The sequence below is a fragment of the Vipera berus genome (assembly GCF_964194415.1).
Source record: "Vipera berus genome assembly, chromosome: Z".
NCBI lineage: Eukaryota > Metazoa > Chordata > Lepidosauria > Squamata > Viperidae > Vipera > Vipera berus.
The window spans coordinates 5,622,245-5,694,333 of NC_138205.1; positions in this window are offsets into that span (position 1 = coordinate 5,622,245).

Sequence of the window (72,089 nt, forward strand, 5' to 3'; positions counted from 1 at the left end):
TCGCCTGAGCAATGGTTGATGGACCACCCCCCGTTGCCAAACAACCAGAACCCACTCCCACCCCCCTCCCTAACCCCACAAAAAAATTTACTAAAAAATTAACCAGGGGCCTCTTATTAGATTTATACTGGAGGCCCCTGCCCCTGCCCAGCCATCTCTCAGGGTCCCAATAATCGGGCCCTTCATCGAGGTTGGAGATGGTAAAAGAGGCAGGTCGCACCCAGGAGAGGGGGGCACCCCTGAGGGCGAACAAGTCCATGCTGGTGTAACGAAAGTGCATGAGTGTCCGAAAGTGCATGTTGTGTACAGTATTTGTATTTGTATCTTTTAATGACCCTGCAATCTTTTGCTTTGGGGTTAGGGTTGAGGCAACTGATTGGAGCTCGGTGTTTACCAGTGGGAAGCCATTCACAATGCATTCATGGCAATTGGAGCAGAGAATTGCTCACTGTGCCCAGAGAAAAACCTGCTGCTATCTGTGATCACAGGTTCCTGATTGTGAGGTGAAAGCTCCACCTCTGGAACACCATGCTGCTATTTGAAGCCTATATAATGAATGTTTAATTTATGAAATAACAATCTATTGGAATAAAATATATAGTGAAATAGTTATAATATATAGATAACCTCCCCTTCATGGATTACTGCCTTGTCGTGGCGAAGGGGCTTGCGTAATTCAATGAAGCTATGAGCTATGCCGTGCAGGGCCACCCAAGACGGACAGGTCATAGCTGAGAGTTCTGACAAAACGTGATCCACTGGAGAAGGAAATGGCAACCCACTCCAGTATCTTTGCCATGAAAACCCTATGGACAGTACCAAAAGGCAAAACGATATGACGCTGGAAGATGAGCCCCTCAGGTCGGAAGGCGTCCAATATGCTACTGGGGAAGAGCAGAGGGCTAGTACTAGTAGCGCCAGAAAGAATGAAGCGACTGGGCCAAAGCCGAAAGGACGCTCAGCTGTGGATATGTCTGGTGGTGAAAGGAAAGTCCGATGCTGTAAAGATTTTTTCTCCATAGGAACCTGGAATGTAAGATCCATGAATCAAGGAAAGCTGGACGTGGTCAAACAAGAGATGACAAGACTGAACATCGACATCTTAGGTATCAGCGAACTAAAATGGACAGGAATGGGTGAATTTAATTCAGATGACCATCAGGTATACTACTGCGGGCAAGAATCCCTCAGAAGAAATGGAGTAGCCTTCATAGTCAATAAAAGAGTAGGAAAATCAATACTGGGATACAATCCTCAAAATGACAGAATGATCTCAGTTCGAATCCAAGGCAAACCATTCAATATCACAGTAGTCCAAGTCTATGCCCCAACCACCAGTGCTGAAGAGGATGAAATTGACCGGTTCTATGAAGCCCTACAGCACCTTATAGAAGTAACACCAAAAAATGATGTCCTTATCATCATGGGGGATTGGAATGCTAAAGTAGGAAGCCAAAAGATAACTGGAATAACAGGCAAGTTTGGCCTTGGAGTACAAAATGAAGCAGGGCACAGGCTGATAGAATTTTGTCAAGAGAATACGATGGTCATAGCAAACACTCTTTTCCAACAACCCAAGAGACGGCTCTACACATGGACATCACCAGACGGTCAACACAGAAATCAGATTGACTATATGCTCTGCAGCCAAAGATGGAGAAGCTCTATACAGTCGGTAAAAACAAGACCAGGAGCTGACTGTGGCTCAGACCATGAGCTTCTCCTTGCAAAGTTTAGGCTTAAACTGAAGAAAGTAGGGAAAAGCACTAGGCCACTCAGGTATGAATTAAATCATATCCCTGTTGAATATACAGTAGAGGTGACAAATAGATTTAAGGAATTAGATCTGATAGACAGAGTGCCTGAAGAACTATGGACAGAGGTTCGCGACATTGTACAACAGGTAGCAACCAAAACCATCCCAAAGAAAAAGAAATGCAAGAAAGCAAAATGGCTGTCTGAGGAAGCTTTGCAAATAGCTGAGGAAAGGAGGGAAGCGAAAGGCAAGGGAGAAAAACATAGATATGCCCAATTGAATGCAGAATTCCAGAGAATAGCTAGAAGAGATAAGAATGCCTTCTTAAATGAACAGTGCAAAGAAATAGAAGAAAACAATAGAATAGGGAGGACCAGAGATCTTTTCAAGAAAATTGGAGAGATGAAGGGAACGTTTAATGCAAAAATGGGCATGATAAAGGACCAAAATGGCAGGGACCTAACAGAGGCAGAAGAGATTAAGAAGAGGTGGCAAAATTACACAGAAGAACTATACAAGAATGAGCTTAACGTCCCAGATAATCACAATGAGGTGGTCACTGACCTCGAGCCAGACATCCTAGAATGTGAGGTGAAGTGGGCCTTAGAAAAGCTGAGCAACAACAAAGCTAGTGGAGGTGACAGTATTCCAGCTGAGCTATTCAAAATCTTAAAAGACAGTGCAGTAAAAGTGCTACACTCAATTTGCCAACAAATTTGGAAAACTCAACAGTGGCCACAGGATTGGAAAAGATCAGTTTACATTCCAATTCCAAAGAAAGGCAGTGCCAAAGAATGTTCAAACTATCGCACCATTGCACTCATTTCTCATGCTAGTAAAGTCATGCTTAAAATCCTACAAGCTAGACTTCAGCAGTATGTGGATCGAGAACTACCAGAAGTACAGGCAGGATTTCGAAGAGGCAGAGGAACTAGAGATCAAATTGCCAACATACGCTGGATCATGGAGAAAGCTAGGGAGTTCCAGAAAAACATCTACTTCTGCTTCATTGACTATGCTAAAGCCTTTGACTGTGTGGATCATAACAAACTGTGGCAAGTTCTTAAAGAGATGGGAGTACCAGACCATCTTATTTGTCTCTTGAGAAACCTATATGCGGGTCAAGAAGCAACAGTGAGAACTGGACACAGAACCACTGATTGGTTCAAAATTGGGAAAGGAGTCCGGCAAGGCTGTATACTGTCGCCCTGCCTATTTAACTTATATGCAGAGCACATCATGAGAAAGGCAGGGCTAGATGAATCAAAAGTTGGAATTAAGATTGCCGGAAGAAACATCAACAACCTAAGATATGCAGATGATACCACTCTAATGGCAGAAAGTGAAGAAGAACTAAAGAGCCTCTTGTTGCGGGTGAAGAAGGAGAGTGCAAAACTTGGGTTGAAACTTAACATTAAGAAAACCAAGATCATGGCATCTGGCCCTCTCAATTCCTGGCAAATAGATGGGGAAGAAATGGAGGTAGTGACAGATTTTGTTTTCCTGGGCTCCAAGATCACTGCAGATGGGGACTGTAGCCAAGAAATTAAAAGACGCTTGCTCCTGGGGAGGAAAGCCATGGCAAATCTAGACAGCACACTAAAAAGCAGAGACATCACCCTGTCAACAAAAGTGCGTATAGTCAAGGCTATGGTCTTCCCAGTTGCAATGTATGGCAGTGAAAGTTGGACCATAAGAAAGGCTGAGCGCCAAAGAATTGAGGCCTTTGAACTATGGTGATGGAGAAGACTCCTGCGAGTCCCTTGGACCGCAAGGCGATCAAACCGGTCAGTCCTAGAGGAGATCAATCCTGACTGCTCTTTAGAAGGCCAGATCCTGAAGCTAAAACTCAAATACTTTGGCCACCTAATGAGAAGGAAGGACTCACTGGAGAAAAGCCTAATGCTGGGAAAGATCGAGGGCAATAGAAGAAGGGGACGACAGAGAATGAGGTGGCTGGATGGAGTCACTGAAGCAGTAGGCGTGAGCTTAAATGGACTCCAGAAGATGGTAGAAGACAGGAAGGCCTGGAGGAATGTTGTCCATAGGGTCGCGATGGGTCGGACACGACTTCGCAGCTAACAACAACAATAGATAACCTACCAGTTCCATTAGAAATCTTTCCTTCTAGGCATGGAACACAGTCATAGCAACAGAACTGCCTGCTTTTAGCCTGTCTCTTCCAGGATCCAGGGGAACAGTGATCATTACACAATGAGACAGGAAGAACCTACAGACATAAACATAGCCATTGATATGAAAGGATCCCAATTAAACAATGGAAATGATTTACATTGGATTACATAATGACCCTTAACATTGTTAACATTTTACAGAGGGTTAGGGTTAGAGTTAGGTTTATTTCTTGCTTTGTATCTGAACATGATTGAGCCGTAGTGGCACAGTGGTTAGAATGCCAAGAGTTCAGTCCTCACTGGTTCAAAGTTGACTCAGACTTCCATCCTTCTGAGGTCAGTAAACTGAGGGCACAGATTATTGGGGACAATATACTGACTCTGTAAACTCTTTAGAGAGGGCTGTAAAGCACCATGAAGTGGTATATACTGTAAGTCTAAGCACTACTGCTATTACTATTCAATAATATAATAAACCAACAGCCCAATTGCTATTCATACCTGGTTAAAACCAGGATGCCAAAGGATTGTGTTCTCAATGATAACTTCTTTTCCTTTTGGAGCATTGGGGTGTAACTTTCCAACTTTAACTCTCTGAAAGGATCTGTTTGGGAAAGTGATAGTGTTCATAATATCAAAGCCACCTGGACTTTCTCTTCTGTTTTTAAAAAAGACTCTTTCTCCAGCTGAGTTGTTAAAAGAAATCTCTTGAAGAAACTTGTGGAGCTACTTGAAGGAAAAGAAGAAAGAGGGAGTTAAAAAGGAAACAATGCATCAGGAATTTCTCTTCCTTTTACTCTTCCTTCCAAGGAAACCAAACAACATTCCGTGTCTTCAAACACAGAAGAAGAAAATGTCAACACACCAAGAACAACCAATAACTGAAATATGGAACTTACTTTATTAATTAATTGCCTTGAGTACTTTAAAGCCAGCAAACTCAGCAATTCTTCTGGTAATTTTCCATAAATCTAAAGACCAACATCATTTAATGGAAATAACATGCCTCTGCTACAATTGAAGAACTGTCATAAACTTTATGTTCCTAGGATAACAATCCTGCCTTGATTAAATTTCAAAAAGCTAATAAAAAAAATGAAATATCTTTAGATGCCTCTCCATTGTATTTTTGGAACCAGGAAAGATGAATTTACTCTTTCTTCAGGAAAGAAGAAATGATAATTTAACGGAATGATGATAGATACATAAATCCCATTGACTAGACCAAAATTTGCAAAGCCAGTATTACTTTTAAATCTCTTTTATTGCATAAGTAAGAACAATCTCTTACACTAAAACTCTAGTTGCTTTAGGAGAGACATGTCAAACACAAGGCCCGGGGGCCACATCCGGCCCACGAAGTGGTTTCATGTGGCCCGCGAAGCCATCCTGGAAACAGTGAGGGAACGGCCCCCACTGCCTTGGCCCTGGCCCAGAGACCCTCCTTCTGCCAGAGACCCCCAGATCTGTCCCACTCCTGCCCGGGCCCCCATAGGCACCCTTGATGCGAACGATGTAGAGCTGGCCACGCCCACCCAGTAGGCCATACGCACTCTAGCCACGCCCACCCAGTAGGCCACGCCCACCCAGGCCACACCCACCCGGCCCCCTGAGGGCAACCGCAATGCTGATGCGGCCCTCAATGAAATTGAGTTTGACACCCCTGCTTTAGGATCTCTAATGATATGTGGCCATAGGCCAGGGCAAACAAGTCATATCACATTGCGAATTACCATTTGCTAAAACAAAAGTTAGGAATAGCATGGGGAGATTACCTGCCAAGGCTGCAGATCTGGAAATTCAACCCTTTGAATTTTTGTCCATTTGGGTCTTGATCTCACTGCCTCATGCAAAGAATGAGCCACTGCATAAACAGCATTGTAGATACTGTAGCTTTGGCTAGTCATCTGCAACTCAAACAGAGGTGCAGGCAGATTCTCCAAATTCTCTTCCCCACTACAAGTTCCACTGATAGATGAAGGTAAGTTTGCCTTTGAAAATATACAGTCAAACAATTGTTGCCAAACCTCTTGAAGAAATCCATCTTTGTGGGTGGAAGGTTTGATGACTTGAAGAAATTCTTTGAAGCCTTGAATGTCTCTTGAATGAACTGTAAAAGAAAGAGCTCCATGGTACATCTGGAGATCCCAACTGCTTTGAATTCCCGTCAGTATGAAATCAATTGGGTTCATCAGAATCCAAACTTTTCTAAATAATGCTCTGTATTTGTTTTCAGGATCAAGTACAAACATGACAGTTCTGAGCCACATTATTGTGAATGAATCTCCATAGACAAGAAAAACATTTGCTTTCTGATCCATCAATTTATTAGAAATACTTGAGAATGAATCTGACAATTCTGGCAAATCTTCTAAGGCGACATGTTGTGGAATTTTGTGTGTGAAAGCTAAACAGATCCCATTCTGTGAGATCAATGGCTGCAGTTTCTGCAAAAAACGTTCTCCCTTAGATTCAAAAGTAAAGACTCCAATCCACCTCCATCCAAAATGGAGGAAAAGTTGTATAACTCCCATGTACTGACAGTCCTCATATGGCACCATGCAATAAAGTGAAGATAATTTGTTACTCTGAAACTCTTCCTGGGCAAAAGAGCCATAGGTCAACTACAGGAAAAGAATAAAAGGAAGGAAGGAAGGAAGGAAGGAAGGAAGGAAGGAAGGAAGGAAGGAAGGAAGGAAGGAAGGAAGGAAGGAAGGAAGACAGAAAGAGGAAAGGAAAGGAAAGGAAAGGAAAGGAAAGGAAAGGAAAGGAAAGGAAAGGAAAGGAAAGGAAAGGAAAGGAAAGGAAAGGAAAGGAAAGGAAAGGAAAGGAAATTTAAAGTATTATTTATGAGAACCAGTGTAAAAAGATCGAAAAATGACTCCTGGGTGGAAATTGAATAATTTAAATATTCTCAAATTCTAGGTATATTATGCTTTTGTTGAACATTACAGCAATAAAACCCCCAAGATGAAATATTTGCTCACTGAACGAATATAACTAGACTACAAGCTAAATTTAGTTTTCCACTATAGAGTTCCAGATAGTTCATGTCTATGAACAGCCTGAAACCTGCTAACTATCTGAGCATGTAACATCTTTCTAGCTTACAAAAAAGCTTTTTAAGAGTGAGGGTTATTGCATTACCCTCTGACCTTCTCTGCCCTAGGTGGAGAATGCATGAAAGACTATCCACAAGATTCTGGAGGAACAGAAAGAGTCAAGCTTGTCTTTGTTTACTGCAATTATTACAGAGATCTCCAAAAGTAACATAAAGCTCCAATCCTTCAACAATTTCCAGGGAAATCAGTTGAATTTTACATTCAGTTATTATTAATAGACACCAACCTACACATAGCAAATAGAGCTGTCACTATTATTATTCAGGGACTTGGTGTAATCTAGCAGTGAGTTGAGGGAAGCAGTGAAAATGCTGGATAGCCTTGAGTTGGGGATGCGCAGGAAGTGGCTGAAAGGAGATCCTCCCTAAAACCATGAGACATGATAGCAGTTTTCCAATATTTATGGGTTCCTACAAAGATGAGTGGGTAAACTAGTTTCCAAAGCACCCAAAGCAAAATGAGAAACAATGGATGGAAACTAACCAAGGAGAGAAGCAACCTAGAACTAAGGAGAAATTTCCTAATGGTGAGAAGAATCAACCAATGGAAAAGATTGCCTCCCGAAGTTGTGGGTGTTGCACCAGTGTAGACTTTCAAAAAGAGACTGGAAAATCATTTATCTGAAATTGTATATGGTCTCCTGCTCAGAGAGTTTATGTACTAATTGTGTAGCATGTGCTAGCCAGCCTTTTCATTCCTCTCAACACAGCTCCAGCATTCAACCACAGGTAGTGGTCAAACTAGAAGATCAGATGACCATCTCAAATAAGATTAATTTGTGGTTTAAATTTTACTTTTCTAATCTTTCATATAAAAGAAAATGAAAGGTATGGCCAAAAACTAATCTTTGATATTTATTAAAAAAACAAAGAAAACTTTCTCTTTCCTCCTTCTGCAAAAATTACCTGTGGTATATTGAAGATACTTATAATTTGTGCCATGCAAGATGAAGTAGGAGCATCTAATCCTCCAATGATGGCCATGAGATTCTTCTGGGTATAACATTTGTAGTTAGGGACAAAATCCTGGGATTTGAAAAGGAGGTCCAGAGTGGTACGATAGGTCATCCTTGAATTATAGTAACTGTCATAGATGTGGAACCCCAGGGTGATGTTAGGTAAGATCTGGGAGTCCTCATTGATCTCCTTCACAGCAAAGGCCAAGGCAAGGACGTGCTGGTAGAATTTGGTTATTGCACTGCAAAAAAATTAAATATCTCATTGAAAAAAGAATTTCACAATTCTTGTAAGGGGTCATCCTCTCTATACGAATAATAAACCATCTCTCTTGGAAGTAGGAATAGAATATCCCTTCTAAAGTATGCAATAGATTTCCACAGACTTCAATTTTACATTTTACGTGGTGTTTTCATGATTTGCAACCATTATAGACAACAGCAAATAAAAGTAGTGACTTTTTTTCAGTTAACAAATATAATTCTAACAATTTGAGCACAAAGTATAATAGGAACAGCTTCAGCAAGTATCACTCACTTACTCTAGTATGTTTTGTGTAGAAACATAATGTTGAACATTTTTTAAATTACCTCAAGCTCCTTAATTTATACAATAAAATAATCATCATATTAAAGTCCTTCTCATGAAATGCATGAAATTTTGTTGTAAAAAGTTCTTCAATAGACTTCTTGCATCTAACTTACACGAGAAGGACTTTAATATAATGTAAAGAAAATGCTTTCTTCTCCCGTAAGACAATACATTTGAAAGATAAAGGCTTATGTGTCTCTCTGTGTGTGTATGCATGTATGCATGTATATGTATGTACATGTATATGTTAAGTTTTTTCTGGACAGACCGGTCTAGTACACCTTGGTTTTAACTGCTGTATTGCCGTTCTAGTATTATAATCAATTTTTGCTTTGGAGCCCCAGCCTAGGATCATTAAGCAGGCTCAAGTCGCAACTGCGATCTACTACAAATTCAAATTTCTTCTTGCTGACAAAGATTTTAAATGGGAGACTAGAATAGCTCTTTCAAGGTTATTAGCTCTCATCAGCTAGCCATACCCTTTATGGGATTCAAACCTAGGCAGCCTGCATGCTAGGTATATGTATATGTATATGTATATGTATATGTATATGTATATGTATATGTATATGTATATGTATATGTATATGTATATGTATATGTATATGTATATGTATATGATGTATATGTATATGATGTATATGTATATGATGTATATGTATATGTATATGTATATGTATATGTATATGTATATGTATATGTATATGTATATGTATATGTATATGTATATGTATATGTATATGTATATGTAATTTCTTTGGATTGCTATCAAAGCAATCCAAAAACTTTACACAAATAATGAACTGTCGCAGTTTAGGCTGAAACAGGCAATAAGGTTTGGCCCATATTTGGGCCGGCAAGGTATTCAAAAAGACTAAACAAATACTTAACATATATATGTATATGTATATGTATGTATATAAACCCTGCATTTCTTTTCAAAAGCTTTTACTGATATCACAAATTTTGGGGTAGCTGGCTAAGCTAAGAAAATACTTGGGAAAAATAAAAATTCTTACACAGGTAAATCATAAGGTGTTAGAGAAGGATCTTTCTTAAATTCAATTTCATAAAAGTTGTAAAAAATGTGAGACACCATCCCACCAATGACAAGATCACCAGGCTGGTACCACTCATGTGGAACAGGGAAAGCTTCACTTGAAGGGCATTTCAGAGGAACTACATTGTGCATCAGGAACATCAAAAGGAATAACATTTTCATGCTTCAATTTTTGTTTGAAGAGCGTGTGCTAATTTGTATCTTGAATATCACCAGGATCGGAATATACATTCTGGCAAGGGAGAAAGGGAGGAGGGAACATGAGGCAATGAATCAGACAGGATCATTATTATCCCTTGGGCCAATCTCCCTGTGGTTCAAAATTTAATTAACAACCCAACAGATTCCTCGATTGTTGCTGAATTGAAATGTCTTCATGCAAAGCCTTTAATATTTGAGCCTAGCTAAAAAAATAGATTATTGTTTTATTTTTCATGGAGCAGCATGATAGCCTACAGGTGGAGTTTTTGCCTCATAGTCAGAAGACTGTGGATTTGATCCTAGGTAGTGGCAGATGTTTCTTTCTTTGGATAAGATAATAGAATGATTCCTGTAAGAAATAATTATTTTGCTATTGGTGAAATAATAAATGTCTGATGGTTTAATATTGAGAAAATGCCAATTAAAATAATATATAGTAAGAGACAATGACAATGAAAATAGGCCTAATTGTTCAAATTCATGTTCATTTCTCACAATGGAGCAGGACTCCCGTTTTCCACATAAAATGAACAGACTAGTTGAACAGAGAAGAGGAAACATTTTTACCTATTAAGGAATGCCAATTAAACCAGATAGCCATTTGGATGAGTTCGCTCATATTTCCAGGAATAGAATGCTAATGTGAATCAACACCAATATTGGTATCATGGAATTAAATTAAAGGACCTAAAGCAAATTTATTTATTTATACACAGTTTTTATTCTTTATACAAATAACTCAAAGCACCAAACATATCCAACAGACATTTCTCTTCCTATTTTCCCTCAAACAACAATGACCCTGTGAAGTGGGTTGGGCTGAGAGAGAGGGACTGTACCTAAATTTACCCAGGTGGCTTTCATGGTTAAAGCAGAACTCATGGTCTTCTGCTTTTTAGCCTGACGTGGTATTTTATTAGACATATATTACATAATGGATGGGGAGAAACAGGCTTCGTCTCAATCCTGCCAAGACTGAGTGGCTGTGCATATCGGCATCTCGGGTTAAACAGACCATTCCACCTTTAACGATGGGGGGTGAGGTGTTACCCCCCGTTGATAGGGCTCGCAACTTTGGCGTCCTCCTTGACTCCCGGCTCAATTTTGAAGACCATATAGGAGCCGTGACCAGGGGGGCTTTTATTTATTTATTTAGATTTATATACCGCCCTTTCCCGAAGGACTCAGGTTTGCCTGGTGCGCCAGTTGCGACCCTACCTGGACCGAGATGCCCTATGCACAGTCACTCATGCGCTCGTGACCTCCCGTTTAGACTACTGCAACGCTCTCTACATGGGGCTGCCTTTGAGGACCACTCGGAGGCTTCAGCTGGTGCAGAATGTAGCCGCACGAGTTGTGATGGGGGTTTCCCGATACTCCCATGTAACACCTCTACTCCGTGAGCTGCATTGGCTTCCGGTTGCCCTCCGGGTGAGATTCAAGGTGCTGGTAATGACCTATAAAGCCCTAAATGGCTTGGGTCCGGGATATCTGAGGGAACACCTGCTGCCAGCAACAAATTCCCTTCGTCGAGTGTGCTCCCACAGGGAGGTTCTTCTCAGGGTGCCGCCGGTAAAAGATTGCTGGCGGGTAACGCCCAGGGGGAGGGCCTTCTCAGTGGGTGCGCCTGCCCTCTGGAACCAGCTGCCCATGGAGTTGAGGACTGCCCCCGACCTCCGTTCTTTCCGCCAGGACCTGAAGACCTGGCTCTTCGAGCTCTCTGGCCCAGGCTGAGAATTTTAATTTTAATTTTAATTTTAATTGGGGTTTTTATTCTCTCAGGGACTATTATAATCTTTTAATTGTTTTTAATTTTTGTATTTACTGTATTAATTCCCTGTAAACCGCCCTGAGTCCTTCAGGAAAGGGCGGTATACAAATCCAATTAAATAAATAAATAAATAAATAAATAAATAAATAAATAAATAAATAAATAAATAATGAAAGGGGTCTCCTCCAAAGGACTAATGGAAGATGTTATGTACGGGGATGAATAAAACATAAGCAGCGGCTCACTGTTGCCATCAGGTGGCATTGTACTGTGACAGGATTGGCTGATAAGCGCCTGGCGGGAAAATCAGAGAAAGGGATTGGCCACCAGGGTACCTGACCAGGTATATAAGGGGGTACAGGTAACCCCCATCATCCAGTTCAGTACTTCCACCAATAAAGAGCTGCCATGCTGAACCCTTTGTCTGTTGTCTGGCCATGCAGTTGAGAACCCACTACACAACAGTGGTGACGGAGGTGGGATCCTGTTTCTCCTGAGGAGCTGAAGTCACTAAGGATTGGAGGAAATAGGCATCTTTCCCCGAACCATCTATGGCCGGCTAAGCAAGCGCTTGAGGTCAAAGTGGAGAAACAGGACTCACTATCGCACAGTACTGGCAGATTCCACCGTTCGATACCCGGCACCCCAAGAGATGGGCTTCACACCTGAGCCAGGTAGAAGCATTTCTGTGGGTTAACCGGGTCACTGACGACATACAGAAAGCAGCTCTCCTAACGTGAATGTGTTGCCCAGCGATCCATGATCTGGCTGTTAACCTGTGTGCACCGATGGCAATTGAGACCGTGTTGTACAAGGACATCGTGGAGAAGCTGAACAACTATTCTAAGCCACAAATGTCTGAACTGGCTTGGCAAGGCCAGTTCGATCAGTGGTGCCAATGGGCAGGTGAGTCGGCTTCCAAATTTATTGCAGCCCTGCAGGAAGCTGCTCACCTGCGTAACTTTAACAATCTAGAAGATAGGCATGGTATGTGGACTCCGCATGGTGTGTGGACTCCGGGAGAAGAGGCTGCAGCAGCAACTCTATGCCCAGCCCACTATCACACTACAAGATGCTCAGGATGAGATCTTGGCCAGCAAAGCCACCGGTGGAGCAGTCAACGTGACCCATCCAACCCGACCCAGTAGCCCATGTAGTTCCATCCATTTCAGAGAAGCTGCAAACGGTGGAAGCGCGGAAGCATGCGAGGAGGCTGAGATTGATGGGGTACAACAAAGGCATGGGAGACAGCAAATGCAGCGTGACAACAATGATAGCCAGCGGAAGCCCACAACGGTCAACAAATGCACCAAATGTACCCTCTGCAGCTGCAGAGAAACCGCCCCAAAATGTGCAAGCTGTGGAGGAAGTCACCTGAGAGTGACCTGCAGATTCCATTCCGCAAAGTGTCGGTCCTGTGGCAAGACGGGGACACATTGCAGCCATCTGTCGGAATCGCAAGCGGGACAGCCTGAACGAACTCCAATCAATGGATGCATGGCCTCAAGGTACTGAGTCCCCTAAGCTCACCTCCCCTAAGCTCAACAATTAGTTGGGATAGCAAGAGAACTGGGCAGACCGTTTCACACACAGAGATCCACCGGTTACTCACACCAAAAATCAAACTGGAGGTCCGTTTGCAAGGTGTGCCTTGCAAGATGGAACTCGACTCCGGCTCCGCAGTCTCAATAATTTCCTTTGAGACATTTAAAGCAGTTTGCGGCCAGAGTAAACGGTGGGCTCCCTTGAAGCCCACCAGCATCCAGTTATCAGATTTCCAGCATGCACCCATTAACGTTAAGGGGGTGGCCACCATGTTAGTGGGGTTCAAGAGCTTCCAGGGTCATTTGGACATCCTTGTAACTGAGGCCAGGAGGACCAGTTTAGTGGGGCTGAATTGGTTTGAGGCTCTGGGAATAGGGATCTCAGGGATCCATAATACCCAGCCCAAAAGCCTCAAATCCATCTCCAAAATGTTTGCAGACGTATTTGATGGCAAACTTGGCAAATACACAGGGCCACCCATTAAATTTAAATTGAACCCCAATGTCCTACCTGTGAGAATAAAGCCCCGGAGAGTCCCCTTCACTCTCAAGCACAAGATTGTGAGCAAATTGGACAAATTAGTGGAACAAAGGGTGTTAGAACCAGTGGAAGGGGGAGAGTGGGAGACCCCAACAGTCACCCCACTTAAGGCTAATGGGGAGGTTACAATCTGTGTAGATTATAAGGCCACAGTGAACTGGGCCCTGAATCCGCATGCTTACCCGGTCCCGACGGTCCAGCACGTCCTCTCCTCACTCCAAAGTGGTGCCATCTTTGCCAAGCTCAATCTCGCGCAAGTGTATCAGCAACTCTTGGTTACCAGGGAGATGGCAGACGTTCAGACAATTGTAACACACAGAGGAGCTTTCAGAGTCAACCGCTTGCAGTTCGGTGTCTCTGTAGCTCCTGGGATATTTCAGGAGGTGATGGAAAGGACTCTGAAGGGCATACCTGGAGTATGCCCTTATTTTGATGATATCCTTATCGCTGGTGATTCTGAAGAGGTCCTGGCTGACAGGCTGAAGGCTGTTTTAAGCAGATTCCGCTCTGCAGGACTTAAACTAAAAAAGGACTGAATTCCTTGGGTTCAGAATTGATGCCAAAGGAAGCCACCCTACTGATTCCAAGGTAAGAGCAATTAAAATGGCTCCAACCCCTAAAAACAAAGCTGAATTGCAAGCTTTCCTGGGGTTAATTAATTTCTATCATGCTTTCTTGCCCCACAAAGCAGCAATTGCTGAGCCATTACACAGGCTCTTAGACAAAAAAACTCCTTGGAATTGGACCAAGGTCCACGAGCATAGTTTCCAAAATCTAAAATACCTATTGTCCTGTAATTCAACTGTCACACATTTTATAGAAGGCAAGCCCATTTGCATCGCATGCGATGCATCCCCCCATGGAGTGGGCACTGTCTTAAGCCACATAGAGGAAAATGGGGAGCAGAGACCCATTGCTTATTACTCCCGAACACTGTCAAGGGCAGAAAGGAACTACGCCCAAATAGATAAGGAGGCCCTGGAAATAGTGTCGGGAGTCAAAAAAATTCACGATTACTTATACGGCAGAGAATTCACTATTTTCACAGATTACAAGCCTCTACAGGGGTTGTTCACCACGGACAGGCAAACCCCTCAAATCCTATCCCCCAGGATGCTGAGGTGGTCCATATTCCTATCTGCATACACTTGCAAACTGGTCCACAAGCCAGGTAAGGATATGGGCCATGCAGATGGCTTAAGCAGGCTACCAGTAGTCACTGAAGAACCGGATCCGGCACCTGCTAAATAGATAATGGCCATCCAGGACCTACCAGAATGCCTGCTCCATGCTAAGGACATTGCTGCTGGTACCACAGCTGATAAGGTTTTGAGCAGGGTACAGATGTGGGTAGCCACAGGGTGGCAGGAAAAGAGTCCAGGCCCGGAATTTCAGGCATTCTTCACGAGGAGGCTTGAGCTGTCTTCTCATAAGGGATGTCTATTGTGGGGCAGCAGGGTCATCATCCCTGAGAAACTTGGGGATAGGGTACTACAGTCACTACATGAGGGACACCCTGGAATGTCAGGATGAAAGCCTTAGCCAGGAGTTACTTGTGGTGGCCGGGCCTTGATAAGGCTACAGGTAGTGGGATGTTACACATGCCAAAGATCCAGGCCAGAACAGCCACATGCACTGGTTCACAAGTGGGAGGTGACACACAAACCTTGGTCCAGAGTGCACATCTATTATGCTGGCCCCTTTCAAGGTCAAACTTTCCTGGTGGTAGTTGACAGCTACTCCAAATGGCTAGAGGTAGTACCAGTGACTAGTATGACCACAGCCAAAACAATCCAGGTGCTCAGGGGACTCTTTGCGACACATGGCCTGCCTGATGTGATAGTTTTGGATAATGGCCCACAATTCACATCTGCTGATTTCCAGGATTTCACGAGGGCCAACTTGATTAGACACGTCACCTCCGCGCCCTTTCACCAATCATCCAATGGGCAAGCAGAACGGATGGTGAGGACAACCAAGGACGCATTGAAATGCATCATCAGTGGTGACTAGCATCAAAGGTTGGCCCAATTCCTTCTGGCACACCACACCACTCCATGCACAACCACTGGCAAGAGCCTTGCAGAACTGCATTGGGGCAGATGTCTTATCACAAAGTTGGACAGACTCCACCCAGACAGAGTGGCCGCAGTGACAGAACAACCTATACCCCCCAGGGAATTACCCTTGGGCAATCTAGTTTGGGTCAGGAACTATGGGCCTGGACATATGTGGATTCAGGGGGAGGTGATTGAAAGAATGGGGCCGTTATCTTACATTGTAGAGTTGGAGAGGAGTCATCATGTCAGAAGACACATAGGCCAAATTAGGAAGAGGGTTCCTGAAAAATCACAGAGCGACCTGCCCACACGACCAAAAACAATGGGCTCTGGGGAGGAGGAGGATCTCATGGACACTGTACTCACACCCGAGAGTTTTGGCAGGACTGAACAAGAACTGGAACAACAGGCCCTGACCCACCAGGACGATGCGGGTGCAAGGGCCCAGAGCCAGAGCCAGGTCTCAACTTATGACACGGCTGTCCAGGGTGGAGAGCAACCCTTGAGACGGTCAACCAGGACTCATAGGCCACCTGCCTATTTGGAGGACTATGTAAGGATGTAGGAGGTCTCATCGTGTCTAATCATCACCAGGAAACAGGTGTTAAGAAAATGGTTTATTGTCTGTTATTATGGGGGAAGGGGTGTTATGTATGGGGATGAATAAAACATAAGCAGCGGCTCACTGTTACCATCAGGTGGTGTTGGAGAGTGACAGGATTGGCTGATAAGTGCCTGGTGGGAAAACCAGAGAAAGGGATTCCTGACCAGGAATATAAAGGGGTACAGGTAAACCCGATCATCCAGTTCAGTACTTCCACCAATAAAGTACTGGTGAGCCATGGTGAACCCTTTGTCTGTCATCTGGCCATGGGGTCGAGAACCCACTACACAATAGAAGACGTACCTAAATCAAACCAAATCAAATCAAACTTTATATGGACATCACCCAGCATACACTTCTAATAAGGGATGAGGCAGAAGGAAAATTACATTTTATATAATGTCCTTAAATTGCAATAGGGTACAGTAAAAATACCTTGGTGAATGGAGAGTGAATGTCTATGAGTGTTCATGATTTTTTTAAAAAAACCTCCACAATGAAATGTATATTAAATGTTCAAAAACATTTTAACTTTTACCTTTTAAAGATGACCACTCAATCCAAAACCAGATCCCCTATGATACTGAGTGAGATACATGTCTATAAAATACCCATTTGTTTTTCCCCATATTTATACAGTGTTTTATGAAGTGAAGATATAAAAACCATGAACTGCCAGCTGGTCTTTATCCTTAAAGGCAATATGTCAAATCTCTTAAGAATATAAACAGATAGATTGTCAAAATCATGTTACTTGATATATTCAAAGGGAAAAAATGTTTAGATAAAACAATCTGTTGTACTATGTTCTTTTTATTAGTTGTTCCCTGTGGTTTAGCTCAGGCCGCAAAACAATGATGTAGCACTTTGGCAAGAATATGCATCCCAGTAATGCAGCGCTGGAAGACAATATGGAGAAGACCTCCACAGCTGCCATGGCTTTGCCTTTTGTGCTCAGATATGCTGGAAAGAAGGAGACCCACACACTGCAAAAAGCCAACATGCTGAAGGTGATGAACTTGGCTTCATTGAAGCTGTCAGGTAATTTACGGGCAAGGAAAGCCACAATGAAGCTGGCAATGGCCAAGAAACCCATGTAGCCCAAGACACAATAGAAGAATGCAGCTTCCCCCTCATTGCACTGTAAAATCATTTCTTGGAGCTCTAAGTGCATCTCTAACTCAGGGAATGGGGGATATGTTGACAACCAAAGAGTACAAATACATACTTGAACAAGAGAACAGGAAAGGACAGCAGCAAAGGCCAATCTTTTCCCCACCCACTTCCTCATTTGAGATCCAGGTTTAGCAGCCATGAAAGCCACAACCACTGTGATGGTTTTGGCCAGGACACTAGAAATGGCAATTGAGAAGGTAATTCCAAATGTTGATTGTCTGAGAAGGCAGGTCACTTTGCCAGGTGGGCTGAGAAATAAAAAAGGGGAGAGAAAACAGAACAAAAGAGAGACAAGAAGGATATAGGTGAGGGATCTGTTGTTGGCTCTGACAATGGGAGTATCCCTGTGTTTAATAAAAGTTCCAAGTACCCAAGATGTCAAGAAGAAGAAACCAAGAGCAGCTGAGGCTAAACCGATTCCTAAAGATTCTTCAAAAGTTAGAAATACCAGCACTTTTAGGATACAGCCTTCCTTTTCTTTATTTGGGTAGTGATCTTCTGAACATTCAAAACAGTCATCCATATCTGGAAAGAAAAGCCAATGAATTTGTCATCTATCCATTTTGTATTTTTGAAAATCATAGCCTGTGTGGATGCCAGTTCTTATTCTTTTCTATAATGCACCTTTCTGATAAAATGATATTTAGAATAGAATAGAATAGAATAGAATAGAATAGAATAGAATAGAATAGAATAGAATAGAATAGAATAGAATAGAATAGAATAGAATAGAATAGAATAGAATAGAATAGAATAGAATAGAATAGAATAGAAACTTTGTTGTCACTTTGAATGTACACTAATTGGCATCTATTAAAATGAAATTTTGTTGCATCCAGCTCTCAAAGGGACACGGCCATCCCTGTGTTTTATCTTGACTTTAAGATGCTTTTGTTTTTCTTGTGGAGAACAATAGTTGGTTGTACAAATATCCACCCTGTGTGCCTTGGATGATAGACTAAGTGATCCGTTCACAAGACATCTCTTACCTAGTGAAATTCCCTTTGCTTCAACATATTTTCCAGTTTTTATGGGACTTAAAACTTGGAAAATGGCCGATCATGTGGAAAACAGATCAGATCATTTTCAGAGGCATTTAGGAGATTTCTATTTAAGTGCTTTACTATTTATAAGTTCTTCAGGTGGAGATGTGTCAAGTGAGAGTCTTATGATGGGTTAGATACGAATCATCAGAGAGGGGTTTGGGATGGGTCTTGTGATGGGGAGGCTACTTCAGGTCACAATCATTGTAGAGTGTGAGTTATCAGTGGCTCAGGTATGAGTCCTCAGTGAGAGGCTGGTGATGGATCTTGACCCACTGATAATGCACTCCTTCCAATGGCCCTGACTGCCCCAGCCCTAGCCCATCCAACCTGGCTGGGGACCTTCATGGTGCACACACAGGAAATGGCGAGTGCTTGAAGGCTGGTGGTGCACAGGAACAGTTGCAGCTCATTTGCCTCACCCTGTCCCACCCTTCCCAGCCTTGCCCTACCCCTCCCGGCCTCAACCATCACATCTGGCCATGCCCTGCTTTGTTGGCCCTCTCCTCGTCCATCTCTTCTTTGCTGGGCCATGCCTCACCATGCCCAGCTCCACTTTGCTGGGGAAATCATCAAAGCACCACTGAAAACAGCGGGGTCTGTATGCATGCTTGTCTTGCCTGTTTCAGCCATGCTCTCCACAGTGTGCTACAGCTGATCTGAGGCTTGGAGAGCATGGCTGATGGGTGAGCTTGTAGCAGGTGCACACACAGAGTCTACTCTTTTTGGCACGCCTTCTTGCTGCTGGGGCTGCTGTTCGCCTTCCTCAGCATTAGTGCCTCCATGCCCACTTGCTGGCCTGATCTCACAGCCTGCAAGGCTTCCCTTTCACTGGGATCGCCCCACCCCCAAGTGGCCGGTGGCAGCATGGCCACTGGTGACCTGGTGACACTGCCAATCTCGCCATATTGCAAACTCAAAACGTTGCATTTTCAGGTTTACACTATCATATATTTAAAGTTTAAATTTAACTTGATTGTGTTTATTTCTGTATTGTCTTTAAAGGAGGAGCTTAATTGTCCACAAATCATACATAAATTCACCCCAAAAGGAGAAGAACAGATAAAAAAAGTTCTGAGTTATGCTCCTAGATTCAAATAGAAACATAGAAACTGATGGATCTAGTGGCCTTTAAAATTGGTAAGGATCAAATATTTTATTCTTGTCTTTTTCCACCACATTTTTTTCTTTAATTCTGACTCTACTCTACAAACTCTAATAGGCTGCTCATCTCCCATTGCTAAATTTATTAGGTCAGACATTGCTTAGCTGGACTTATGAGGAGGTTAGACCCAACACATAATCACCATCACAACATCTGGTTTTAAACATAGTATATGAAAATTCCTATATCCGCCTAGCACTCAAATTTCATTAAGACAATGGATGACCATCAGTGATCACAATATTTGTTACGGTTGCATGAGCATGGAAAATGTGGGATCAAGAAGAGCAATGCAAAGAAGAATGCAAGTGTGAGCACAATCAAATTCCACTAATAATCACATCACAACACCTGGTTTTAATCATAGTATATGAAAATTCCTACATCCACGTAGCACCCAAAGTTCAGTAAGACTATGTTGTTGTTAGTTGTGAAGTCGTGTCCGACCCATCGCGACCCTATGGACAATGTTCCTCCAGGCCTTCCTGTCCTCTACCATCTTCTGGAGTCCATTTAAGCTCACGCCTACTGCTTCAGTGACTCCATCCAGCCACCTCATTCTCTGTCGTCCCTTTCTTCTATTGCCCTCAATCTTTCCCATCATTAGGCTCTTCTCCAGTGAGTCCTTCCTTCTCATTAGGTGGCCAAAGTATTTGAGTTTTAGCTTCAGGATCTGGCCTTCTAAAGAGCAGTCAGGGTTGATCTCCTCTAGGACTGACCGGTTTGATCGCCTTGTAGTCCAAGGGACTCGCCGGAGTCTTCTCCAGCACCAGAGTTCAAAGGCCTCAATTTTTTGGCGGTCAGCCTTTTTTATGGTCCAACTTTCACTGCCATACATTGCAACTGACAAGACCATAGCCTTGACTATACACACTTTTGTTGACAGGGTGATGTCTCTGCCATGGCTTTCCTCCCGAGGAGCAAGCGTCTTGCAGTGATCTTGGAGCCCAGGAAAATAAAATTGCATAAGCATGGAAAATGTAGGGTCAAGAAGAGCAATGCAAAGAAGAAAGCAAGCATGAACACAATCAAATTCCACTAGTAATAATTAAGGTTTCTGTGATTAAATAGATCTCTCTCTCTCTCTCTCTCTCTCTCTCTCTCAACACATAATCCAGGAATCAAATCACAACATCTGGTTTTAAGTTTGCCAATTAATACGTGAATGATTTAGAGGAGAACTGTGTGAAAGTGTTGTGGTCAGCTAAGACCAGATTTGAGCTCTTTGGCATCAACTCAACTCGCTATTTTGGACGGATGAGGAATGCTGCCTATGACCCCAATAACACCATCCACACCATAAAACATGGAGGTGAAAACATTACGCTTTGGGGTGTTTTTCTGATAAAAAGACAGGACAACTTCATCACATCGAAGGGACAATGGACAAGGGCCATGTACCATCAAATTTTGGGTGAGAACCGCCTTCCCCATTGAAAATGGGTCGTGGATGGGTATTCCACATAGCAAACAGCCAACACACATGGCCAAGAGAACAAGGAAGTGGCTCAAGAAGAAGTACATTAAGGTCCTGGAGTGGCTTACCCAGTCTCAGACATTAATTCCATAGAAAATCTGCGGAGGGAGCTGAAGGTTCGAGCTGCCAAACATCAGCCTCGAAACTTTAATGATTTAGAGAGGATCAAAAACTTATTTCACTCATTAAAATGCAAATCAATTTTTAACTCTTTAAAAATGCATTTTTCTGGATTTTTTAATTCTTTCTCCCACTTTTAAAATAATCTATCTATCTGTTTATCTCTCTCTCTTTCTCTCTCTCTCTCATATATATATGTGTGTGTGTGTGTGTGTGTGTGTGTGACGTCCTTGGACAAGCGCTGGCTCTTCGGCTTTAAAACAGAGATGAGCACCGGCCCCTAGAGTTGGACTAGCATGCATGTGCGGGGGAACCTTTACCTTTAAGCATTATATAGATATATATATATACTGTATATAGTGTGTACAGTATTTGTATTTGTATTTCTATCTTTTAATGACCCTGCAATCTTTTGCTTTAGGGTTAGGGTTGAGGCAACTGATTGGAGCTCGGTGTTTACCAATGGGAAGCCATTCATGATGCGTTCATGCCAATTGGAGCAGAGAATTGCTCACTGTGCCCAGAGAAATACCTGCTGCTATCTGTGATCATAGGTTCCTGATTGTGAGGTGAGAGCTGCATCTCTAGAACACCATGCTGCTATTTGAAGCCTACAGTATATAATGAATGTTTAATTTATGAAATAACAATCTCTTGGAATAAAATATATAGTGCAATTGATAACCTACCAGTTCCATTAGAAATCTTTCCTTCTAGGCATGGAACACAGTCATAGCAACAGAACTGACTGCCTTCAGCCTGTCTCTTCCAGGATCCAGGGGAACAGTGATCATTACACAATGAGACAGGAAGAACCTACAGACATAAACATAGACATTGATATGAAAGGATCCCAATTAAACAATGGAAATGATTTACATTGAATTACATAAATGACCCTTAACATTGTTAACATTTTACAGAGGGTTATGGTTAGAGTTAGGTTTATTTCTTGCTCTGTATCTGAACATGATTGAGCCATAGTGGTTAGAGTGCCAGGAGTTCAGTCCTCACTGGTTCAAAGTTGACTCAGACTTCCATCCTTCTGAGGTCAGTAAACTGAGGGCACAGATTGTTGGGGACAATATACTGACTCTGTAAACTGTTTAGAGAGGGCTGTAAAACACCATGAAGTTGTATATACTGTAAGTCTAAGCACTACTGCTATTACTATTCAATAATATAATAAACCAACAGCCCAATTGCTATTCATACCTGGTTAAAACCAGGGTGCCAAAGGATTGTGTTCTCAATGATAACTTCTTTCCCTTTTGGAGCATTGCAGTGTAACTTTCCAACTTTAACTCTCTGAAATGATCTGTTTGGGAAAGTGATCATGTTGATAATGTCAAAGCCACCTGGACTTTCTCTTCTGTTTTTAAAAAAGACTCTTTCTCCAGCTGAGTTGTTAAAAGAAATCTCTTGAAGAAACTTGTGGAGCTACTTGAAGGAAAAGAAGAAAGGAGTTAAAAAGGAAACAATGCATCAGGAATTTCTCTTTCTTTTACTCTTCCTTCCAGGGAAACCAAACAACATTCCCTGTCTTCAAACACACCAAGAACAACCAATAACTGAAATATGGAAATTACTTTATGAATTAATTGTCTTGAGTAAACTCAAGAGTAAACTCAGCAATTCTTCTGGTAATTTTCCATAAATCTAAAGACCAACATCATTTCATGGAAATAACATGCCTCTGCTACAGTTGAACAACTCTCATAAACTTTATGTTCCTAGGATAACAATCCTGCCTTGATTAAATTTCAAAAAGCTAATAAAAAAAATGTTTATTTATTTTTTATTTATTTAGTTACATTTATATACCGCCCTTTCCCTGAGGACTCAGGGCGGTTTACAGGGAATTAAAAAATCCACCATACAAAAGTTAAAAACCAAATTAAAAAATATTAAATTGACCCTGTGCACTTAAAACCCCAATTAAAAATTTCTCCTCAGCCTGGGCCCGAGAGCTCAAAGAGCCAGGTCTTCAGGCCCCGGCGGAATGATCGGAGGTCGGGGGCAGTTCTCAGCTCCACTGGCAGCTGGTTCCAGAGGGCAGGCGCTCCCACTGAGAAGGCCCTATCCCTGGGTGTCACCAGCCGGCAGTCTCTTACCGGCGGAACCCTGAGCAGACCCTCCCTGTGGGAGCGCACTTGGCGAAGGGCGTTTGATGCCGGCAGCAGGTGTTCCCTCAAATAGCTCGGACCCAGGCCATGTAGGGCTTTATAGGTAATAACCAGCACCTTGAATTTCACCCGGAGGGCAACCGGAAGCCAATGCAGCTCGCGGAGTAGAGGTGTTACATGGGAGTATCGGGAGACCCCCATTACAACTCGCGCGGCCGCATTCTGCACCAGTTGAAGCCTCCGAGTGGTCTTCAAGGGCAGCCCCATGTAGAGAGCGTTACAGTAGTCCAAACGGGAGGTCACAAGCGCATGAGTAACTGTGCGTAGGGCGTCTCGGTCCAGATAGGGACGCAACTGGCGCACCAGGCGAACCTGTGCAAAAGCCCCCCTGGTAACGGCTCCTATGTGGTCTTCAAAGTTGAGCCGTGAGTCCAGGAGGACGCCCAGGTTGCGAGCCCTATCAACGGGGGGTAACACCTCACCCCCCATCGTTAGAGGTGGAATAACTTGGTTAACCCGAGATGCCGATATGCACAGCCACTCAGTCTTGGCGGGATTGAGACGAAGCCTGTTTCTCCCCATCCAGACCTGAACCGCCTCCAGGCACCGGGACATCACGGAGAGGGCATCACTGGGTTGGTTCGGGGTGGAAAGAAAAAGTTGGGTATCATCAGCGTACTGGTGATACCCCACCCCAAAACCACGAATGATCTCGCCCAGCGGCTTCATATAGATGTTGAACAGGAGAGGCGAGAGGACCGACCCCTGAGGAACTCCACAAATGAGAGACCTCGGGGCGGATCTCTGCCCTCCTGTCAACACCGACTGCGAGCGGCCCTGGAGGTAGGAGGAGAACCACCGTAGAACGGTGCCTCCCACTCCCAACCCCCTGAGACGCCGCAGCAGGATACCATGGTCGATGGTATCGAAAGCCGCTGAGAGATCTAATAGGACCAGGACAGAGGAGCAACCCCTGTCCCTAGCCCTCCAGAGATCATTCACCAGCACGACCAATGCCGTCTCCGTGCTGTGTCCAGGCCTGAAGCCCGATTGGTACAGGTCCAGATAATCAGTTTCCTCCAGGAACAGAGGGAGCTGATGCGCCACCACACTCTCAATTTCAGAAACATTTGTCGGGCCAAAAACAAAGAGTACCTTTAGATGCCTCTCCATTTTATTTTTGGAACCTGGACTGATAAATTTGTTCTTTCTTCAGGCAAATGAAATGGTGATTAATGGAATGATGATAGATACATAAATCCCATTGACTAGACCAAAATTTGCAAAGACAGTGTTACTTTTAAATCTCTTTTATTCCGTAACAAAGAACAATCTCTTACACTAAAACTCTAGATGCTTTAGGATCTCTAATGATATGTGGCCATAGGCCAGGGTAAACAAGTCATATCACATTGAGTATTACTATTTGCTAAAACAACAGATAGGAATGGCATGGGGAGATTACCTGCCAAGGCTGCAGATCTGGAAATTCAACCCTTTGAATTTTTGTCCATTTGGATCTTGATGTCTTTGCCGCATGCAAAGAATGTGCCACTGCATAAACAGCATTATAGATGTTGTAGCTTTGGCTAGTCATATGCAACTCAAACAGAGTTGCAGGCAGATTTTCCAAATTCTCTTCCCCACTACAAGTTCCATTGATAGATGAAGGTAAATTTGCGTTTGAAAATATACAGTCAAACAATTGTTGCCAAACCTCTTGAAGAAATCCATCTTTGTGGGTGGAAGGTTTGATGACTTGAAGAAATTGTTTGAAGCCTTGAATGTCTCTTGAATGAACTGTAAAGGAAAGAGCCCCATGGTACATCTGGAGATCCCAACTCCTTTGAGTTCCCGTCAGTATGAAATCAATTGGGTTCATCAGAATCCAAACTTTTCTGAATAATGATCTGTCTTTGTTTTCAGGATCACGTAGAAACATGACAGTTGTGAGCCACACTATTGTGAATAATTCTCCATAGACAAGAAAAACATTTGCTTTCTGATCCATCAATTTATTAGAAATCATTGAGACTGAATCAAACAATTCTGATAAATCTTCTAAGGCGACATGTTGTGGAATTTTGTGTGTGAAAGCTAAACAGATCCCAATCTCTGAGGTAAATACCTCCAGTTTCTGCAAAAAATGTTCTCCCTTAGATTCAAAAGTAAAGACTCCAATCCACCTCCATCCAAAATAGAGGAAAAGTTGTATAACTCCCATGTACTGACAGTCCTCATATGGCACCATGCAATAAAGTGAAGATAATTTGTTACTCTGAAACTCTTCCTGGGCAAAAGAGCCATAGGTCAACTACAGGAAAAGAATAAAAGAAGGAAGGAAGGAAGGAAGGAAGGAAGGAAGGAAGGAAGGAAGGAAGGAAGGAAGGAAGGAAGGAAGGAAGGAAGGAAAGAAGAAAGGAAGGAAGGAAGGAAGGAAGGAAGGAAGACACAAAGAGGAAAGGAAAGGAAAGGAAAGGAATGAAAAGAAAAGAAAAGAAAAGAAAAGAAAAGAAAAGAAAAGAAAAGAAAAGAAAGGAGAGAGAAAAGGGAGGGAAGGGAAGGGAAGGGAAGGGAAGGAAAGGAAAGGAAAGGAAAGGAAAGGAAAGGAAAGGAAAGGAAAGGAAAGGAAAGGAAAACCATTATTTATGAGAACCAGTGTAAAAAGATGGAAAAATGACTCCTGGATGGAAATTGAATAATTTAAAAATTCTCAAATTCTAGGTATATTATGGTTTTGATGAACGTTACAGCAATAAAGCCACCAAGATGAATTATTTTCTCACTGAATGAATATAACTAGACTACAAGCTAAATTTAGTTTTCCACTATAGAGTTCCAGATAGTTCATGTCTATGAACAGCCTGAAACATGCTAACTATCTCAGCATGTAACATCTTTCTAGCTTACAAAAAAGTTTTTTAAGAGTGAGGGTTATTGCGTTACCCTCTGACCTTCTCTGCCCCAGGTGGAAAATGCATGAAAGACTATCCACAAGATTCTGGAGGAACAGAAAGAGTCAAGCTTGTCTTCTTTTACTGCAATTATTACAGAAATCTCCAAAAGTAACATAAAGCTCCAATCCTTCAACAGTTTCCAGGCAAATCAGTTGAATTTTACATTCAGTTATTATTAACAGACACCAACCCACGCATAGCAAAGAGAGTTGGCACTATTATTATTCGGTGTAATCTAGCAGTTTGTTGAGGGAAGCAGTGAAAATGCTGGATAGCCTTGAGTTGGGGTTGGGCAGGAAGTGGCTGAAAGGAGATCCTCCCTAAAACCATGAGACATGACAGCAGTGTTCTAATATTTATGGGTTCCTGCAAAGATGAGGGGGTAAACTAGTTTCCAAAGAATCCAAAGCAAAACGAGAAACAATGGATGGAAACTAACCAAGGAGAGAAGCAACCTAGAACTAAGGAGAAATTTCCTAATGGTGAGAAGAATCAACCAATGGAACAGATTGCCTCCCGAAGTTGTGGGTGTTGCACCACTGTAGACTTTCAAAAAGAGACTGGAAAATCATTTATCTGAAATTGTATATGGTCTCCTACTCAGAGAGTTTATTTATTAATTGTGTAGCATGTGCTGGCCAGCCTTTTCATTCCTCTCAACACAGCTCCAGCATTCAACCACAGGTAGTGGTCAAACTGGAAGATCAGATGACCATCTCAAATAAGATTAATTTGTGGTTTAAATTTTATTTTTCTAATCTTTCAAATAAAAGAAAATGAAAGGCATGGCCAAAAACTAATCTTTGAAATTTATTAAAAAAACAACAAAGAAACCTTTCTCTTTCAGCCTTCTGCAAAAATTACCTGTGGTGTCTTGAAGATACTTATAATTTGTGCCATGTAGGATGAAGTAGGAGCGTCTAATCCTCCAATGATGGCCATGAGATTCTTCTGGGTATAACATTTGTACTTAGGGAGAAATTCCTGGGATTTGAAAAGTAGGTCCAGAGTGGTGCGATAGGTCATGCTTGGGTTGTAGTAACTATCATAGATGTGGAACCCCAGGGTGATGTTAGGAAAGATCTGGGAGTCCTCATTGATCTCCTTCACAGCAAAGGCCAAGGCAAGGATGTGCTGGTAGAATGTGGTTATCACACTGCAAATAAATTAAATATCCCATTGAAAAAGAATTTCTCAATTCTTGTAAGGGGGCATCCTCTTTATATAAATAATAACCAATCTCTCTTGGAAGTAGGAATAGAATATCCTTTCTAAAGTATTCAATAGATTTTCACAAACTTCAATTTTACATTTTATGAGGTGGTTTCATGATTTGCAATGTTACGTTTTTTCTGGACAGACCAGTCTAGTACACCTTGGTTTTAACTGTTATATTGCCGTTCTACTATTATAATCAATTTTTGCTTTGCAGCTCCAGCCTAGGAGCGTTAAGCAGGCTCAAGTCGCAACTGCGATCCACTACAAATTCATTTTTTTTTGTTGGCAAAGATTTTAAATGGGAGACTAGAATAGCTATTTCAAGCTTATTAGCTCTCATCAGCTAGCCATACCCTTTATGGGATTCAAACCTAGGTAGCCTGAATGCTAGGTAGATGTATATATGTATGTATGTATATAAACCCCACATTTCTTTTCAAAAGCTTTTACTGTTATCAGAAATTTTGGGGTACCTGGCTAAGCTAAGAAAATAGATGGTAAATATAAAAAATTCTTACACAGGTAAGTCATAAGGTGTTAGAGAAGGATCTTTCTTAAATTCAATTTCATAAAAGTTGTAAAAAATGTGAGACACCATCCCACCAATGACAAGATCACCAGGCTGGTACCACTCATGTGGAACACGGAAAGCTTCACTTGAAGGGCATTTCAGAGGAACTACATCGTGCATCAGGAACATCAAAAGGAATAACATCTTCACGTTTTTGGGATGATGAAAATATTTGTGTGTTCCAGAATATGTATGCACCCTGATGGTTCATCCAATGTTTAATCCAAGGATTTTATTTGCAAATGCCCTTTATGGGACAATACATCAATTTGTATTTGAAGAGCCATGTGTGTGCCAATTTCTCTCTTGAATATCACTAGGATCGGAATATACATTCTGGCAAGGGAGAAAGGGAGGAGGGAACATGAGGCAATGAATCAGACAGGATCATTGATATCCCTTGTGCCAATCTCCCTGTTGTTCAAAAGTTAATTAAGAATGCAACTGATACCTCGATTGTTGCTGAATTGAAATGCCTTCATGCAAAATGTTTATTATTTGAGCCTAGCTAAAAAAAATAGTGATTCCTGTAGATCAGGGCTTTTCAAACTTTTCACCCATTGTACTACTTTTAGGATATGGCAACATCCGCATACCAGCAGTCGCCTAGCAAGGTGTCAAAAACATGATCAAAAAAAAAAGAAGGAAAAAAAATGATAAAGTACAGGTAGTCCTCGACTTACAACAATTAGCTTAGTGACTGTTCGAAGTTACGACGGCACTGAAAAAAGTGACTTATGACCATTTTTCACACTTATGACTGTTGCAGCATCCCCAGGGTCATGTGATTTACATTTGGATGGTTGGCAACTGATTCATACTTATGACAGTCACAGTGTTCCAGTGTCATAATAATAATAATAATAATAATACCAAGTTGGAAGGGACTTTGGAGGTCATCTAGTCCAACCCCCTGCTCAGGCAGGAAACCCTATACTATTTCAGACAAGTGGCTGGCCAGTCTCTTCTTAAAAACTTCCAGTGTTGGAGCATTCACCACTTCTGGAGGCAGGTTGTTCCACTGGTTAATTGTTCTAACTTTCAGGAAGTTTCTGTTGTGATTCAGGGTCAGCCTGTGGGTTCGGCAGTTGGGTCGGACGACTCAGAGGAGGAGGAGGGGGGTGTTGAAGAGCTTGCTGAGGGGATTGGACAGTTTGATGAGAGCCCCCAGCAAGGCCCCTCTCATCTGGTCACGATGCAGACCCAGCTGTGTGAGCCTGACAGCGTGGATGAAGATGACCCACAGCTGGCCCTGTTCAAGGATGCCCGACGCAGGAGGCAGTCAGTCAGGAGTAAACAGAGGAAGGCAATGGGGCACCTCGGAAGGAGGCACAGAGAGGCCACGACCTGAACTGTATTTAAGGGGAATGTGTGGGAGGGCTGGTTTGCTGAAGGCAACCGCTTGGATTGTTCCTGCTTCTTAGCTCGTGTTTTATGGTTGGTGTCTTGTCTTGCTCTGTTTTATGTGAATAAATTTGGCAGGCGTAATTCCAGCCTCTTGCCGTTTGTAAAGGGGTTGTCCCTGGCTTTTCTGCAGGGCCGGTAGCAGGCTGGTACAGAACAGTTTCTCCTTAGTTCTAGGTTGATTCTCTCCTTGACTAGTTTCCATCCGTTGCTTCTTCTCCTGCTTTCAGGTGCTTTGGAGAATAGGTTGGCTCCCTCTTCTTTGGGGCAGCCCCTGAGATATTGGAACACTGCTATCATGTCACCCCTCACACTTCTCTTCATTAAACTACACATACCCAATTCCAGCAACCGTTCCCTATATGTTTTAGCCTCCAGTCCCCCAATCATCTTTGTTGCTCTTCTCTGTACTATTTCTAGAGTCTCAACATCTTTTTTACATCGTGGTGACCAAAACTGGATGCCGTATTCCAGGTGTGGCCTTACCAAGGCATTGTAAAGTGGTATTAGTACTTCATGTGATCTTGATTCTATCCCTCTCTTAATGCAGCGTAGCACTGTGTTGGCTTTTTTGGCAGCTGCAGCACACTTCTGGCTCATATTGAAGTGATTGTCCACTAGGACTCCGAGATCTCTCTCACAGTTGCTACTATTGAGCAAAGTACCACCTATACTATACCTGTGCATTTGATTTTTCCTGCCTAAATGTAGAACCTTATTTTTTTCACAATTGAATTTCATTTTGTTAGATAGTGCCCAGTGTTTGAGTCTGTCCAGATCCTCCTGTATCTTAAGCCTTTCTTCTAGAGTATTGGCTATTCCTGCCAGCTTGGTGTTGTCTGCAAATTTGATGAGTTCCCCTCTATTCCCTCATCCAAATCGTTGATGAAGATGTTGAAGAGCACTGGGCACAGAACAGAGCCCTGGGGTACCCCACTACACACTTCCTTCCATGTAGATGCAGTTCCATTGAGGACCACACACTGAGTACGACCTGTCAGCCAACTACGAATCCATCTGGTGGTGATGCTATCTAACCCACATTTTTCCATCTTATCAAGTAGTAGGTTGTGATCTACTTTATCAAATGCCTTACTGAAATCCAAGTAAATTAAATCTACAGCATTCCTCTGGTCCACTAGTTTTGTCACATGGTCAAAGAATGCAATAAGATTTGTCTGGCATGATCTGTTTTTGACAAACCCATGCTGGCTTTTAGTGATAACTTTGTTCGCATCAAAGTGTTCACTGAATTGTTGTTTGATTATTTTTCCCAGAATCTTCCCAGGTATTGAGGTCAGGCTGATATGTCTGTATTTTCCTGGATCTATTTTTTTCCCTTTTTTGAAGATGGGAACTACATCAGCTCTCTTCCAGTCCTCTGGTAGTTCCCCAGTGCTCCAGGATCTTTGAAAAATATAGTTCAGTGGTTCTAAGATCACGTCTGCCAGTTCCTTGAGAACCTTGGGGTGTAATCCATCTGATCCTGGTGATTTGAACTCATCTAGGCTGGACAGGTGCTCACTTACCATTTTCTTGCCTAACTTAACTTGCGTTTCTATTCTGTTTTTTATGGCACTGGTTTTGGTAGGTTGGACTGTTTTTTCCCTTTGTGTAAAGACAGATGCAAAAAACAAGTTAAGTAGTTCTGCTTTCTTCCTGTTGCTAGTCACCTTCTTGCCACTAATGGACCAATCATTTCCTTAACTTTTTTCTTGTTTTTTATATGTTGAAAGAAGCTTTTTTTGTTATTTTTGACTTTGGTCTCAAGCCTTAGCTCATTTTGAGCCTTAGCTTCTCTCACTTGATCTTTGCAGGCATGGGCTGTTTGCTGATATTCTGCCTTAGTTATGTGCCCCTCTTTCCAATTCTTATCCTTGTCCTTTTAATCTTTCAGTTTATCAGAGAGCTCTTTATGCAGGAATACTGGTTTCTTTCGAGAGCTGTTATTTTTCTTCTTTGTTGGTATTGTGCTAGACTGGGCCTTTATTATCTCACTTTTCAAAATTTCTCAAGCTTCTTGAGTTGTTTCCCTTTTAGGATTTTCATCCATTGAATTCTTCCCAAGGTCTCTCTAAGTTTATTGAAATTAGCTCTTTTAAAGTCCAAGACTCTAGTTTGGCTGTGTTCTATTGCTTGTGCTTCCAGAATGTTGAATTCCAATATTGCATGATCACTTCCCCCCAAGGTTCCTGTGGCTTCGACACTTTTGCAACTTTTTGACAAGGGAAGTCAATGGCTGCGGGGGGGGGGAGCTCATCACTCTGGTTGCAGGATGCCTTGAGGGGCTTTCCTCATTTCTTTCACCCTCCCTTTCCTTCTTTCCTTCCCTCTTTTTCTCTTCTTTTCTCCTGCTGGGGGCACTCTGTCGACTGGAGCCAGCTGGCGGAGTTCGGGGCCGGCCGTACCAAGTGTCCAGCTGATTGGCTGCCCTGGATGCAGCCTCCTGGGCGCAAAGCATTGCAGAGAGCTCCTGGCAGGTCATCGCAATGCTGTGTGCCCAGGAGGCTGCATCCAGGGCAGCCGATCAACTGGAGACTCAGTACGGCCGGCCCCAACCTCCACCGACGGGCTCCAGTATTTTGAAAATGCTGCATTTTTAGTTTTTTATTTTATTTATAGGTGCTTGTTGGTTACTCTGCCTCCAGTGGCCAAAAATAATTTGACCAATTTTGAAGACAATACCATCCCGACTCGAAGGAAATCCCAAAGCAGATTTATTCCCCCCACACACTCTTTCCCTGGCTTGCCCCACATCAGAAAAGTTGGTCAAATTATTTTTGGCCACTGAAGGCAGAGTAACCAACAAGGACATAGTAATAAAAAAACAAATGCTTCTGTAGTAGTAGAATGTAATGTTTTCACCAAAACACTGGAGCCCATTAGTGGAGGTTGAAGCTGGCCGTATGGGGCCATGAGGGGTATCACAAGCTTGCAGGGGGGAGAAGGAAAAGAAGATGGAAGAGGCCACAACAGAGAGAGAGAGAGAGAGAGAGAGAGAGAAGGGGGAAAAGAAGGAGGGGGCCTACCTGCCAAGGGAGTGGATGGCTCTGTCCCCTTGCTTTTGAAGTAAGAAGGGGGGGGGAAGGACAACATGGATCCTGCAGGAGAAGAGTTCAATCCTTTTGCTGCACAATGAGTCCCTAGGGAGGGCACGGCCTGCGCCTGTGCTCTTTGCATGCCCTTGGTAGGGTTCCTGCAGGGCATCCCACTGCCAAGCAGCTTGTTTTCCAGCAGCAAGTGCTGGGAAGGAGTGAAGGGGGGAGGCAGAGGGAGGGAGGCGAAGGGAGGAAGGTGACACCAAGTACCACCAGCCAGGTGCTAGTGTACCACCAGTGGTACGTGTACCAATGATTGAAAAACCCCACTCTAGATTATTGTTTTACTTTTCATGGAGCAGCATGGTAGCCTACAGGTGGAGTGTTTGCCTCACAGTCAGAAGACTGTAGATTTTATCCCAGGTAGTGACAGATGTTTAATTCTTTTGGCACAGAGAGAAAATATCTTCTGTGAACTCCATGTAGGCGTCAGGAAGGACATCAGTCCAGTAAATGCTCAGCTCCATTCAGTCACCCGGATTCCAACTCAAAGCAAGGGATTACTAGGTCATTAAAAGAAAAAAAATATTCATGAGAGAATAAATGGCTAATAGTTTAATTATTTTTAACTGAACCCATGTCAATATAAATAGTCTAAGGTAGAGCAGCACAAACCACAATAGGAAATATTAAACTGATACACAACGAATGGAAAAATTGTGGTTACTGAGTGTGACTGTCAAAATTTCCATTTCTCTGTTTCAATAGGTTCTGTGTTCCACCAATGAATCCTTGTCTTCATGCATAGTGTTCAATGAGGACCCCTGGATATCTTCTCTGAAACTGTCATGGTTACATTAGCATATGTTTGCTGCATATTTTGTGTGTGCTGCTTCATTTATTGTTTGTTGTTGGTCTTAAGAAGCAAAATTTAAACTTCAGGATCTTGTTTGTCAATTCTGTTTGGTGCATATTAATCTGTTTTTTAAAAACTATATTTAATCATATCCTCATTGGCAGCAGGAATTTAAATTTTTAAAATGCTTTCACTCAGCAAATTTAGGCCTAATTAAGATAATAGAATGATTCCTCTAAGAAATAATTATTGTGCTATTGGTGAGATAATAAATGTCTGATGGTTTAAGAAAATGCCAATTAAAATAATATATAGTAAGAGACAATGACAATAAAAATAGGCCTAATTGTTCAAATTCATGTTCATTTCTCACAATGGCTATGATTGTTCATGATTTTTTTTAAAAAAACCCCACAATGAAATGTATATTAAATGTTCAAAAACATTTTAACTTTTACCTTTTAAAGATGACCACTCAATCCAAAACAGATCCCCTATGATACTGAGTTACATACATGTCTATACAATACCCATTAGCTTTTTCCCATATTTATACAGTGGTTTATGAAGTGAAGATATAAAAACCATGAACTGCTAGCTGTTCTTTATCCTTAAAGTCAATATGTTAAATCTTCTAAGAACAAAAACAGAAAGATTCTCAAAATCATGTTACTTGATATAGTCAAAGGGAAAAAAATAGATAAAACAATCTGCTGTACTACATTCTCTTTATTAGTTGTTCCCTGTGATTTAGCTCAGGCCGCAAAACAATGATGTAGCACTTTGGCAAGAATATGCATCCCAGTAATGCAGCACTGGAGGACAAGATGGAGAAGACCTCCACAGCTACCATGGCTTTGCCTTTTGTGCTCAGATAGGCTGGAAAGAAGGAGACCCACACACTGCAGAAGGCCAACATGCTGAAGGTGATGAACTTGGCTTCATTGAAGCTGTCAGGTAATTTACGGGCAAGGAAAGCCACAATGAAGCTGGCAATGGCCAAGAAACCCATGTAGCCCAAGACACAATAGAAGAATGCAGCTGCCCCCTCATTGCACTGTAAAATCATTTCTTGGAGCTCTAAGTGCATCTCTAACTCAGGGAATGGGGGATATGTTGACAACCAAAGAGTACAAATACATACTTGAACAAGAGAACAGGAAAGGACAGCAGCAAAGGCCAATCTTTTCCCCACCCACTTCCTCATTTGAGATCCAGGTTTAGCAGCCATGAAAGCCACAACCACTGTGATGGTTTTGGCCAGGACACTAGAAATGGCAATTGAGAAGGTAATTCCAAAGGTTGATTGCCTGAGAAGGCAGGTCATTTTGCCAGGTTGGCTGAGAAATAAAAAAGAGGAAAGAAAACAGAACAAAAGAGAGACAAGAAGGATATAGGTGAGGGATCTGTTATTGGCTCTGACAATGGGAGTATCCCTGTGTTTAATAAAAGTTCCAAGTACCCAAGATGTCAAGAAGAAGAAACCAAGAGCAGCTGAGGCTAAACCGATTCCTAAAGATTCTTCAAAACTTAGAAAGACCAGCACTTTCAGGATACAGCCTTCCTTTTCTTTATTTGGGTAGTGATCTTCTGAACATTCAAAACAGTCATCCATATCTGGAAAGAAAAGCCAATGAATTTGTCATCTATCCATTTTGTATTTTTGAAAATCATAGCCTGTGTGGATGCCAGTTCTTATTCTTTTCTATAATGCACCTTTCTGATAAAATGATATTTAGAATAGAATAGAATAGAATAGAATAGAATAGAATAGAATAGAATAGAATAGAATAGAATAGAATAGAATAGAATAGAATAGAATAGAATAGAATAGAATAGAATAGAAACTTTGTTGTCACTTTGAATGTACACTAATTGGTATATATTAAAATGAAATTTTGTTGCATCCAGCTCTCAAAGGGACACGGCCATCCCTGTGTTTTATCTTGACTTTAAGATGCTTTTGTTTTTCATGTGGAGAACAATAGTTGGTTGTACAAATATCCACCCTGTGTGCCTTGGATAATAGACTAAGTGATCCGTTCACAAGACATCTCTGACCTGGTGAAATTCCTTTTGCTTCAAAGTATTTTCCAGTTTTTATGGAAGTTAAAACTTGGAAAATGGCAGATCATGTGGAAAACAGATCAGATCATTTTCAGAGGCATTTAGGAGATTTCTATTTAAGTGCTTTACTATTTAAAAGTTCTTCAGGTGGAGATGTGTCAAGTGAGTGTCTTATGATGGGTTAGATATGAATCATCAGAGAGGGGTTTGGGATGGGTCTTGTGATGGGGAGGCTACTTCAGGTCACAATCATTGTAGAGTGTGAGTTATCAGTGGCTCAGGTATGAGTCCTCAGTGAGAGGCTGGTGATGGATCTTGACCCACTGATAATGCACTCCTTCCAATGGCCCTGACTGCCCCAGCCCTAGCCCATCCAACCTGGCTGGGGACCTTCATGGTGCACACACAGGAAATGGCGAGTGCTTGAAGGCTGGTGGTGCACAGGAACAGTTGCAACTCATTTGCCTCACCATGTTCCACCCTTCCCAGCCTTGCCCTACCTCTCCCGGCCTCACCTATCACATCTGGCCATGCTCTGCTTTGTTGGCCCTCTCCTCGTCTGTCTCTGCTTTGCTGGGCCTTGCCTCACCATGAAAGTCTCACCAGAATGAGACTTTTCGGCCATGGAGATTGAAGGGGCTGATGGGGGGACAAAGCAGGTGAACAGTGGTGGCGTGCAGTTTCTGGCATGAAAGGGGGTTGGAAGCTAAACTGCCCTTTCGGCAGGTGTAGAGTCAATCCCAGCATGGAGGCAATGGAGGGGAGGGTATACTAAAAGGGAAACCACTGCTGCACACATATTTTTAAGGTGCCATAGGCTGCCATTTTGACCCCTTCCTGTATTGTTTCTTGCTGCTCCCTGGCTCTTAGCTCATCTCTCTCAGAACCTGCACACTTGTTCATTTGAGTGTTTGTGTGTTGTGCGCGTGCATGGGTGTGTGTGTGTTTCTCACCTCCTGCAGCCCCACACTGTGACATTGGGGAGGAAAAGAATGGGAGAGATAAGAGAAGCTTTCATGGGGCTGGGGGCAGGAGCCGAGGGGGACAGGGCATGATGCATTCAGCACCACATGGATAAAAAGAAACAAGTACTCCAAAAAAACAGCCTTCATTAGTTTGGAGTCTGCCATCGCAGATGGTCTTTATTGAGGTTGTGGGGCTGCAAGGCGTGAGAGACACACACATACACTCACCTTCACATGCACGCATGCACACACACACACACACACACACACACACACACACACACACAAATATGTGTGCAGATCTGGAAGAGGTGAGCTGACACTGACATCCTCCAAACTGGGCTGGAGATGCTACCTAACCTGGTAATGAAACATTTGGAAACCAACCCACAAACTCAAAGAATGAACCTTCACCCTCATCCTAACCCCGAGCTACAGATATTCGCCATATTGCAAACTCAAAATGTTGCTTTTTCAGCTTTACACTATCATATATTTAAAGTTTAAATTTAACTTGATTGTGTTTATTTCTGTATTGTCTTTAAAGGAGGAGCTTAACTGTCCACAAAGCATGCATTAATTCAGCCCAAAAGGAGAAGAACAGATAAAAAAAAGTTCTGAGTTATGCTCCTAGATTCAAATAGAAACATAGAAACTGATGGATCTAGTGGTAAGGATCAATTTTATCCTTGTCTTTTTCCACCACATTTTTTTCTTTAATTCTGACTCTACTCTACAAACTCTAATAGGCTGCTCATCTCCCATTGCTAAATTTATTAGGTCAGACATTGCTTAGCTGGACTTATGAGGAGGTTAGACCCAACACATAATCACCATCACAACATCTGGTTTTAAACATAGTATATGAAAATTCCTATATCCGCCTAGCACTCAAATTTCATTAAGACAATGGATGACCATCAGTGATCACAATATTTGTTACGGTTGCATGAGCATGGAAAATGTGGGGTGAAGAAGAGCAATGCAAAGAAGAATGCAAGTGTGAGCACAATCAAATTCCACTAGTAATAAAAACTAAGGTTTTTGTGATGCAATAAGATCTGTCTCTATCTTCTATCTATCTATCTATCTATCTATCTATCTATCTATCTATCTATCTATCTATCTATCTATCTACCTAACACATAATCCAATAATCACATCAGAACACCTGGTTTTAATCATAGTATATGAAAATTCCTACATGTACATAGCACCCAAAGTTCTTTAAGACTATGGATGACCATCAGTATTAACAATATATGTTACTATTGCATAAGCATGGAAAATGTAGGGTCAAGAAGAGCAATGCAAAGAAGAAAGCAAGCGTGAACACAATCAAATTCCACTAGTAATAATTAAGGTTTCTGTGATGCAATAGATCTCTCTCTCTCTCTCTCTCTTTCTCCACATAATCCAAGAATCAAATCACAACGTCTGGTTTTAAGTTTGCCAATGAATATCTGAATGATTTAGAGGAGAACTGCGTGAAAGTGTTGTGGTCAGCTGAGACCAGATTCGAGCTCTTTGGCATCAACTCAACTCGCCATGTTGGAGGGATGAGGAATGCTGCCTATGACCCCAATAAAACATCCCCACCATAAAACATGGAGGTGGAAACATTATGCTTTGGGGTGTTTTTATGATAAAAAGAGAACAAAGAAGTGGCTCAAGAAGAAGCACATTAAGGTCCTGGAGTGGCTTACCCAGTCTCCAGACATTAATTCCATAGAAAATCTGTGGAGGGAGCTGAAGGTTTGAGCTGCCAAACATCAGCCTCGAAACTTTATTGACTTACAGAGGATCTGCAAAGAGGAGTGGGACAAAATCCCTCCTGAGATGTGTGGAAACCTGGTGGCCAACTACAAGAAATATTTTACCTCTGTGATTTGCAAAGGGGTCAAATACTTATTTCATTCATTAAATTGCAAATCAATTTATAACTTTTTTGAAAAGCGTTTTTCTGGATTTTTTTATTTATTTATTCTTTCTCCCACTGTTAAAATAATCTATCATCTATCTATCTATCTATCTATCTATCTATCTGTCTGTCTGTCTGTCTGTCTGTCTGTCTGTCTGTCTGTCTGTCTGTCTGTGTCTCTATATATGTCTGTGTGTGTGATGCCCTTGGACAAGCGCTGGTTCTTCCTTTACCTTTACATATCTATCTATCTATCTATCATCTATCTATCTATCTATCTATCTATCTATCTATCTATCTATCTATCTATCTATCTATCTATCTATCTATCTATCTATCATCTATCTATCGATATAGTGTGTACAGTATTTGTATTTGTATTTGTATCTTTTAATGACCCTGCAATCTTTTGCTTTTGGGTTAGGGTTGAGGCAACTGATTGGAGCTCGGTGTTTACCAGTGGGAAGCATTCACGATGCGTTCATGCCAATTGGAGCAGAGAATTGCTCACTGTGCCCAGAGAAATACCTGCTGCTATCTGTGATCACAGGTTCCTGATTGTGAGGTGAGAGCTGCATCTCTAGAACACCATGCTGCTATTTGAAGCCTACAGTATATAATGAATGTTTAATTTATGAAAGAACAATCTATTGGAATAAAATATATAGTGAAATAGTTATAATATATAGATAACCTACCAGTTCCATTAGAAATCTTTCCTTCTAGGCATGGAACACAGTCATAGCAACAGAACTGCTTGCTTTTAGCCTGTCTCTTCCAGGATCCAGGGGAACAGTGATCATTACACAATGAGACAGGAAGAACCTACAGACATATACATAGCCATTGATATGAAAGGATCTCGATTAAACAATGGAAATGATTTACATTGGATTACATAAATGACCCTTAACATTGTTAACATTTTACAGAGGGTTAGGGTTAGAGTTAGGTTTATTTCTTGCTCTGTATCTGAACATGATTGAGCCATAGTGGTTAGAATGCCAGGAGTTCAGTCCTCACTGGTTCAAAGTTGACTCAGACTTCCATCCTTCTGAGGTCAGTAAACTGAGGGCACAGATTATTGGGGACAATATACTGACTCTGTAAACTCTTTAGAGAGGGCTGTAAAGCACTACGAAGTGTTATATACTTTATGTCTAAGCACTACTGCTATTACTATTCAATAATATAATAAACCAACAGCCCAATTGCTATTCATACCTGGTTAAAACCAGGGTGCCAAAGGATTGTGTTCTCAAAGATAACTTCTTTCCCTTTTGGAGCATTGGGTTGTAACTTTCCAACTTTAACTCTCTGAAAGGATCTGTTTGGGAAAGTGATCATGTTGATAATATCAAAGCCACCTGGACTTTCTCTTCTGTTTTTAAAGAAGACTCTTTCTCCAGCTGAGTTGTTAAAAGAAATCTCTTGAAGAAACTGGTGGAGCTACTTGAAGGAAAAGAAGAAAGAGGCAGTTAAAAAGGAAACAATGCATTAGGAATTTCTCTTTCTTTTACTCTTCCTTCCAGGGAAACCAAACAAACAAGATTTCCTGTCTTCAAACACAGAAGAAGAAAAAGTCAACACACCAAGAACAACCAATAAATGAAATATGGAACTTTATTAATTAATTATCTTGAGTACTTTAAAGCCAGTAAACTCAGCAATTCTTCTGGTAATTTTCCATAAATTTAAAGACTAATATCATTTAATGGAAATAACATCCCTCTGCTACAATTCCTAGGATAACAATCCTGCCTTGATTAAATTTCAAAAAACTAATAAAAAAATGAAATGTTCCCATTTCACAAACATTTTTTGGGCAAAAAAGAAAGACTGCCTTTAGATGCCTCTCCATTGTATTTTTGGAACCAGGACCAATAAATTTATTCTTTCTTCAGGAAAGAAGAAATGGTGATTAATGGAATGATGATAGATACACAAATCCCATTGGCTTGACCAAAATTTGCAAAGGCAGTGTTACTTTTAAATCTCTTTTATTCCATAACAAAGAACAATCTCTTACACTAAAACTCTAGTTGCTTTAGGATCTCTAATGATATGTGGCCATAAGCCAGGGCAAACAAATCATATGACATTGAGAATTACTATTTGCTAAAACAACAGAGAGGAATGGCATGGGGAGATTACCTGCCAAGGCTGCAGATCTGGAAATTCAAGGCTTTGAATTTTTGTCCGTTTGGATCTTGATGTCTTTGCCTTATGTAAAGAATGTGCCACTGTGTAAACAGCATTGTAGATACTGTAGCTTTCGCTAGTCATCTGAAACTCAAACAGAGTTGCAGGCAGATTTTCCAAATTCTCTTCCCCACTACAAGTTCCATTGATAGATGAAGGTAAATTTGCCTTTGAAAATGTACAGTCAAACAATTGTTGCCAAACCTCTTGAAGAAATCCATCTTTGTGGGTGGAAGGTTTGATGACTTGAAGAAATTGTTTGAAGCCTTGAATGTCTCTTGAATGAACTGTAAAGGAAATAGCCCCATGGTACATCTCGAGATCCCAACTCCTTTGAATTCCCGTCAGTATGAAATCAATTGGGTTCATCAGGATCCAAACCTTTCTGAATAATGATCTGTCTTTATTTTCAGGATCACGTAGAAACATGACACTTCTGAGCCACACTATTGTGAATGATTCTCCATAGACAAGAAAAACATTTGCTTTCTGATCCATCAATTTATTAGAAATCATTGAGACTGAATCTAACAATTCTGACCAGTCTTCTAAGTGGATATGTTGTGGAATTTTTTGTGTGAAAGCTAAACAGATCCCATTCTGTGAAAGAAATGGCTGCAGTTTCTGTAAAAAATGGTCTCCCGTAGATTCAAAAGTAAATACTCCAATCCACCTCCATCCAAAATAAAGTAAAAGTTGTATAACTCCCATGTACTGATAGTCCTCATTTGGCACCATGCAGTAAAGTGAAGATAATTTGTTATTCTCAAAGTCTTCCTGGGCAAAAGAGCCATAGGTCAACTACAGGAAAAGAATAAAAGAAGGAAGGAAGGAAAGGAAGGAAGGAAGGAAGGAAGGAAGGAAGGAAGGAAGAAAAAGGAAAGGAAAGGAAAGGAAAGGAAAGGAAAGGAAAGGAAAGGAAAGGAAAGGAAAGGAAAGGAAAGGAAAGGAAAGGAAAGGAAAGGAAAGGAAAGGAAAGGAAAATTATTATTTATGAGAACCAGTGGAAAAATGACTCCTGGATAGAAACTGAACAATTGAAAAGTTCTCAAATTCTAGGTACATTATGGTTTTGATGAACATTACAGCAATAAAAACCCCCAAGATGAAATATTTTCTGAGTGAATGAATATAACTGGACTACAAGCTAAATTTAGTTTGCTACTATAGAGTTCCAGATAGTTCCTGTGTATGAACAGCTTGGAATGTCCTAACTATCTGAGCATGTAAACTCTTCCTAGCATAGGAAAAAGCTTTTTAAGACCTGGGGTTATTATGTTTCCTTCTGACCTTCTCTGCCCCAGGTAGGGAATGCATGAAAGACTATCCACAAGATCCTGGAGGAATAGAAAGAGTCAAGCTTGTCTTCATTTACTTCAATTATTATAAAAATCTCCAAAAGTAACATAAAGCTCCAATCCTTCAACAATTTCCAGGCGAATCAGTTGAATTTTACATTCAGTTATTATTAACAGACACTAACCCATGCATAGCAAAGAGAGTTGGCACTATTATTATTCGGGGACTTGGTGTAATCTAGCAGTGAGTTGAGGGAAGCAGTGAAAATGCTGGATAGCCCTGAGTTGGGGATGGGCAGGAAGTGGCTGAAAGGAGATCCTCCCTAAAACCATGAGACATGACAGCAGTGTTCCAATATTTATGGGTTCCTACAAAGATGAGGGGGTAAATTACTTTCTAAAGCATCCAAAGCAAGATGAGAAACATTGGATGGAAACTAACCAAGGAGAGAAGCAACCTAGAACTAAGGAGAAATTTCCTAATGGTGAGAACAATCAACCAATGGAACAGATTGCCTCCAGAAGTTGTGGGTGTTGCATCACTGGTGGCTTTCAAAAAGAAACTGGAAAATCATTTATCTGAAGTTGTATGTGGTCTCCTGCTCAGAGAGTTTATGTACTAATTGTGTAACATGTGCTAGCCAACCTTTTCATTCCTTCTCTCAAAACAGCTCAAACTGGAAAATCAGATGACCATCTCAAATAAGCTTAATTTTCTACTGTAATTTGTGGTTTAAATTTTATTTTTCTAATCTTTCAAATAAAATATTTTAATTTTCTTTATTGATTACTTTGAGCTAACCTATTGGGTTGTGAGAAAAATTGCAGAAGGGAGAAAAAGTGGATTTAATTGAAGTGCTATAAAAAGACATGGCCAAAATAATCTTTGATATTCATTAAAAGAAAGAAAGAAAACTTTCTCTTTCAGTCTTCTGCAAAAATTACCTGTGGAATCTTGAAGATACTTATAATTTGTGCCATGTAGGATGAAGTAGGAGCATCTAATCCTCCAATGATGGCCATGAGATTCTTCTGGGTATAACATTTGTAGTTAGGGAGAAATTCCTGGGATTTGAAAAGTAGGTCCAGAGTGGTGCGATAGGTCATGCTTGGATTGTAGTAACTATCATGGATGTGGAACCCCAGGGTGATGTTAGGTAAGATCTGGGAGTCCTCATTGATCTCCTTCACAGCAAAGGCCAAGGCAAGGACGTGCTGGTAGAATTTGGTTACTACACTGCAAATAAATTAAATACCCCATTGAAAAAAAAGAATTTCACAATTCTTGTAAGGAAGCATCCTCTCTATATGAATAACAAACCAATTCTCTTGGAAGTAGGAATAGAATAGTTTTTTAAAAATATTCAATAATTTCCACAGAGTTCAGTTCTGCATTTTCTATGATGTTTTCATGATTTGCAACCATTATAGACAACAGCAAATAAAATTAGTGACATTTTTTAGTTAGCAAATATAGTTTTAACAATTTGGGCACAAAGTATAATAGGAACAGCTTCAGCAAGTATCACTCATTTACTGTATGTATGTTTTGTGAGGAATCATGGAGAACATTTTTAAGATTATCTCAAGCTCATTAAATTATAAAATAAATTAATTACTATATTAAAGTCCTTCTCATGAAATGCATGAATGTTTGGTATAAAATGTCCTTCAATAGACTTCTTGCACCAAACTTTCATGCATTTCATGAGAAAGACTTTAATATAATAATTAATGTATTGTACAATGTTGAGGGGACCTGGCTAAGCTAAGAAAATAGATGGGAAGAATAAAAATTCTTACAGAGCTAAGTTATAAGGTTTTAGAGAAGGGTCTTCCTTAAATTCAATTTCATAAAAGTGGTAAAAAATTTGAGACACCATCCCACCAATGACAAGATCACCAGGCTGGTACAACTCATGTGGAACAGGAAAAGCTTCACTTGAAGGGCATCTCAGAGTAACTACCTTGTGCATCAGGAACATCAAAAGGAATAACATCTTCATCCTTCAATTTTTGTTTGAAGAGCCACGTGTGTGGCAGTTTGTATCTTGAATATCACCAGGATCGGAATATACATTCTGGCAAGGGAGAAAGGGAGGAGGGAACATGAGGCAATGAATCACTCAGGATCATTATTATCCCTTGTGCCAATCTCCCTGTGGTTCAAAAGTTAATTAACAACCCAACAGATACCTTGATTGTTGTTGAATTGAAATGCCTTCATGCAAAGCCCTTAATATTTGAGTTTAGCTAACAAAAATATAGTGATTCCTCTAGATAATTGTTTTATTTTTCATGGAGCAGCATGGTGTCCTACAGGTGGAATTTTTTTTTTTTTTTTTTTATTGAAAAGTTTTAAAAATACAGTTTTCCTTTAAAAAACCCCCTTCCCCCTCCCTACCTCCCCTCCCTACCTCCCCCCTTCCCCCCCCTCCCCCCCTCCCTCCTCCCCCCCACCTCCCCCTAACCCCCCTCCCCCCCCCGGACTTCCCAGAGCTAAATACAAGGTATATATATATAAAAAGGCAATCATAAACAACCATATACTAACAACTATAAATTCTAAAATCCATCACTCTCTAACTTATATAGGATCAAACAAAACTTAGCATTATTAAATATATATAGAAGACAAAATAAAAAAAGAAAAAAGAAAACGAAAGAAGACTTATTCAAATGCTAGATAAAACTTCTTGACCCTATACTTATTCTGGATAAACTCAATCCATTTTCTCCATTCCATAATATAATGTTCTTGCGAGTAATCTTTCAAATAGGCCGAAATCTTCGCCATCTCTGCCAAGTCGGAAACCTTTAAAATCCACTCTTGTATAGTCGGCAGTTCCTCTTTCTTCCAATATTGACCTATCAAAAGTCTTGCTGCCGTAACTAAATTCAGCATCAACTTAGAGTCCACAACTGTAGCGTCAACAATTATTCCCAACAAAAAAAATTGCGGACAAAACTTTATCCTCCGTTTAAAAATCTTCTGCATATTCCACCAGACTTTTATCCAAAAAGCCTTGACCTTTTTACATGTCCACCATATGTGAAAATATGTTGCCTCTTCATCACCACACCTCCAACATTTAGGCTGATAATTCGGATACATACTTGCAAGCTTTTTAGGATCTAGATGCCATCTATAAAACATTTTGTAAAAGTTCTCTCTTAAACTTTGAGCTTGAGTGAATTTTACATTCCTCACCCAGATCTTTTCCCACGTGTCCATTGTAATAACTTCCTGAATGTTTTGGGCCCATTTTATCATACAATCCTTAACAAGCTCTGTTTCTGAATCGATCTCTATCAATGCAAGATATATCCGTTTAATATGTGCTGGTCCTTGATTTCTAATTTGCTTTATCAAATTTTCATCAGTCGTTGCAAATCCATTTTTTTGGTCTTCTTTCCACCTGGCCTGTAACTGAATATATTGAAACCAAGTCTGAACAACCTTCTCTTCTCGCAAGAAACTATATGATTTCAAGCACCAAATATTCCTTTCCAAACTTAAAATTTCCTTGTAAGTAGTCTCATCATGTTTGAAACCAGCATGTATATTTTCTATTGCGTGTTTTGGGATTGCCCACAATGGTATCTTGCTGCTTAACTTATGTCTATACTTCTTCCAAACTCTCAGCAATGCCTGTCTTAAAATATGCATCCTAAACACAGTATCTACCTTCTTATCATACAACAAATATGCATGCCAGCCAAACAACAGATCATGGCCCTCAAGATTTAATAACCTCGATTGTGTCAAATTAATCCAATCACTTATTCCTACTAGTGCAGCAGCTTCATAATATAATTTAAAATTAGGCATTTTAAGGCCACCTCTCTCACGAGTATCCTGCATAATCTTAAGTTTAACTCGTGGCTTTTTCCCTGCCCACACAAATTTATTGATACCACGCTGCCATTCCTCCAAGTTAGAATCTTTCTTAAGAATCGGTATCATTTGAAATAAGAATAAAAATTTGGGCAGGACATTCATTTTCACTGCTGCGATCCGTCCCAACAAAGACAATTGCAATTTTTCCCAACTCTCCAGTTCTTTTTGAATTTTCCCCCATAACTTTTCATAATTATTTTTATATAGCTTTGTATTAGAGGGCGACAAAATCACCCCCAAATATTTAACCCTTTTAACAATCTCAAATCCAGTTAATCCTTCTAAGAGAGCCTTCTGCGAAACTGTCATATTTCTAGCCAAAATTTTAGTTTTCTGTATATTTACTTTAAATCCAGAAACCTTCCCATATTGTGTTATTATCTCCATCAGGTCCACAACAGAGTTCTCTGGCTGGGTCACTGTAACAACCAGATCATCTGCAAATGCTCTCAATCTGTAATCCTGATCTCCAACTTGTATCCCCTTAATTTTTTCCGAATTCCGAATCTTAACCAATAGTATCTCTAATGTTAATATAAATAACAAGGGCGATAGCGGACAGCCTTGCCTTGTGCCCTTCTCAATATTACATACTGTTGTCAAACTATTGTTAACTATAATTCGGGCAGTTTGTTTTTGGTATAATGCCCTAATCGGTTGTAAAAATTTTTCCCCAAAATCCATTTTGTCTAAAACTTTCAACAAAAATTGCCAGTTCAATTGATCAAAAGCCTTTTCAGCATCTAAAAAGATTAGCGCAGCAGAGATCTGGTTGTGCCTTTCCAAAAACTCTAACACATCAACTATATGTCTCACATTGGTTTTCATTTGTCTTCCACTAATAAACCCCGTTTGGTCCCCATGAATCACCTGTTGCAGAACCCTCATCAGTCTATTAGCCAAAACCTTAGCAAATATCTTATAATCTGTATTTAAAAGCGATATCGGTCTGTAATTTTTAACTAAAGTAGCATCCTGGTCTTCCTTCGGAATCAAAGAGATAAAAGCTGTTCTCCAAGACGGGGGCACCTTTCCCCCCCTCTGGATTGTCTGGAACAGTTCCTTTAACGGTTTTATCATCTCTAATTGTAAATTTTTATAATAGGCCGCAGTCAAGCCATCAGTGCCTGGTGCTTTATCCACCTTCAGTTCCTTAATAGCTGTAAAAATTTCTTCTTCTGTAATCAGTTGGTTAATCCCCTCTTTTTGTACTTGCGTAAGAACCGGGATGCTAGCCTTCTCCAAATACGTATCAATATCTTTTGCATTAATGTCCTCTTTAGTATATAATTTCGAATAAAAATCCACAAAGGCATCCTTAATAAGATTCTGTTGATACACAACCCTTCCTTTATGCTCAATCTTATCTATATTAGATGCCCTTTGTTTTTTCCTCAGTCTATAAGCCAACCATCTGCCTGGCTTATTAGCATTGCAAAAAGTATTATGCCTAGCAAACCGCAGATTGGTCGCCACTTGATCAGCCATTAATTTATCAAATTGTCCTCGTAACAGTCTAATAGCCTCCTTGATCTTCACCTCCTCTGGGTTCAAAATCAAAGCCTTTTCTTTTTCCTTTATTTCATTCTCCAGTTCTTTCCTTCTAGTTTCCACTGCACGTCTATGTCTATTATTCATATATATCAACACCCCTCTCATATAGGCCTTGCTAGCATCCCAAACCATATCCATAGAGGTACCCTTATTCATATTCATCTCAAAAAAATCCTTCATCCGCTGTTTGCATTCTTCCACATTTCTCTGATTTCTAAACAAATTCTCATTTACGCGCCATGAGCGTCTATCTCCTCTTTCCTTATCAATCTCCAACCACACTGGACTGTGATCAGAGATAATTCTTGCGCAGATTTTCACCTTTTTAGTTCTCAAAAGAAGATCATTAGTCAACAAAATAAAATCAATCCTCGAAAAAGATTGGTGTCTATCAGAATAAAATGTATAATCCTTCTCCCGCAAATGTCTCTCACGCCAAATATCTCGCAATTCCAGGTCCTACAGGTGGAATTTTTGCCTCAGAATCAGGAGGCTGTGAATTTGATCCTAGGTACTGGCAGATGTTTTTCTCTTTAGACACAGAGAGAAAATATCTGCTGTGAACTGCATGTAGGCCTCAGGAAGGACATCAATCCAGTAAATGCTCAGCTCCATTCAATCGCCCTAATTCCACCCTGAAGCAAGAGATTACAGTGTCATTAAAAGGAAAAAAAAACTTTTATTTTTCATGATTTTTTTTTAAAATGAACACATGTCAGTATAACTAGTCTAAGGTAAGGTAAAGGTAAAGGTTCCCCCGCACACATGTGCTAGTCGTTTCCGACTCTAGGGGCCGGTGCTCATCTCCGTTTCAAAGCCGAAGAGCCAGCGCTTGTCCGAGGACGTCTCCGTGGTCATGTGGCCGGCATGACTAGACGCCAAAGGCGCACGGAATGCTGTTACCTTCCCACCGTAGTGGTCCCTATTTTTCTACTTGCATTTTTACGTGCTTTCGAACTGCTAGGTTGGCAGAAGCTGGGACGAGTAACAGGCGCTCACTCTGCTACGCGGCACTCGGGATTCGACCCGCCAAACTGCCGACCTTCTGATCGACAAGCTCAGCATCCTAACCCACTGAGCCACCGCGTCTAAGGTAGAGTAGCACAAATCACAATAGGAATTATTGAACTGGTACACAAAGAAGAGAAAAATTGTGGTTACTGAGTGTGACTATTAGAATTCCCATGGCTCTTTTTCAATATATTGTGTGTTTCACCAATGAATCCTTGTCTTCATACATAGTGTCCCAAGAGGACCCCTGGATATCTTCTCTGAAACTCTCATGGCTACCTCATCATATGTTTCTGGCTTTTTGGGTGCTGCTTCCATTATTGTTGGTCATTGATCCTAAGAAGCAAAATCTACATAAGCATCATGATCCTTTTTGTCAATTCTAAGAATGGTTGCTGTATGTTAATCTGGTTTTTTTAGTTATATTTAATCATATTCTCATTTGCAGCAGAAATTGCCAGGTTTTTATTCAATGAATTTGCAGATGATAAGTCAGGCATATATGACAATAATCCTGCTTTAATTTTCTTTCTAAAAAAACCCCTCCTTTTCGGCTTTGCTTAAATGATGATCTAGCGGTCTTCCCAAAGTTATGCAGAGGGCTGCCCAAATTGACCATGAATTGAAACCTGCATCTCCCTAATCCATCTGTTATTGGCTAAAAAAAAGATAGCCAGCTGAACCTATGCAAGCATTCTTTACATTCTTTCACTTTTGTTGTTACTGAATAGGAATTAGGGAGGACAATCCTCTTTGGAGATGGGGTGGATTTCCTCCCAGCCAATTCCAGCCTGATTCCAAGGTTGCTGAGCCCTGAGGATGACCTGTTATCTGTCTTATACCTCAGCAATCTCAGAACAAAATTGCTGCACTGTATTGGCTTCTAATGGACTGGCCAGGGGGGTTGGGTTTCGAAATAGGAAGAATAGCTTGATGGTTTGTGCAGGATCATTAGATTCTGCCTGACCTTACTGCAACAAAAGTTTCTCAGTAAAAGTTCTTTTGATTAACCTCATAGTGTCAAGAGCTGTACTTTCCTGTGAGAACTACTGTGGGGACCATGTAAGGAATGTCTGCACAAGGCAGATATCTCTATCTATCTATCTATCTATCTATCTATCTATCTATCTATCTATCTATCTATCTATCTATCTATCTATCGTCTATCTATCTGACATCTATCTATCATCTTCATTAGAACATTCACAATATTTTCCACATATATTTTCATCTTTGTGGTCCATTCCTGTACAAGACAGAGCTCCAGATTTATTTCAAGATTTCACCTTTGCTTTTCATACCATATGCCACAATTATCTCTAACAACTTCTTATATGATATGTATTAATTTATTCATCAATTTTATATGGCTGTTCTTCTCAGAGAAAATTATTTTGGGCAGCATGCAAAAATCCAGAAGAACAGTAAATAAAGATCATGAGGATTATTAAATCTATTATATAATAATGATTTTTTAAAAAAATAAAAATTATAAAAGCTAAACTAAAAGAGCAGTAAATCAAATCACTCTTTATTATAGTAAATAATAATAATCATAATCATAATCATAATCATAATCATAATCATAATCATAATAATAGAATGAATGAATGAATGAATGAATGAATGAATGAATGAATGAATGAATGAATGAATGAATGAAAACAGCTTGGTTTTAAATACTGGAAAAACCAAAGAGATCATTGTCAATTTCAGAAAGGCAGGCACAGCCACACTTCTCTGTGTATTAATGATTCACTTGTGGAGATGGTTACCAGGATCAAATTCCTGGGTGTGCAGCTAATGAGTAGGCTGGCTTGGTCGCTCAAAAGTGAGAAACTGGTGAAACAGGCAGAGCAGCACCTGCACTTTCTGCATCGCATGAGAAAAGCTCGTCTTCCTTCCCCTGTCCTGTCCACTTTCTACAGAAGGACAATCGAGAGCATCCTGCCATACAGCATCACAGTCTGGTTTGGAAGCATCCCTGCTTCGGACAGGAAGGCGGTGCAGAGAGTGGTGAGGACGGACAAAAAGGTCATTGGCAGTTCCCTCCCTCCCATCCAGGACATAGCACAGAAGCGTTGTTTGAGCAGGGTCTGCAAGATTATCTGGGACACTACACACCCTTTTTCATGAACTGTTTTCCTTGTTACCTTCTGGGAGGAGGCTTTGATATCTGTAGCAGAACATCCAGATTCAGCCATACAGCATTAACCTTGTGAACTCTCAGGCTTCCTCCTTTCGTTATATATTCAAGATGGACAATATTTAGTATTTTATTGTTATGTATACGTAGGGGTGTGGGTCTATACATATGTTGTATATAGTATGTTTTAGGTATGTGTCATGTATGTGTTTCGCTTTGAGAGCGGGCAACTAAATTTCATTTTTGATGTGTGCCGTTGTGCCCACAGTAAAAAAATGACAATAAAGATTATCTTATCATCTAATTGACTAGCATACACATCTAATAAAGCATGTGGCAGAATACATTTGTTTTCACTATTTTTTTCATATTAATAAAATATGATAAAAGGTATCAGTGGAAGTAGAATGATGGATAGAAAGTAAATAGTTATGACCAAGTATAAAACATTTTTTAAAAATGTATTTATATTTCAGAAATTCTATAATTTTCACAATTCAAAAAAACCTTAACCAATACAAAACTAATTCCATGTTAAATACATGCTCATAAAAAGTAATTAACTTTTTACTACACTTATCAAATTGTTTAAGAATTGAAAATATAAAAACCATGCAAGTGGCAGGTGCAAACTTTGGACATCCTTTGAGTTAACATCTCTAGTATCCTAACATTAACTAAGGACGTTGGATTCTCATATCCTTGTTACCTTGGAATGTTGAAAGAGAGAAAGGGTTAGGTAAAATAATTTTGGAAAATTATTGCAAATGAGCATGAGCACTTCTGTTGGAATGGGTGATCATAATAAATGTTACTAATTATATTTTTAAAATTTTCTTTTAATGACTATAATCCCTTGCGTCAGGGTGGAGTCAGGGCAACTGAAAGAAACTGATTGTTTACTGACCGGATGCTCTTCCTGATGTCTACATGAAGTTCACAGCCCAAGACACAGTTTCTATATTGTATTTTATTGCGTGCAAGCTTCCTACAGTCACTGTGTGTGAGTAGGGGGCTATATAAATTTTGTAAATAAATAAACAAGTAAACAACAAACATTGGACACAATCTGATTCAATATCTCTAATCTCCTAACAAGACATCTGGATTTTCAATGTCTTGCTATCTTGAAAGACAGAAGGTGTTAAGTTGGAGGACAAATGCAAATGCAGCAGCAAGAGCATTTCTTTTGCAATTGCAACCATAATAAATTTTAATGATCGGGATAATCCTCCATCAATCTTTGTTGTCAGAAATAATGACTTCTAGATAACTATGATAAAATAGTGAAATAAATAAAAGGCGATTTGGAAAGATGGGGAAACCTGAACCTTTCATTATTGGGGAGAATTGCGGTTATCAAGATGAATGTCCTGCCCAAAATCTTGTTCTTGTTTCCAAAATATTCCAATACAACTTGACTCAAAAAATTTTCAAAATCTGAACAAACTGTCATTAAATTTTATCTGGCAAGGGAAAAAAACCAAGAATTAAAATGAAATACTTGCAGGATACAAAGGAAAACAGGGGTTTTGGATTGCCAGTCTGGGAGTTATACTACCATGCCGCGGCGTTAAATTGGATTAGAGAATGGATAATTCTGAAAAATAGAAGATTACTGACTTTAGAAGGTCATGATTTACAATTTGGTTGGCATGCCTTTTTATGGACTGAGAAACAAGGATTATTTTCACACTTTCAAAAACATCGGATTAGGCAAGCTTTATTTAACATTTGGAACAAAATTAGAACTCACAACTATAGTAAAGTACCAGTCTGGCTATCCACTCTCAAAGCGATTGTTTATCCAAATCTATTCGACTTGGGCAACATAATTTCATATAAGGATATCATGAATGATGAGGGGGAATTGAAGTCTAGAAACGAATTAGATTTACAAGGAATAAAACTAGATTGGTGGGCCTATTTACAGATTCAATCAAGATTTGGGAAAGATAAAAAAGAATGGGGGATAAACACCCAGGAAATGGCCTTCGACAAAATATTATTGGGCCCACATAATAAACAGATAAAGAAACTATATAATTTGCTTCTGGGATATAAGCTGTTCGAGGAACAAGTGAAGGACCCTATGTTGACTTGGGCTAAAAATTTGGGACATGGCATTGACCTTGATACATGGCAAACGCTCTGGGACAGAAATAAAAAAATAACACTGGCTTCATCTTACAAAGAAAACCTATTCAAAATGTTCTACCGATGGCATCTTCCCCCAGCACGTTTAGCCAAAATGTATAAGACAGTATCTCCCAAATGTTGGAAATGCTCCAAAGAATTAGGTACATATTTTCATACGTGGTGGTCCTGTAGCAAGTCACAAAGATTTTGGCAAATGATTTGGACATGGCTAAAAGCCTTGGTGGAGCAGTGGGCTAATGCCTCCTTAAGTAACACCAGCTGCCTGCAATCAGTGCAGGTTCGCATCCCACCAGGCTCAAGGTTGACTCAGCCTTCCATCCTTCCGAGGTAGGTAAAATGAGGACCCAGATTGTTGGGGGCAATTAAGCTGACTTTGTAATAATGCCGCTTGGGGGTGTGTGAAAGCCCTAATAAGCAGGCATATACATAGAATGAAGGCTACTGCTAAGCTTGTAAGCCGCCCTGAGTCTTCGGAGAAGGGCGGGATATAAATGGAATAAAAAAATAAATAAATAAAAGAAATATTAAGACAAGAAGTTGAGTTTAGTCCAGAATTTAGTTTAGTTTAGTCCAGAATTGAGTTTAGTCCAGAATTTTTCCTATTGGGCATAACAAAAGAGAAATACCCCAAAGACTGATGATGATTCATATTATTACAGCAGCAAGAATGTCATTTGCCCAGAATTGGAAAAGGAGTGAAATTCCAGTAGAAAACGAGGTAATAAGGAAAATTTGGGAATGCGCAGAAATGGATAAATTAACTTTGGAAATTAAAAATAAGGACCAATCAGGTTACTACAAAATTTGGAATAAATTTTATTTTTGGCAGGAACAAAAGGAAGGTCTCTATTAGAATTTATAGATTGGTTGATTGCTTTAAGTATTGTATTATATATAATCGATATGTATCTTAAGTGTATTTTATTTTTTTTATTTTTATTTTATTGAAAAGTTTTAACATACATTTTCTCTTTAACAGTCCCCCCTCCCCCTCCCCTCTCCCTCCCTCCCTACCCCTCTCCCCCTCCCCCCCCCGACTTCCCAGAGCTAAGTACAAGGTATAAAAACAAAAAAAAAACAATCATAAACATCCATATGCTAACAACCATAAACTCTAAAATCTATCACTCTCTGGCTCATATAGGATAATACAAACACTATTAATATTAATTATATATAGAGAAAACAAGAAAAAAAAAGAAAAAGAAAAGGAAGACTTATTCAAATGCTACATGAAACTTTTTAGTCCTATATTTGTTCTGGATATACTCAATCCATTTTCTCCATTCCATAATATAACGTTCTTGCGAGTGATCTTTCAAATAAGCCGAAATCTTTGCCATCTCTGCCAGGTCAGAAACCTTTAAAGTCCATTCTTCTATGGTCGGCAGTTCCTCTTTCTTCCAATACTGACCTATTAAGAGTCTTGCTGCCGTAATTAAATTCAACATCAGCTTAGTGTCCACAACCGTAGCATCTGTAATTATTCCCAACAAGAAAAGTTGCAAACAAAACTTTATCCTTTGCTTGAAAATCTTCTGCATATTCCACCAAATTTTAATCCAGAAGGCCTTAACCTTTTTGCAAGTCCACCATACGTGAAAATATGTTGCATCTTCATCACCACACCTCCAACATTTTGGCTGATAATTCGGATACATACTTGCAAGCTTTTTAGGATCTAGATGCCATCTATAAAACATTTTATAAAAGTTCCCTCTTAAATTTTGAGCTTGTGTAAATTTTACGTTCCTCACCCAAATCTTTTCCCACGTATCCATTGTAATAACTTCTTGGATGTTCTGGGCCCATTTTACCATACAGTCCTTAACAAGTTCTGTTTCTGAGTCAATCTCTATCAATGCAAGATATATCCGTTTAATATGTGCTGGTCCCTGATTTCTAATTTGCTTTATCAGATTTTCATCAGTCATTGTAAAGCCAATTTTCTGGTCTTCTTTCCACCTGGCCCGTAGCTGAATATATTGAAACCAAGTTTGAACAATCTCTTCATCTCGCAAGAGGCTATATGGTTTCAAACACCAGACATTTCTTTCCAAGCTTAAAATCTCTTTATACGTAGTCACATCATGTTTAAAACCAACATTTATATTTTCTATTGCGTGTTTTGGAATTGCCCACAATGGTATCTTACAGTCTAACTTATGTCTATACTTCTTCCAAACTCTCAGCAATGCCTGTCTTAAAATATGCACTCTAAACACATTATCTACCTTCTTATCATACAACAAATATGCATGCCAGCCAAACAGCAAATCATGGCCCTCAAGATTTAATAATCTCTCTTGTGTCAAATTAATCCAATCACTTATACCTGCTAACGCAGCAGCTTCATAATATAATTTAAGATTAGGCATTTTAAGACCACCTCTTTCACGAGTATCCTGCATAATCTTAAGTTTAACTCGTGGCCTTTTCCCTGCCCAGACAAATTTATTGATACCTCTCTGCCATTCCTCCAAATTAGAATCTTTCTTAAGAACCGGTATCATTTGAAATAAAAATAAAAATTTAGGCAGGACATTCATTTTCACTGCTGCGATTCGCCCCAACAACGACAATTGCAGTTTTTCCCAACTCTCCATTTCTTTTTGGATTTTTCCCCATAATTTTTCATAGTTATTTTTATATAGTTTTGTATTAGAGGGCGACAAAAGCACCCCCAAATATTTGACCCTTTTAACAATCTCAAATCCAGTTAACCCTTCTAAAAGGGCCTTTTGCGATGCTGTCATATTTTTAGCCAGAATTTTAGTTTTTTGTACATTAACTTTAAATCCAGAAACCTTCCCATATTGCATTATTATCTCCATCAGGTCCACAACAGAACTCTTCGGCTGGGTCACTGTAACAACCAGATCGTCTGCGAACGCTCTCAATCTATAATCCTAATCTCTAATTTGTATACCCTTAATTCTTTCCGAGTTCCGTATTTTTACCAGTAATATCTCCAATGTTAACACAAATAACAAAGGCGATAACGGGCACCCTTGCCTTGTACCCTTCTCGATATTACATGCTTCTGACAAGCTATTATTAACTATTATTCAGGCTGTTTGTTTTTGATATAATGCCCTAATTGGTTGCAAAAATTTATCCCCAAAATTCATTTTATCTAAAACTTTCATCAAAAATTGCCAGTTCAATTGATCAAAGGCTTTTTCAGCATCTAAAAAAATTAGCGCCGCAGGGATCTGGTTGTTCCTTTCCAAAAATTCCAACACATCAACTATATGCCTCACGTTATTTTTCATTTGCCTACTACTAATAAACCCAGTTTGATCCCCATGAATCACCTGTTGCAGAACCCTCATCAATCTATTAGCCAACACCTTAGCAAATATCTTATAATCTGTACTTAATAGTGATATCGGTCTGTAGTTTTTTACTTGAGTAACATCTTGGTCTTCCTTCGGAATCAAAGAAATAAAAGCAGTTCTCCAAGACGGAGGCACCTTTCCCCCTCTCTGGATTATCTGGAACAATTCCTTTAACGGTTTTATCATCTCTAATTGTAAATTTTTGTAGTAGGCCGCAGTCAGACCATCTGTACCTGGCGCTTTATCCACCTTCAACTCCTTAATTGCTGTAAGTATTTCTTCTTCTGTAATCAGTTGATTAATCTCCTCTTTTTGTACTTGCGTAAGAGCCGGAATGCTAGCATTCTCCAAATATACATCAATGTCTTTTTCGTTAATCTTCTCCTTAGCATATAATTTAGAATAAAAATCCACAAAGGCTTCCTTAATAAGATCCTGTTGAAACACTACCTTTCCCTTATATTCAATTTTGTCTGTATTAGAAGCCCTCTGCTTTTTCCTTAGTCTATAAGCTAGCCATCTACCTGGCTTATTAGCATTGCAAAAAGTGTTATGCCTGGCAAACCGCAAATTGGTAGCCACCTGATCAGCCATTAGTTTATCAAATTGTTCTCTTAATAACTTAATAACCTCCTTAGTCTTCACATCCAATGGATTCAGAATCAAGGCATTCTCTTTTTCCTTAATTTCATTCTCCAATTCTTTCCTTCTAGCTTCCAAAGTACGTCTGTGTCTATTATTCATATATATCAACACCCCTCTCATATAGGCCTTGCTAGCATCCCAAACCATGTCCATAGAAGTATCCTTATTCATATTAATTTCAAAAAAATCCTTCATTCGCTGTTTACACTCTTCCACATTTTTCTGATTTCTAAACAAGTTCTCATTTACGCGCCACGAGCGCCTATCTCTATTGTCCTTATTAATCTCTAACCATACTGGACTATGGTCAGAAATAGCTCTTGCACAAATCTTTACCTTCTTAATCCTAGAAAAAAAATCGTTAGTCAACAAAATGAAGTCAATCCTGGAAAAAGATTGATGTCTATCAGAAAAAAAAGTATAATCCTTTTCATGCGGGTGTGTGTCACGCCAAATGTCTCGCAATTCCAAATCATCCTTCATTTCAAAAAAAGATTTAGGCAGTCTGGCATGACACGGAACACGCTTAAAAAAACCAGCCTTATCCATCTGTACGTCCAAAACACCATTCCAGTCCCCCATAAAAATAAACGATTTGTAATCCAACTGAGTAAGCTTTGTATGAAGTAAGCTAAAAAAGTCAGCTTGTTGTTGTTGTTGATTAGGAGCATACAGTCCAACTAAAAGCGTTTTTTTGCCTTCTAACAACAAATCTATCATTACGTATCTTCCATGCTTATCTGCTTCAATTAAGTCTGCTGTTAAAGCACTTTTAACATAGACAACCACTCCGTTTTTCTTATTCATTGCAGAGGCGACAAATTGCGTACCCAACCTTGAGTTCAATAAAAACTTTTGGTCCATAGCCCTAATATGCGTTTCTTGCAAGCATATAACATCAATCTTAAATTGTTTTAAATATTGAAAAACTTTCTTTCTCTTCTGAGACGAGTTTAGTCCATTAACGTTCCAGGTTAGAAATTTAGTCGCCATGCTTGTCATCCCGAAGCTGTTGGAGCACATCTTTAATAGCCCCTCTGTCGCCTTTGGGCCGCACTCCTCCCACTGCCTCGCTATAAGTACGCATTGAAATTTCCATAAACTTCTGCTGGTCTTGTTCTTTTATTTGTTTTGCTCTTTTTAAAGCAGCACGCGTCACCCTCAGCTCTCCAACATCAGCCAACAAAGTTATAGTTTGATCCCCTCCAGCACCATTCTCCTCTGTCTGTCCATCTTCTTCTCCAGATCCCTTTGCCGCTTCCAGAAGTGATAGTGGGGTTGCTTTTAAAACATTATTGTAGAAATCACGCGCCTGTGTCACAGTAACCAGACGGTATCTTTTACCTTCATGCATCGCCACCAATCCAACTGGGATCTCCCATCTGAACCTTATATCACGTTGCTTAAGTTCCTGCACAAGAAATGCAAAGTCCTTTCTTCTCCTTAAAATCTTTGGAGGAATTTCCTTTAAAACCAAAACTTCTTGGTCAGCAACCATTACTTTAGTATCATAGGCGGCTTGAATAACTTCATCTCTAGTTTCTCTCTTTGCAAAATAAACCACCACATCTCTAGGTAGCTTTCTCTGTCTAGCAATCCATGAATTTACACGAAAAACTTTATCCATGCATCCCTTTATTTCAGATGCTGGCTGACCCAATACTGCTTCCAGAGCTTCAGAAATCAGCTGCTTTAGATCTTCCTTAATATTTTCTTTTAAGCCTCTGATTCTAACAGCATACTGCATCTGATGAAACTGAACAAGACTTAATTCTCTGTCCATTTTATCTCTTAACTCTTCATTCTCCAATACCTTTACTTCTAATATAGCATTTTTTTGGGTCAAATCTTCCACTTTTTCTTCCAAACCTTGCACGCATTCAGCCACACTTTCCACTGTAGACAAAATGTCTACCCTCATCACACTGAATTTCTCTTCCATCCTCTCTTCTATCCTCTCCTCCATTTTCTCCAATTTCTCCTCCACCTTTGCCAATTTATCACCCAGTGTTTCTAAAATTACCTGGGCATGTTTTTCAAGAGCATCTTGTAAATCCTTCGATGTCAATGCAGCAGGAGGAAGCAAGGCTTGCAACGATGTCTGTTGCACCGGGGAAGTTCCAGCACTCCGAAGAGTTTTTGAGGGAGGTTTGGCCGCCATCTTTTTACTTTTACTTATTACGCACTTTCACTTTAAGTTTAAAAAGTCCATTAAGCTAGAGAGTAAAAATAAAAGTCCTCTTCACCTCTTCCTCCTGCCTGCTCCTTTTATTCCAGGGTCTTTCCTTCTGGCAGGGGTGGTCGCAAACGCCTGGCTCTGCTCCAAGAATCCCGGAGCAGAGACGCTGAACAGCTGGGAGCAACCCAGGCTACGGGGGAGTTCAATCCTTCAGCCGCCCAAGCTTTAAGCTCAGGCGGCCCCGGAGAACTCAACCCCTACCTGGGGCCTCTCCCCCTCCTCTTCTCCCGAGGAGGGGGCTTCAAATTCACCCGAACAGCTGATCGGCGCTGTTTCGGGTGAAAACAACACAGCTGAGCAGCGGGCAGCCCGAAACGGCTGTCTCCGGCACCGCGCCACCACCGGAAGTCCATCTTAAGTGTATTTTATGTGTATATATACATATATGAATATTGTAGACAAGAAGGTATGTCAGTCCGTTTGTACCGTGTCCAATGTTTTAAATAATAAATTTAATAAACAAAATAGAAAAAAAAGAAATAATGACTTCTACATGTCTCTTATGTACAGCAAACAGTCCTTCTCTGCTTTTTCTATCAGCAATTTCTCAAAGCCAAAAATATTACATGATGTGCTAATTCCTCTTTATGAGTTGTTCCCTGCAGTTTAACTTAGGCCGTAGAACAATGATGTAGCATTTTGGCAAAAATATGCATCCCAGTAATGCAGCACTGGAGGACAAGATGGAGAAGACCTCCACAGCTACCATATCTTTGCCTTTTGTGCTCAGATAGGCTGGAAAGAAAGAGATCCACACACTGCAGAAGGCCAACATGCTGAAGGTGATGAACTTGGCTTCATTGAAGCTGTCAGGTAGTTTACGGGCAAGAAAAGCCACAATGAAGCTGGCAATGGCTAAGATACCCATGTAGCCCAAGACACAGTAGAAAAAGAAAGCTGATCCCTCATTGCACTGTAAAATCATTTCTTGGAGCTCTGACTGCGTGTCCAACTCAGGGAATGGGGGAGATGTTGACAACCAAAGGATACAAATACATACTTGGAAGAGAGAACAGGAAAATACAGTAGAAAAGGCCAATCTTTTCCCCACCCATTTCCTCATCTGAGACCCTGGTTTAGTGGCCATGAAAGCAACAATGACAGTGATGGTTTTGGCCAGAACATTAGAAATGGCCACTGAAAAAGTGATTGCAAAAGTTGGTTGTTGGAGAAGGCAGGTCACCTTGCCAGGTTGGCTGAGGAACAACAATGACGAGAGAAAACAGAGCTGAAGAGAGACAAGAAGGGTGTAGGTGAGGGACCGGTTGTTGGCTTTGACAATGGGAGTATCCCTGTGTTTAATAAATGTTCCAAGTGCCCAAGAGGTCAAGACGAAGAAACAAAGAGCAGTTGAGGCTAAACCAATTCCTACGTCTTCTTCAAAAGTAAGAAATACCAGCAGTTTCAGGATGCATCCTTTATTTTCCTTATTTGGATAATGGTCCCCTGGGCATTCGAAACAGTCATCCATATCTGGAATGAAAATCAAAGAATTTCTCATCATTTGTCATTCCATATTATTCAAATTACTTTCTGAATGGGTGCTAGTTGTTATTCCTTTTGAGTTCTTTCCTCTGGTTACCAGATCGATCATGTTTCTATGAAAATTCAGTTTTTCCTCAAATGGAAAATTTAGGATTGGCATAAAAGAAAGCAGACAATTATTCTTTGGAATGCAACCCTTTGTATCATTTTAAAATTTATTACAATTTCCATTTGGATTTTTCACATTTTGTCCAAAACATGAAAAAGAAAACCATGAGGGTATATGTAAGTCTCTAGTGACAGAGTGTATTAACAAATTTGAAACCTGAACAACAGATTGTGAATCACAGCTATAAAAATGAATATTTGTCTTGAAGAAGATGTAGAAGTATTAGTTATGTGCACACTAAGGTCATGTGTTACACTTTGCTTAAACTTATTTATTAATTTATTAATTTAGTGTATGGTGATGTTACATTAGCCAGGAGAGTATACAGACGAGTAGTCTGGCTGCCTAAAACTGCTAACTTGTTTGGTTCACACTTGTGCACTTTCCAAAGTGTGCCACATGGGGCAAATGAGCTCTGCATAAGAAAAAAAAAATGTGAGCAGCTTTGCTGCAGCATCATCTCAGGGCCTTGTCCCTCCATCAAAGCTGCCTTGAATCTGAGCATTGCAAACAGAAAGTCCAGTGCTGGCGGAAGTCTAAACATGAAGCTCCAGCTTGTCTTCCCACCAAAGTGGTACCTATTTATCTACTCACATATGACATGCAGTTGAAATGCTTGGTGGGCAGAAGCTGAGGCAAGTGATGGAAGCTCACCCTTCCACACAGTGCTAGGACTCGAACCACTGTAACAAAGACCTTCAGCATCATTAAGCCACTGAGCCATCGCACCTCTTCATTTGCTTAAATCAATGTAATGAAAACTTGATGGAATATCTAACCTACCCTTTTGATTTGAAATCTTCCCTTCTGGACATGGGACACAGTCATAGCAACAAAATTGTTTTCCTTCAGCCTCCTTCTTCCAGTATCCAGGGGAACAGTAGTCATTACACAGAGAAATTGGAAGAACCTGGTGATAAACATAAAAGGGTTTTGGCAAAGGGCAAAGGGAAAAAGAAAAGTATATTAATCTTGCAGGATTCAATCTGAGTCAGTCACCAGGACCAAAGGTTGACCAGTGACTGACTCAGAGTAGTTTCTTCAACATTATCCTCAGCCACATATATTTGCCTTCATTTATGAGTTATTAATCTTTCTTTTTTATTGGGGAAAATAATTCTTTATTTCCCAAATAGCTAGTGAATATTACCTAGCTGGATTTATATTATACATTAAAATTTGTTAAAATTATAATGATGAGCAAAGGGGCCTGTCTGAAAAAGGCAAGCTGAGTAAATAAATATATGTGATGACAATGTCATGGAAATGATACAACTCCAATGATTTGCAAGGGAACCAAATATGAAATCCAGATTTTTACATTGTAACATCATTTTGTCTATTTGATAAATGTTTGATCGTGATCCACATTTGTTCAAAGTATGCCATTTTTTCCTTACATGGATTGAAATTAGATTTCTAAAGAGGCTTTGGTCACTATTGTTAAGGAGACCAAGACCTCTATCTGGGATCATAATACCCTGATTCCCTGAAAATAAGACTCAGCCATAAAATAAGCCCTAGCATGATTTTTCAGGACGCTCGTAATATAAGTCCCATCTCAAAAATAACCCCCAGTTAAGATCTTCAGTCAGCCACATGCATTTAATACCGTATTTCCCTGAATATAAGCCCTAACCAGAAAATAAGCCCTAATGCATCTTTTAGAGCAAAAATTAATATAAGACACAGTCTTATTTTCAGGGAAATACGGGTAGCTCAAGATATCGTTCATTAAATGAATCCATACCTGATTAAAATCTGGGTGCCAGACAATCGAACGATCATCAATGAATAACTCTTTGCCTGTTGGAGCGCTCGGATCAATTATTCCGACTTTAACTCTTTGAAAAGACCGATTTGGAAATGTGATCAGGTTGATGATGTCAAATCCCCCCATTACTTCTCCTTTCTCATTCAGGATCACTTCCTCTCCAGCTGAATTGTTAAAAGAAATGCTATGTAGAAATGGATGGAGCTATGTGAAAGAGAATGAGAAAGAGAGGGAGAGAGTTGGAAATATAATATAGATAGTCCTCTATTTATAACAGTTCATTTAATGACTGTTACGATGACACTGAAAAAAGTGCCTTATGACTGTTTTTTTACATTTAGAACCCTCACCACCTTCTGACAAGCAAAGTCAATGGGGAAGCCAAATTCAATTAACAACTGTGTTACTTAACAATAGTTTGTAATTTCTTGATGTTTACATCTAACTTTTTCTTGTCATGTATATGTATGCATCCGAACTAGACTGTGTTGTTTCTCTGTGTCATAGACTTTATGCGGGTATGTAAGTATATGCAATTATTTTGATCATATTAATATAGTGTATATTGGAGGTGCTGACCCTTTGAGAGCTATATGCAATGAAATTTCATTTTAGTGTTCATTTAAAGTACAATCCCCTTTATGGATTACTGCCTTGTCGTGGTGAAGGGGCTTGCGTAAGTCAATGAAGCTATGAGCTAGGAAATGGCAACCCACTGCAGTATCTTTGCCATGAAAACCCTATGGACAGTACCAAAAGACAAAAAGATATGACACTGGAAGATGAGCCCCTCAGGTCAGAAGGCGTCCAATATGTACTGGGGAAGAGCAGAGGGCTAGTACTAATAGCACCAGAAAGAAAGAAGCAACTGGGCCAAAGCCGAAAGGACGCTCAGCTGTGGATGTGTCTGGTGGTGAAAGGAAAGTCTGATGCTGTTAAGATTTTTTCTCCATAGGAACCTGGAATGTAAGATCCATGAATCAAGGCAAGTTGGACGTAGTCAAACAAGAGATGACAAGACTAAACATTGACATCTTAGGAAGCAGCAAACTAAAATGGACAGGAATGGGTGAATTTAATTCAGATGACCATCAGGTATACTACTGTGGGCAAGAATCCCTTCATAGTCAATAAAAGAGTAGGAAAAGCAATATTGGGATACAACCCCCCAAATGACAGAATGATATCAGTGCGAATCCAAGGCAAACCATTCAATATCACAGTAGTCCAAGTCTATGCCCCAACCACTGGTACTGAAGAGGATGAAATTGACTGCTTCTATGAAGCCCTATAGCACCTTATAGAACTAACACTAAAATATGATGTCCTTATCATCATGCGGGATTGGAATGCTAAAATAGGAAGCCAAAAGATAACTGGAATAACAGGCAAGTTTGGCCTTGATGTACAAAAAGAAGCAGGGCACAGGCTGATAGAATTTTGTCAACACAGAAATCAGATTGACTATGTGCTCTGCAGCCAAAGATGGAGAAGCTCTATACAGTCAGTGAAAACAAGATCAGGAGCTGACTGTGGCTCAGACCATGAGCTTCTCATTGCAAAATTTAGGCTTAATTTGAAGAAAGTAGGGAAAAGCACTAGGCCACTCAGATATGAACTAAATCATATCCCTGATGAATACACAGTAGAGGTGACAAATATATTTAAGGAATTAGATCTGATAGACAGAGTGCCTGAAGAACTATGGACAGAGGTTCGTAACATTGTACAAGAGGTAACAACTAAAACCATCCCAAAGAAAAAGAAATGTAAGAAAGCAAAATGGCTGTCTGAGGAAGCTTTGCAAATAGTTGAGGAAAGAAGGGAATTGAAAGGCAAGGGAGAAAGAGAAATATACACCCAACTGAATGCAGAATTCCAGATAATAGCCAGAAGATATCAGAATGCCTTCTTTAATGAACAATGCAAAGAAATAGAAGAAAACGATAGAATAGGGAGGACCAGAGATCTCTTCAAGAAAAGTGAAGATATGAATGGAACGTTTCATGCAAAGATGGGTATGACAAAGGACCAAAATGGCAGGGACCTAACAGAGGCAGAAGAGATTAAGAAGAGGTGGCAAAACTACACAGAAGAACTATACAAGAATGACCTTTACGTCCCTGATAGCCACAATTGGGTGGTCACTGACCCCAAGCCAGACATCCTAGAATGTGAAGTGAAATCGGCATTAGGAAATCTGAACAACAACAAAGCTAGTGGAGGTGACAGAATTTTAGCTGAGCTATTCAAGATCTTAAAAGACGATGCAGTAAAAGTGCTACACTCAATTTGTCAGCAAATTTGGAAAACTCAACAGTGGCCACAGGATTGGAAAAGATCAGTTTACGTTCCAATCCCAAAGAAAGGCAATGCCAAAGAATGTTCAAACTATCGCACCATTGCACTCATTTCTCATGCTAGTAAAGTTATGCTTAAAATCCTACAAGCTGGACTCCAGCAGCATGTGGATCGAGAACTACCAGAAGTACAGGCAGGATTTTGGAGAGGCAGAGGAACTAGAGATCAAATTGCCAACATACGCTGGATCATAGAGAAAGCTAGGGAGTTCCAGAAAAACATCTACTTCTGCTTCATTGACTATGCTAAAGCCTTTGATTGTGTGGATCACAACAAACTGTGGCAAGTTCTTAAAGAGATGGGAGTAACAGACCATCTTAATTTGTCTCTTGAGAAACCTATATGCGGGTCAAGAAGCAGCAATGAGAACTGGACACGGAACCACTGATTGGTTTAAAATTTGGAAAGGAGTCTGGCAAAGCTATATACTGTCGCCCTGCATATTTAACATGTGCAGAGCAGATCACGAGAAAGGCAGGGCTAGATGAATCAAAAGTTGGAATTAAGATTGCTGGGAGAAATATCAACAACCTAAGATATGCAGATGATACTACTCTAATGGCAGAAAGTGAAGAGCAACTATAGAGCCTCTTGTTGCTGGTAAAGAAGGAGAGTGCAAAAGTGGGCTTGAAACTCAACATTAAGAAAACCAAGATCATAGCATCCGGCCCTCTCAATTCCTGGGAAATAGATAGGGAAGAAATGGAGGTAGTGACAAATTTTATTTTCCTGGGCTCCAAGACCACTGCAGATGGGGACTGCAGCCAAGAAATTAAAGGACGCTTGCTCCTGGGGAGGAAAGCCATGGCAAATCTAGAGAGCATACTAAAAAGCAGCAACATCACCCTGCCAACAAAGATGCATAAAGTCAAGGCCATGGTTTTCCCATTTGGAATGTATGGCTTTGAAAGTTGGATCATAAGAAAGGCTGAGTGCCAAAGAATTGAGGCCTTTGAACTATGGTTCTGGAGAAAACTCCTGCGAGTTCCTTGGACTGCAAGACCTTCAAACCGGTCAGTCCTGACTGCTCTTTAGAAGGCCAGATCCTGAAGTTGAAACTCAATGAGAAGAAAGAACTCACTGGAGAAGAGTCTAATGCTGGGAAAGATTGAGGGCAATAGAAGAAGGGGACAACAGAGAATGAATTGACTGGATGGAGTCACTGAAGCAGTAGGTGTGAGCTTAAATGGATTCCAGAAGATGGTAGAGGACAGGAAGGCGTGGAGGAACGTTGTCCATTGGGTCACGATGGGTTGTACATGACTTTGCAATTAAGAACAATAACAACAAAAGTGACAATAAAGATATACTGTCCTATCCTATCTGTCAGAATCCATTTATATCACATTCATAAATGTATGTTTAAACATTATCCCCCCTCCTGGATTCTGCCATCTCCCGATAAAGGAGGAGTGAATGTGGATTCAGCCTGCCTTAGGTTATTTCAAAGACCAAGGGAAACCTTTTGAACTGAGGGAACAAATGGGAGGGTTAGGGAAGGAGGCATCTGGCCTGTGTCTCCATTTGAATCTGTAAAGGAAGAAGGCAATAACCGTAAAAGATCCGAAGATCCCTTTTTCCCACAAAAAGGATGACATGAAGTAAATGATGGGGGGCTGACCAAATGGGGTTGAGGGAAGTGGGGTTGAACCAGGAACTCCTTATAAAGTCTCAATCTGTAAAACAATACCAGGTCCCGTCTTGTATTTCCACAACCAAACATGTCCTAGTAAAAATTCCTTTTGGACTAGAACTGACTCTAAGAGTTTTTGTTTTCCTAAGACGTGGATTGGGGTGGGTCCTGACAGTAGATGGGACCTGCACTGAAAGTCAACCTGGAAGGGAGAAACCTTACCGGGGTACTTTGCAATAAATACAATGTCTGACGACGAAGCAAGAGAGGAGGGAAGCCCCATGGAAAGGGGGTCTTCCTCCCAACAGAAATCCCAGAAACGGTGGGAAGCTGAAGCATCATATTCCCCCTGGGAAGAAGCAGTGGAGCAGCACGACCGAAAACCCCGGTGGTCTATGGGCGTTGGAAGGAAATGTGAGTGGGAAAAGGCTTCGGGAGAAGTGACCCTGAGACGGAGCGACCACCAACCGGAATGGAGACAAGAGATGGAGAGCTCCCTGCATGCCAGCAATGAGGAGCGGATCCTGGAAAAAGCTATTGACCTCATGAAAGCAACCCTGAGCTCACTAAGGGAGGAGAGAGCTGAAAACCGCAACCAACGCAACGCCTGGGGCTGCAACTGGAGGGGTAACAGAGAAGATCCAGCACCTGAAAACCTGGGGCCATCCAATGGAACAGGAGTCACTGGCTCAGTGGTACCCCCCCAGAACCACAGATGGGGATCAAGATTAGGAGCGATACCCTCCACGGCGCAGACAACACTCCAGTCAAAGATTCCCACCACTGGAAGCAAAGTTCAAGGGGGAGCCATCATGACTGGGATTTTTCTTAACCCAAGTTCTCAGCTATATGCAAGAATACGGACGGGATATCCCCAGTGACAAAACCCAAATTCGAATTATGCAATCTGCCTTAGACGGATCGGCTGCAGACTGGGTGGAGAACCTGCATGACTCCAATGCCCCAGAACTCAACGATTTCAACTGATTCATGTCATACCTGAGACGGCGGTTTGAGGATCCTTTGGCTGACCGTAAGGCACAGGAGAGAATCAAAACAGTGAGGCAGGGCAGGCTGGCGGTGGCTGAATATACTCAAGAATTCCAAGCCATCGCCAGCAAGCTGAACTGGCCAGAAGACATCCTCCTTAGCCATTTCAAAGACGAATTAAACTACTTCATGTATGACGTTTGCCTGCCTCGAGGAGACCCACAACATCTTGACGACTGGTATGTCCTGGCAGAGGAAGTGGAAATAGACCTATTAAAGAGACACTGCAAAGGAAAACCATGGGGCCGCCTGCCACTCAAGCAAACACGTGAGGGGGAAAAACCACCGGCCACAGCTAAAAAATCAACGGGGTGTTTCAATTGCGGGAGAGAGGTCCACTGTGCTGCAGAATGTCGTTTGAAAGCCCCTCCACACAAAACAGAGGCATCATCTTCCAAAAAGCTGGGGAAGCTCCAAGGCAACCCAAAAGAATCCTCCATGAAGGGGACAGAGGCTGTAGAGTCCACAACTCCAGCCAAGAACTGGGATTGGACTCCGGCCTACACCACAGGGGTGGTGGACACATCAGAAGACAGCTCAGAGGGAGAACCATTGGTAAGTGGACCCCTTCCACCCATACTTAAGACAGTGGCTATATTAGCTTCCTCTATACCTGAAGCCATCGAAATAAAAGCTCTGATAGACTCTGGCTGCATCCACTGCCTCATCAGCCCAACGCTGGTGGAGAGACTGAGCATCGCAGTGAGGAGGCTAAAACAACCAATCTCATTTAGTCAATTAGATGGATCAATAGCAAGGGAGGGACCAGCTACCCTAACCACTTTACCAATTCACCTGTCCCTGGGGTCTCATGAGGAAGACATAACATTTATGGTGGCCCCAGGCATGGAATGCCCAATGATTTTAGGACTGGAATGGCTATGTCAAAACTCGTCCTGCAGCAAGCAGGGCAGAGTGCTGAACACAGGAACGAAAGACTTCCGCTGCGATCTGCAAGCACTTTATTCTTCAAGGTAACAGCCGCAACAAGAAACAAAGCCAGCGTTGGCCGCTATCTGCAGCCAACGCTATTATATACACACCCAAAACCCCCACCCATACTCCACCCAAACACGCCCACGCCCTCCCATTCTCTATAACTTCCCCACCCCTCCCCCACAAACCCCTTTGCCCATCGCCCAACCAGGTAAGCCTCCTCCCGTGCGTGGCCGCCACCGTGCTCCACCCCCTCACCACCTCCCTGCCCAACTCCGAAACCGCCCGTGGTCATTCACAGCTCCCGAAACGGCGGTCCTGCTATCAGCCGTAAGCCCTGAACCCTCCCAGGCCGCCGTGAGTGGGCCCGAGCCTCCGCCGGTCAGCTGTGCAGAAGAAGACGTCCGGGGCGGCGGCGCGGCCTCCCGAGCCTTCCGGGCCGCCGACGCGCCGCCAGGCAAAGTCAGCTGTTGTGCGGCGGGGGAGGAGGACGACCGAAGCGACGGCGCGGCCCCCCGAGCCTTCCGAGCCGCCGACGCGCCGCCCGGCAAAGCCAACTGTTGTGCGGTGGGGGAAGAAGACGTCCGGGGCGGCGGCGCGGCCTCCCGAGCCTTCCGGGCCGCCGACGCGCCGCCAGGCAAAGTCAGCTGTTGCGCGGCGATGGAGGAGGACGATTGGAGCGGCGGCGTGGCCCCCGGAGTCTCCCGGGCCGCTACAGAGCCGGTCCCGTCCGGCACGGTCTCGGGAACCTCGCAGCCCGCCGGGGAGGCAGGCAGGTCCAGCGGGCAGCAGGCGGGGAGTGCTGGGAGTGCTGGGGAGGTAGAGGGACCCCCCCTCGAGTGTCGGGCTCCCGAGGCCCGACATGCTGCCCCCTCTACCAGGGGCCCACCTGGAATGCAAGAAGAGAGAGGTGAGTGCTCCGTTATGTGACCTGCAGTCTCCCCCTGGGTCCCTCTCGGCTTCCCTGGATGTTTTCGGTGGAATGCGCGGAGAAGGCGTGGTGCGCACACATCCCCATCCCGCACCCAGGTGGCCTCCTCCATGGGGTATCCCTTCCAGAGCACCAAGTATTGCACTCGTCCCCTCCGTTTTCGGGAGTCCAGGATCTCCTGTACCTCATAGTGGTCGCCGTGTACAGGCCCTGGGCCGCCCTCCCCCACTGCCACAGAGGCAGTTGTAGCAGGCTTCAGCAGGCTACTGTGGAAGACGGGGTGTATCTTCCCTAGGAGGGGAGGTAGCCGCAGTCTGACGGTGACAGGGTTTACCACCTGTATAACCCGGAACGGCCCGAGATACTTGGGCCCTAACTTCTTACAGGGCACCTGCAGCCGTAGGTACTTTGTGGAGAGGTATACAAGATCACCTACTTTAGAGAGTGCAAATGGTCGTCTCTTTCTGTCTGCCTGCTCTTTGTATGTCTCTGTAGCCTGCTCTAACGCCTTCTTTGCCATCCCCCACACTTCCTCCAACTGGTGCATCCACTCCCCAGGTGTGCAGGATGCTGGGGCACCCTGTTCACAACCTGCGATGGGGACGAATTCGTAACCTGAGACTACTTTAAAGGGGGAGAACCCAGTGCTGCTATGCACCGCGTTGTTGTAGGCTACTTCCGCAAGGGTCAGCAGATCCACCCACTCAGACTGCTGATATGAAACGTAGCAACGCAGGTACCGCTCCACTGCCGCATTTGCACGTTCCGCAGCCCCATTTGTGCTTGGGTGGTACGCCGAGCTCAGGCCCTGTGTCGCTCCGATGTAACGTACGAAGTCCTTCCAGAACCGGGCCGTGAACTGCACCCCTCGGTCCGAGATAATACGTCGTGGCACCCCGTGGAGATGGTAAATGTGTTGGACAAACAGCCAGGCCAACCGGCGGGCCGAAGGCAACCCCTTGCAGGGGATAAAATGGGCCTGTTTCGAAAATAAGTCTACCACCGTCCACAAAACGTTGTACCCCTTGCTTTCCGGTAGTTCGACCACAAAGTCCATGGCAATGTCCTGCCAGGGCCGTATGGGGTCCGCCACCTGTTGCAGAAGGCCTGCCGGTTTGTTGGTGGAGGGCTTGGTGGTTGCGCAAACGCGGCATCTCCGCACATAGCTCTCGATGTCTCGCCTCATGGTTGGCCACCAGAACTGGCGGCGAGCCAAATGTAGGGTTTTTACAAATCCGTAATGGCCTGCCTGCCTAGCGTCATGGCACTGATAGAGCACTCGATCCCGTACCGCCGCAGGCACATACAGTCTGGTCCCGTGCCAGGCTACGCCATCCCGCACTGTGAGAATATCGGGGTGCACCTGCATCCACTCATCAGTTGCCAGTGCCCCCTCGCAGGCCTGCAGGAAGTTGTCTGTTAAAGCGTTGGCCTTTGTGCTCCGCCCCGTCCACCGGGCGGGGTGGCAGTACCAGTGCTTGCACCACCTCCTCTTTCTGGCAATCATATTGAGGCAGCCGGGACAAGGCGTTTGCCAGGAAGTTCCTACCTCCCGGCACATACTTGAGCCGGAACCGGAAGCGCCGGAAGTACTGGGCCCACCGCACGTGCTTGGGGGACAGTCGGCGAGGCGTTTGTAAGGCTTCCAGATTTTTATGATCCGTCCATACCTCGAACTCCTGGCTAGCCCCTTCAAGCAGATGTCTCCACGTCCCCAAGGCCCAGCGGACCGCGAAAGCCTCTTTCTCCCATATAGCCCAAGCCCTCTCCGCGGTGGTCAGTTTCTTGGAAGCAAAAGCGCAGGGCCGTAGCTCCCCCGTTGCGTGCCGCTGCAGAAGGACTGCTCCAACAGCCACGTCACTCGCATCGGCCTGCACTACGTAGGGCAGGTCAGGGTTCGGGTGTTGTAGAACGGGCTCCCTGGCAAATTGTGCCTTGAGCATCTCAAAAGCCTGCTGGCACGCAGTAGTCCATGCCAGTTTTTGCCCTGGCCGCGGCGGTGTTGCTGAGTGCTTTGTCCGCAGTAGATCTGTGAGTGGCAAGGCGATGGAAGCAAAGTTTGGGACAAACTGGCGGTAAAAATTAGCGAAACCCAGGAAACTCTGCAACTGTTTCCGGGTTCGTGGGGCCTGCCATTGTTGGATGGCTTCCACCTTCCCTGGGTCCATCTCCACCCCGTTTGAAGACACCCGATATCCCAAATAGTCCAGCCGGGACTTGTGAAACTCACATTTAGAGAGTTTCACATATAATTGGGCGTCCCTCAGTTTGGTTAGCACACACCGAACCAGGGCGACGTGCTCTTCCAGCGTTGACGTGTATATGAGGATATCATCAAGGTAGACCAGGACCCCCCGGTACAAATGTTCATGCAGGACTTGGTTAATCAATTGCATGAAGACCGCGGGGGCTCCCTGCAGACCAAACGGCATTACCCTGAACTGAAAGCTCCCCAACGGGCAATTGAAAGCCGTCTTCCATTCGTCGCCAGCCTTGATCCGGACACGGTAGTACGCCTCCCTGAGGTCTAATTTGGTAAACACCCGGCCCGTAGCCAAATGGGCCAGGAGGTCCTTCACCAGGGGGAGGGGGTACAAGTGCTCCACACATACCGCGTTAACCCCCCGGTAATCCACGCACAGTCTCAGGGTCCCGTCCTTCTTCTCCCTGAATAGGACAGGGGCCGCCATCTTGGACCGGGCAGGCTGGATGAACCCCCTCCGCAGGTTCTTATCTATGTACTGTCGAAGCTCCTGCATCTCCCGGGGTGCCATTGCGTACATTCGGGGTTTCGGCAGTTTCGCCCCT